This window comes from Pteropus medius, unplaced genomic scaffold, assembly GCF_902729225.1.
Source record: "Pteropus medius unplaced genomic scaffold, Ma_sr-lr_union100, whole genome shotgun sequence".
In the NCBI taxonomy this organism is placed as follows: domain Eukaryota; kingdom Metazoa; phylum Chordata; class Mammalia; order Chiroptera; family Pteropodidae; genus Pteropus; species Pteropus medius.
Window position 1 is genome coordinate 18,431 of NW_024349105.1, and position 72,089 is coordinate 90,519.

General features: G+C 41.7%; 2 protein-coding genes, 3 pseudogenes and 1 gene segment (V, D, J or C); 4 read left to right on the top strand and 2 right to left on the bottom strand.

Moving 5' to 3' along the window:
• Positions 1–3,939: 3,939 nt before the first annotated feature.
• LOC120616864 (Ig lambda-2 chain V region-like) lies at positions 3,940–4,568 on the top strand. The segment is given in 2 exon segments: positions 3,940–4,075; positions 4,159–4,568. Coding segments are annotated over 2 exon segments (441 nt in total).
• A 17,216-nt stretch (positions 4,569–21,784) lies between these two features.
• Positions 21,785–21,903, top strand: LOC120616872 (uncharacterized; annotated as a pseudogene).
• Positions 21,904–24,099: 2,196 nt separating this feature from the next.
• ZNF280B (zinc finger protein 280B) lies at positions 24,100–43,962 on the bottom strand. Of its 4 annotated transcripts, none has more exons than XM_039880420.1 (3): positions 36,974–37,230; positions 36,279–36,340; positions 24,100–28,728 (listed from the first exon to the last, which is right to left on the bottom strand). In XM_039880420.1, the coding sequence occupies exon 3, from the start codon at positions 28,660–28,662 to the stop codon at positions 27,067–27,069; it is 1,596 nt and encodes a 531-aa protein (XP_039736354.1). In that variant the 5' UTR covers positions 28,663–28,728; positions 36,279–36,340; positions 36,974–37,230; the 3' UTR covers positions 24,100–27,066. The 4 variants fall into 4 exon arrangements, with proteins under 4 accessions (XP_039736354.1, XP_039736353.1, XP_039736355.1 ...); XM_039880419.1 differs by having other exon boundaries at positions 37,095–37,228; XM_039880421.1 differs by having other exon boundaries at positions 24,100–28,743; positions 37,095–37,228.
• Positions 43,963–57,972: 14,010 nt separating this feature from the next.
• PRAME (PRAME nuclear receptor transcriptional regulator) lies at positions 57,973–62,507 on the bottom strand. Its single transcript, XM_039880423.1, has 5 exons — positions 62,484–62,507; positions 60,782–61,101; positions 60,292–60,367; positions 59,759–60,240; positions 57,973–58,633 (listed from the first exon to the last, which is right to left on the bottom strand). Exons 2-5 carry the CDS (start codon positions 61,072–61,074, stop codon positions 58,057–58,059), a joined length of 1,428 nt encoding a protein of 475 aa, XP_039736357.1. The 5' UTR covers positions 61,075–61,101; positions 62,484–62,507; the 3' UTR covers positions 57,973–58,056.
• LOC120616870 (uncharacterized) lies at positions 61,723–61,841 on the top strand (annotated as a pseudogene).
• A 9,418-nt stretch (positions 62,508–71,925) lies between the features above and the next one.
• Positions 71,926–72,045, top strand: LOC120616871 (uncharacterized; annotated as a pseudogene).
• The last annotated feature ends 44 nt before the right edge of the window (positions 72,046–72,089 follow it).

Below are 72,089 nucleotides of genomic sequence, written 5' to 3' on the forward strand. Positions count from 1 at the left end.
TGGTCACCAATAGTCACTATCCATACTGATTCCAGCAGAAGTCTGGCCATGTCCCTCAGGACACCGATTTATGAGACAAGTAATAAACTCTCCTGGACCCCTGCTCAGTTCTCAGGTTTCGTCCTCAGGGACAAAGCTGCCGTGACCCTCTCGGGGGCCCAGCCCGAGGACAAGGATGAGTACCACTGCTGGCTACAGTATACGAGTGCTTGACACAGTGAGGGACCGAGATGGGAAACCAGGACATAAACCTTTGTTTGACTAAATGTGTGTACAAATATGATCCCACATAACCAGACACGCCTGGTTCTCAGCAGAGCCTAAATGTTGACCATCAACAGAGAGAAGGAGGGGTGGTCCAAAATGATTACATTCCTATTTGAGTCCTGAAGTGGAAGGAATTTATGAGCAACTTCAGGGGAACTGACGCACAAAAAGCAGAATTCAATTATTTTATTTTACGGAAGGGACGACATCTGCCGGCTCAGAACTAGAGATAAATGTCAAACGCATTTCCTCCAGAAAAAAAAAAGCATCTCCCACGTTCTTTGCCAGATATGACCAAAGGGAAGAAATGCGATTTTCAATGGGAAGCCTTGAGTACATTATTCTTGCCATGCAATACTCAAAAGGATGAAATGGTGAGTCAAGTTGGCCGGACAGATTGGTTGGAAGCAGAATAAATTCAAGTGGAAACATTTAATAACCCAAAACAAACTAGTGCTTGAATGCACGTGTTAGACTAAGTATTCTCATACCTTAAAGTGCACAGGAATCATCTGCGCATCTTGCAAACTGTGGATTCTGATTCAGTGGGTTTGGAGTGGGGCTTAAGAGTCCTCATTTCTAGAGCTCCCTGCCTGTAAAATCTACACGCATGTTTTAAATCCTAAATCCATAAAGCATGGTGTGAACGAGTAAGGGAAGCCATCTGCAGACAAGAACCAAAGAGAAATCTCTGACAGAAAGAACTAAAGTCTTTCGATTAAAGAACCCAACAGTTCCTGGACTCCACTCACAGACGCCTCCTATTCAGGCAGAAACCCTCTTGCCCTCCTTCTGCCTCTCTCCATTATATAACTTCCAGAACTTTCCCTCCTTAACCAGTGTTTCTCAGGTTCTGGCTCTGACCTAGATTGGTACCAGACTATCCAGAACACCGAGGAAGAAGGAGTCATCCAATTGTGGAGCAAACCGTGGTAGTGAGAGCAGCTACGTGTCCCCACAGCGACACAGGCAGGGGCAGTGAGACAAAGCTCACGACTGGCCTGCCCTGTACCCACATCCCTCCCACCAGCTTGACTTACATTTCTGCCTCGCTCCCTGCCGTGCGAATTTTCACCTTCCTGGATATTTGGTGATTCGGCACCTGTCTGTGAGAATGGTGTATCTTTGCATGCCCTACCTGTCTTGGTCCACAGCAAATGTCTTCATGTGTTGCAAAATAGACTTCTTGAAATCTGAGAGTTTATACATGGTCAGGTGTGGTTGCTGACACCCATGTGTTCCCTGATGGGTTTTAATTTCCAGGTTGTTGAGCCATCACAGGTGCACTCATAGTACAAACAGCATCGTCAGCTCCTCTGTCCCCATCAGTCTCATAGCTCAGTCATGTAGTTCTCGCTAGACTAGGGCTCACAGTAGGTTATTCCATTGCTGAAATGTTCTCTCTGATATCAAAAAAAGTAATAGGATCTCTAAAACTTTCAAGGCAGAGACAAGTCTTATTAGAAAGAAGATGGATAAAATTAAGGCAAAGAGCAGCAACCTGAGAGGACTAACACACAAACTGCCCTGGGCATGGCTACCACAGTGCAGTGTTCCAGGGGACGAGGCAGACAGTAGCCACCAAAGAGACTGTCAGTGTCCACAGTCAAAAGATGAAGAATGGATGAACAGGGAGCGAGCGTATCCAGCCTAGTACAATGTAATGTTTTATTGCCCAGTTTATTGACGTAACCCATTTTTCATGCCCAGAAACCTCTAACAGAAAATTTAGGCTAGGACCCTGTGAGGTAGTCACCACTTCACCAAAGCAGATGGTAACAATTCTGCCAGTGCTGCCCCCACGTGACATATTGACTATACCTTGGAGTCAAGGAAATATCCAGATATTTTGAGTATTGTTGAACACATGATCCAAGTGACATTAATCCTCAGGAACAAAAAGCAATACTATGCCCCCAATTTCAGTAGGGATATTGGATGTCTAGAGGAGGCACAGCTTACAGCAGCGCCATAGGGACTCCGTAGAATCACCCAATGGCCATATTCCCACAATTGTCAGTAGAATCTCCACACTTGTTTATTGGGCTGGTGAAGAGGTAAGAAGTAAGAGCATCGGGAGTTGAGAAGGCCAAGGGAAAGCCTTGTAACTTTGCCTGGATCCATTTTCTTCAAGATAGAAAATTTAAAAAGAATATAGTTGTGGGAAAATAGCAGAGATTAGTGCTACACTTAATAACGCAGAATATCGCTCCCCAACATGTCCTCATTTAATTCATCAATTAAACAACAACAAAAACAGATGGATTCTGCCAGATGAATGTGGACTATTGCAAAAACAGACAAGTAGTATCCAACCGCGGCTGCTGTGCTGGCTGTGGTATATTTTCCAGAGCACATTAATACTGTTTCACTTAAGTGGTATAGAGCCACGAATCTGACCAGTGCAGACGTTCCATGCCTATCAGCTGACAGCACAGAGTGTCAGACCCTATTCACACACACACGGAATGGACGACTGTATATTTAAAGCATTGCTCGAGATTATTTTTACTCTTCCTCTTGGCCAACATATCCCCAAGAAAACTAGACCATCTGCATGTTCTACAGAATCTCACAGCGATACATTATATTGCTGACATTGGTTTGTTTGAATAAGATGAGCAAGAGGTAGGAAGTACGTCAAAGTCCTTGGTAAAACATAAGGCTCTGGGGGATAGGCGACACACCCTACGAAGTATCGGGGTCCACCATACCAGTGAGTCCACTAGTCCACTAGGGATTCCCCAGTCTGTGATATTTTTGGATTCCTTTAAAAATAAAAAATAATTATATTTCACAATTTTTATTCCTAAAAAGGAATCACGGCACCCTGGTTCTGGAAGCACATGTTCCACAATTGGGAAAACTGCTGTGACCCATTATCAGGTGACCAGGAAATATACTACGTTTGATGAATCCGAGACAAACAAGGGTTCTGCATACTCTGTATGAGGCAAGTCCTCCTGCCATTGGAGCCATACGGCCCTGTGTTAGTAGAGCTACCTGTCATGAGAAAAAGAGTAATAAAAACACCATGTGAAATGTCTGTTAAGCAGTAATAATATAATTATAATGCGTCCTCTAAGGTTCTCGGCAATAGGGAACTATAGAAATATCAAACATTCGAAACTTCCGAAATGTTCCTGGGTCCTGGGGAAAACAAAGCTTCTGACTAGAGGATGGTGGACAGATCATGGGGCTAGATACACACAACATTAGGTGGATTTAAGGGGAACCTGAGTTAGAGAACCCCAGATCTCGGCTCTTCTGCTCATCTCAGACGGTTGCTCTGTGTGAATTGGAGTTAAGAAGAAAGGCGGCAGTGGTGCATTTAAGCTTCCACGTACCCAAATTCCTTCACCAGGTTTCCTGGGAAGAATTCCAGGGGCTGAAAGTCACCTCCCAAAGGAACCTCAAACTTCAGACCCGAGAACAACGGAGGGAAAAGAAGGGAAAGCCTTGCAGAGCATCTGTCCATCAGTGACATTCTCACTACCGACACTAGAGGGGGCTGTGGGCCAGCGCCTGGGAAAACAAGCTCAGCTGTGAGCCAGTCCTCTGGGCCCTGGGTTCCATTTACACAGGGTCACTGATGTGAAACAGCTCAGTAGCTGTGACCTGGCCACATTGCTGAGTACTCCCGGGAGAGGAGCTCATTTGCATGGCAGCCCCGCCCCCACAGGCGGTAGGAGTGATAATGAGAGCTGCGCAGGCTGACTCTGTTGCGGGTCTTGAGAAGCAGAGCACTGGGGCGTCTACACCATGGCCTGGGCTCCTCTCCTGCTCGCACTTCTGGCTCACTGCACAGGTTGGGGGATTTCCTGGGATAGGGAGGCGGGGGAGGTCACACTGCATCTTCATGACCCTGTACCCTCTCCTGACTTTTTTCAGGGGCCACTTCCCAGGCTGTGGTGACTCAGGAAGCTTCACTGTCCACATCCCCAGGGGGGACGGTCACACTCACCTGCGGCTCCAGTGCTGGGGCCATCACCACTAGTAATCATGCCAGCTGGGTCCAACAGAAGCCCTACCAGGTACCCCAGGGTCTAATAAGTAGTACCAGCAACCGGGTCGCAGGGGTCCCTGCCCGATTCTCTGGCTCCCTGCTGGGAGGCAAGGCCGCCCTCACCATCACGGGGGCCCAGCCCGAGGATGAGGCCGACTACTACTGTGCTCTGTGGCACAGCGACCATTTCCACAGTGACAGATGCAGGTGGGGAAGTGAGACAAAAACCGTGGGCTCAGTGTACCCTCTGCCCCTGATATCCCCTGTCTTCTGTTCATAGAGGCCGTGGCTAGCTCGTGCGGGCTCAGGGGGCTTGTTCTCCATGGCCCCTAGAGGAAGGGTCCAAATCCATTGTTGCCAGTTTCAAAATGTTTTGTTTTTAATCCACGGTATTATGGTAACACTGTGTTCATAAAGCCAGTACAAACATATCATCAGTTGCCTGGTTATTGACAAGACTAGCAATGTAAAAAGGTACACACGCACACACACACGCACGCACACACACACACACGCACACACACATACCTAGGCCCACTCACCATACTCAAGTCCAGATTCAGGCCAGCCAGTATTCAATTACCAAGAGAAAAGCTTAATATTATACAGCTATGATTCCAAGTATAATGATAAACATACTAACATCTGAGACCTTAACAGAATCGCCTTTAATGTCATGTTTCTACCAATAATCTTGCATGGCATCCTATGCTTTTTCTAGCATGTACAACCAAACTCTTCCGGTTTCTACCTGTTGCCCGGTTCCACATTTTTAGGTATTTGTTACCACTGTACCCCACTTTTCAGTACCCAAATCCGCCTTAGTTGGCTCAGACTGCCATAACACAATACTACAGACCACGTGGCTTAAACAACAGAAACGTATTTCTCACAGTTCTGGGAGCTGGAAGTCTGAGATCAGAGCACCAGAATGGTTGGTCCCTGGTGAGAGCTCCCTCCGTGGCTTGCAGATGGCTGTCTCCTCGCTGTGTCCTCACATGGTGGATAGAGAGCATGCTGTCTGCTGTCTCTTCTTACAAGGACACTAATCAGGGCCTCGCCCTTATGACTTCATTTAACCTTAATCCAAAGACAGCCACATGAGGATTAGGTCTTGAAAATTTAAATTTGGGGAGCACAAGAATTCAGTCCACAACAGAGAGGTTAGGGGTTTGAGGTCAGAGGAAGAATTAAGAACTATCTATGCGTGGAGTGGACACTGGCTAGAGAGCAAGGTTCATTGCAGGTTTGCCCTTGAGGCTTTCATGGGAGAAGTTCTCTTGAATTTAGAACCTGCCATGGGTCAACATTGGTACATTCACTTTTCTACAAGCACAGTGAGTTGAATGAATACTGGAGAAAAGTTGGTGAGAGTTAACTTTATGCAACATGGGGCTTTCCCAGTGGACGCAGTGAAGCCACAAAGGAGCACAAAGGCAAAGGCAGCTTGGAGAGGAGGGATCGTAACGATGAGAAAGAACGGACTTGAGAAGATGAGAAGAGTGTGGGGATGGGAAAAGTTTTGTCTGATATCACAACGAAGCCTGTGTTTTCCTTCATTTCCAACCTCTTTATGGCATCCCCTGTCTGAAGCACTTCAGCCTAACCTTGGAGGCTGTGCCCTCATGCACACTCCACGATCCACCCCGGAGCTGCTCCCCAGCACTGTAAAGGTCTGCACTTGTCACATCTTCCATGTCCTCAGCCCTTTCTGTAACATTTGCTTGGAGCAAACAAAAGGGTGCTAGTGTGTCTCAAAGCTGCACCCTCTTCCCCACTTAAGACCAAGAGCAGAAGATACTAATTAATTAAAAATATGTTGCATGAATGATTAATCTAATAAATGGACACATAAATAAGAGTCAGCTTTAATCAATGACATATGCTTTCAGGTCTCCTTTACACACTGTGCACATGCGGATGCCTCCCAAAGTACCATCCCAAGCTCAGGTCTCTTATAAAAATCCACACACCCCCATTAGTGACTCTCGTGGGACGAGGATTCAACTATCAATGCCATGGTGACATTTTGCAAGCAGACAAGGCCAGAAATGGTCATTCTGAAATTGCAATTCAGTGGTTCAAATTGATTCTCAGATATTCAAATAATTTATAAATAGAGAAACTCCGCATTTTTCACCCCCAGAGGTCCTTCTGGTCCCGCAATCCCAGAGAGTCTGTCTTTGAATATCATTGCATTTTCCTCTTCCTGTTTTTCCCTTCCCATTGCTGCTTTCAAGACTACATCATGTCTTAAGGTCTGCCCTGCTCTCTCCACTCCTTCCTACCATCAGCCTGCAATGTCATCTCCATGGTGTTTCTAGTCTGTGAAAGACCACATTCTTTCACGGTTTCAGGATTATTTCCACTCCACCTTCTGTTACTCCAGGGGAACCACACTTCTGCTCATCCTTTCAGACCCAGCTGAAAGGGTGCCTCCTCTGAGAGGCATCCCTATATGTCCCAGAAAATGAGGCAGTCTTCTTCTTTTCTGTTTTATATGTTTTACAGAGATTCTCATAGTCACGGGGTTATCTATTTTTGACAATTTCCCCTCTCAATTTCAAGCTTCTAGAATTATAGACAGAAAAATAATATTCATTACGTTAGACCTAAGCACATTCTTCACATAGGCATCCTGGGGCCTGGTGAATGCTGGTGGCTAAGCTCTGGGTTCTGCTGGGACCATTTGTACATGTGTTGGAAACAAGTTTTCGATTTTGTTTTTGTGGATATCTGTTTTCATTTCTTGGATAAACACCCAGGAATGGGGTTGCTGAGTCATATGGCATCTTTACATTAAATTTTTTGAGAAACCGTCAGAAGTTTTCCAGTATGGATTCACTGGTTAAAATTCCACTAACAGTGTATTCAGTTCCAATTTCTACTCATCTTCACACAAAAAAACTTATTATTTCTCATTTTGATCACAGCCTTTTTAGCCTGGGCAAAGCAATATCTCACTTCAGATTTGACTTGCTATTCCCTAGTGATTAATGGCACTGAGCATCTTCTCTGTACTGTACTGTGTTTCTCAGTGATGAGCAGCTGAGGCTCTGTGCTGTCTCAGGAATCACTGACTTTGACAGACTTTAAACTGAGATATTGTTGAAATCACTCATCAGCCTGTGTTCACCTCATCACAGCAGAACCTTCTTCAGAAACAGGATTCTTCTCAGAAACAGTGGAGTGGGTAACAGGACGCCACCATTGCCATGCAAGGACCACAGCACAGGAAAGTCCTGTGGCACCTGCCTGGGACACACACGGCAGCCTCAGGACACAAACATTTTCCTAGGACTGTTTCCTAGGACTGGAGACCTCGTCTCTCTTTCGGTCCCCAGGTCAGTGAAATGGTAGGCCCAGCCTGTGTCATCTGATGCCTCAGCAGAGGCTGTTCCACTGGGGACAAGGAAATGCCTGGTGCTTAACCTTAGCCCCTTCTCCCCCCACCCCACATAGTGTCACCACAGGGACTCCTGACAGCCACCTGCCAAGGAATGTCTGAAGACATTGTAAGACGAAATAAAAATTACAGGAAAGGAGGAAAAGAGAAAACTTGAATGAATATAGAAATAGATGTGTTGATACAGAGGATCAATTAATATCAAAAAAATCTAAAATCAATGATTATTTGGTTTATCAATATTATAAATTTAATCTTTGAAGTACCAGTCATAAATATTGGGAAATGATACATTTTTCCTACATTTATATTAAGTTAAGTCCAAGAGTTGTTTATAGTATTTTCAAATTAATTAAAAAGCGTGAGAAATATAATATGGCAAAATATATTTTTTATAAAGAACAATTGAAAGATACTAATGCTGTTGCAGAAACTATAAAGTACAAATAACTAAAAATCAATGTACAGTGTATCCGAATCACATTTACTGGGAATTAGGCCCTGGGTATGTGAAGGACCTTGTGAGCTGCACAAACCAGCCGGACTTTCAGAAATTTGATCCATGGAGATGTATGTGCCCTGTGACCACAAGAGGGCGCTGTGGGACTACCCTGTGGTTCCTACACAGCTGCTCAGTGAGGACCACTCACCCAAAGGAGCCTGGGCCTTGGGGGTGGGCCTTGTGCTCCCTGATGGGACTAAGCAGCTGTGTCCTCGCTGGCCTAGCAAAGTCCCCCGAGCAAGGTTCTTTGTGTGGTGTCAGCAGGTGCTTCCTTCCAGGGCTCTCCCAGGGGATAAAGCCAACCTTCGTCCTCCTCAGTCTGACTATGAGCTGAGCTTCAGCACCTGGGCTCAGGGAGGGGCTGGGCGGTATCTGGATGGACACACATTTGCATGCACAGCCCCTCCTCTGGCGGAGGGTGGAGAAGAAAAGGAGGCCTGGGGCAGCCCAGCCCCACTGTGGGCTCAGGGGCTCCATGCACCATGGCCTGGACCCCCGTCCTCCTCGTGCTCCTCTCTCAGTGCACAGGTGGGTACAGGCCTCGGGGACAGTGGGCATCCCCCACCATCACTGCCCCTTTGCTCAAAATCCTGAGAAATATTCTCTGGTCTCTTGTGCGAGTGATCATGTTTGTCTGTGTTTGCAGGTTCCCTCTCCCAGCCTGTGCCGACTCAGCCGCCCTCCCTCTTTGCATCTCCTGGAGCAACAGCCAGACTCACCTGCACCCTGAGCAGTGATCTCAGTGTTAGTGGTAAAGACATATACTGGTTCCAGCAGAAGCCAGGAAGCCCTCCCCGGTATCTCCTGTACTACAACTCAGACTCCGATAAGCACCAGGGCTCCGGGGTCCCCAGCCGCTTCTCTGGAGCCAAAGACACCTCGGCCAACGCAGGGCTTCTGCTCATCTCGGGGCTCCAGGCTGAGGATGAGGCCGACTATTACTGTAATATATGGGACGGCAACTCTAAGTCTTACACAGTGATCCCGTCCCAAAAGGAAGTGAGACAAAAACCATGGGCTTAATGTACCCTCTGCTCCTGAGTATTTCCTTTCTGTGTGTGCAGAGCTGAACACAAGGCCTAGGAAATGTGTCTGGCATGTGAGAGGGATGTGAATCTTTGGGGGGCCAGAAGGCAAATCACTGTGAACCGCCTCTAAGACAGCCCCCAAGGCCCTACCTCCTAGTGTCTGTGCCCTTGTGTGATCCCCTCCCTTGAGTGCGGGCTGTCCTGAGTGAAGGGGTCATGAGTTTGAGGAGTTTAGGATGATCAAGGAAAAGGGCAAAAAGTACTATCATGAGATGGCAGTAACGCAGAGAGGGCGAGTGCCTCACAGCTGTAAACCTTCGACAGCACTGGCGCAGGGCCAACATCCGGAAGAGGAGGGCAGAGAACTCGAGGGTAGGATGGGAATCGGTGAAGGACATATGTGTCTCCCAGATGCCTTTTAGCGGCACAGCCATGATTCTCTAGGTCAGACTGCTCTAAGGGGCAGCAGCAGTGTGGGGTCTATCAGAGCCTAAGGATTTTCTCATCTATGGCTAGATGTTGAGTGGTTTCATGAGGTATGAAAAACAGGCAGGCTCCAAATAGCTAAACATATGTTTATTTGGTCTATATTTAAAGCAATTGGATGTGTAAAAATTTGATTTTGGTGTAGATGGGCTTAAGCTAATGACTGTAGCCTGCTGTGAGAAAGTAAACAATACAGGGGCCAAGAAACAGAGACATCTTTATCCCATTGATATAACTGGGTTCTAACAAGTAGGACACAGAAGAGATGGGATATCACCTCTGATACTAGGTTATAAAAAGATAGTGGCCTGTGTTGCTTGCTCTCTCTTGCTTTCTCTTAGAGAAGCCTGCCAATCAATAGTTATGTGATAAAGCAGATCCCACTGCTCCAGCCAAGCCATTGATGTATGTGGTCCCTTACTGACAACTCAGCTACAACTAAACACTAGGCACTTTAAAAAGCTCTCAGTGCTTTTTGGTTCTACTCCGAGTGCTCAGCCTAGAGCATCCTCACGCCATAGACATCATTTATTATTTTAGGTATAAGCTAATATGAATATCTTTTTAATCCTTCCTTTCTTCCCTCCCTTCCTTCTTCCCTTCCTTTCTCCCCCTTTCCACCTTCCTTCCTTTTTATTTTGCCCTTGCTTCTGTAGGTTATAAATCTATAAGTTAATTCTTTATTCTTAATGCCCATATGCCTTATACGTCTTCATTTATTGATCTAGTTCAATGAGTATAACTATTAGGTAGGCCATGTGCTAGGTGCTGAGAATACAGGTAAATGACCTCATGGAGATTATATGCCATGAGTTGGAAAACAGACCAGAAAGATGAACTGTGTCGTATGTTAGAAGGTGGTAAATGCTGTGAATAAAAATAAAGCAGAGAATGGAAATAAGGAATGACATGAGGATACAATTTTAAATAATCTAGCCAATAATCTAGGCCACACTGAGATGATGCTTGTACAAAAATTTGAGATGGGGGAGCAAGCAGTGCCTCTTTCAGTGCTACACATTCAACCGTTTGTTACCATTATTCTTACTTATATCTTTGGGAACATTACACGTATTTTAAATCTCGATGTTCTATTTCATTAATTCTGATTCATGTTGTTAAAATGTCGAGTTGATGCCTCTCTTTTTGTAGTGTGTGTGCATTTCTGTAGGTGTCTGATTACTTCTGTGACCATTCCACAGGGTTATCAGCTATTCAGATTAGAAAGGTACAAAGGGAAGGCACTGAAGTCCAAGACTTAGCCTATGTTATGCCTAGTGAACTTAAGTAGTGAGGACGGATTTGCCCAGGAACAGGGCCCAGGTTTTATAGTGCAGTAGGATCCACCCTCTTCTGTTGCTTTGCCCCATCCAGGTGACTATGGGCCTCACCTGCCATCTCCCCTTATCTCCTTTAGAGATTGATTTTTACAATTTTTTTTTTCTTGTAAATGTAGTGCCTACATTTGATATCCCATGTCTTCTGTGTAGGGGGATGAGAAGTGAAGAAGGAAACACTCAAACACTGCCTGCTGTGCTGTTGATCCCTGCCGCCCTATTGTTAGGCTACAAATTCAGTTAGGCCTGAGCTGGGGTTTTTTGTTTTGTTCTGATTCTTAATGCCTCCGTGGTGAAAGTACCCAACCAGGGCAGCAAGGGGGAGAGCAAAGAGCCAAACTCAAAAGCTCTCTTGCCAACTCTTGCCCTCACAAAGAAGCCTGGTCCTCAATCCCATGCCCCACGATGTTCTTTCCACATGTTAAACAAGGTCTCCACCGCCCTGATTCCCCCCTTGGTCCCCTTTCCTTTATTCTTAACATCTCGTTCCTCCCATCTGAGATTTTTCCATGGAGGAGTTAAGGGTTGTGATCCAGCGGTCCATGCCGGTTGCTGTTCTACCCCCAGGCTCTCCCATTCACTCTGGATCTCCACAGAAGGACTTCCCTTCCCATTCCCTCCTGAGATGCTCTCTCTGGTTAATGTCAGGGAGGATCTTCTGATAGACAGCTTCACAGGTCCATTTCACTTATCATTTGATTTGCCCCCTCACCTGTAGTTTAAAGTACTGGTATCTTCCTCCTTGAAAACATCTTGTCCTGTAAGTCCCATGAGAGGACGCGCTTCTACCTTCCTCTCTGAACAATCAGCTTCACTCTCCCTTTCCTTTCCTTCTATCCAGGCCCCTCCGATCCATATTTCACCTATTTTCCCGAAATATAAGTGTACTCCTGACACTTCTCCCTTCAAAAGTCACACATGCCATCTGTAACATCAGGTTCAAATTCCTAACTGAGACATTCTCAGCCCTTCTTAGCCTCTGTGACCCAAATTCTCAGCCCCGCCTTGTAGTTCAACTGAATCGAGTTACTTTCAATTATTGGGGTAACATTTTTCTTTCTTGTCTCTAATCCTTTCTGTAGGATAATCTCTCATCTTGAATGTACCACCCCCTAGATCTGCCTGCACCCAGGACCCACACTATGTCTGTCTCCATACTGGTCTTTCTCAAATATCAACTTTCATTCAGATAGTGCCTCCTCTGGAAAGCTTTCCTTGACTTCTCCAATCAGGTTTACCCCACTTACTCATATGTTACAATAACATATTTTCTGACCCATGTTTTTCTTCCGGTCTCTTTTCTCACATAGACTCTAAATTCCAAGAAAGTAGACTTTGTTTTCAATTCATCATGTTTGATAAGTAGTAATAATTTTATAAAGTTGAATGAATAGATAAATGAATATTTAGATCTTTTAGTTTCCAAAGGCTCTACCATCTCAGCATCCCCATGAATGGAATCATCCCGATGTACCCTAGGAATATCCAAACAATCATAGCCTCTCATTTCAGAAATGGTCCAGAGGTGGTTGAGCAGCTAGACTGTAAATCCCTTCATGACAGGAGCTGTTGCCATTCTGCTCTCTGATATACTCTTCCTGATACCGAGACGAATACCTCCAACACAAGAGCTGATGAGTTTTCATTGAATGAATTACCACAGGCATAAATGTATGCTTGAATGGCAGGTTCCACCCTCAGAGTGCACCCATCAACTGTTCCATTTTAGTGGGCAACTCTGCCCAAAAGGATGAAGAAACAGTCTGGGACTTGGTGTATGATTCCTAAGCCTAGGGAAGAATGTTTCTTTTGTGCCATCCTCAAAATATCTTATAACATCCAAGTCTTAAAAAGGCTTCATTGGAATTGACAGTAGTCATGGCCTGTTAGTAATGCCAAGTGTTTTTCATTCCTTTAATTTTTCTGTATTTCTGTCACTGTCAGCAGTAGAAACGTGTTTCTTTCATGATAAACTTTTGACAAAATTATAGAGATGGAGACCACACTAGTGGTTGCCAAGAGACAAGGAAGGAGAGCGCAAATATAATGAGGTAGCATGAGATGATTCCTTTGTCATGCTGAAACATTGCTGTATCTTGATTGTGGTGTTGGTTACACAAAAAGAGACATGGGATAAAATTGCATAGAACTATACAGACACACAAATAAATGCATGTAAAACATGGTGAAAAGTGGATAAGGTCTATAGTCTAGTTAATTATAGTGTGCCAATGTCAATTTCCTGACTTTGATATCGTACTATGTATGTAAGATGTCATCTTTGTGAAGCTGGATGAAGGGTGCACAGCACTCTACGTACTATTTTTGCAACTTCCTGTGAGTCTATGATTATTTTAACAAAATTTTTTAAAAATAATTGTTTTTCAGGAAAATATAATCCAAAATTTAGAAACACAACAAAAAGGTAATTGTAGGACCCTGGAATATCACACTAGAGATTTTCTTTTAAATAGTCCCATCTGACCTTATCAGAATTTGTAGCCTTGCCTAAGAATTGATTAGGGCCCAAATATTTTACAACTGGTGAGTTTAGGTTAACATATAGAAGCAGATGCAGATTATAAGTAAAGTAGAAAGATAATCCCAAGAGTTATAGTTTTAGGATTTTTAACTGGCCTTTTTATATTTAATTTAGCAAATCTACTTTAGCTATCATAGGTGAACATTCCCTCCTGCCCTGGTTATATAAATCCTGCTTCCTTATGTCCTTATTGAATCAGCTTCGCTATTCTGTTTGCTCCTTCATTAATAGGATGCATAAATTTGGCACGTGCTCATTATTTGTTTGAATTATTTTCACAGTACTTGGAGATATGACTGAAATGTGCTCAACTCATGAAGAACCATTGGATTCATGAAGGAACAACATGACAAGCATACTTTCAAGATCTTTTATGTTTCCCTAAATTTCATGATTCATGAAACTTTTATTGAGATGTGGAAAATAATATTCTTTTTTTCAGAGCTTGTACATGTTAAAGACTGACGACACACCTAACACATACCTAAAGTTCACACAGAAATATATGTATCCTCTCACAGAAAGTGGCAGTTTGTGCTATCTTATGATTTAATGACATCTATGACTTATAAGTTCAATGATTTATTGCTATATAAAAAGTAAAATATATGTTACTTGAAACTTCCTTATTGAGAAGCCATTAAAATGTACCAAGAAAAATCTGTGAAACTACATAAGGGATCAAATTTACCTAATATTCCTCATCAAGGTAAATCCTGAAGTAGAGATTTCATTTTGGTTCAAAAAAAGTCATAAAATTTGAAAAAAAGAAGTAAAAATTGTCTCGATATTTTTAAGATATTAAATATCTCCAAATTGCTATAGACATTCAAATCAATCCCAATCAAAATTCGTGGACTGGAAGAAATTTTTAAATGATTTTCAAGTTATATGGAAATATAAAGGACCTAGAAGAGTCCTAGTAATCTTGAAACTTTGTATAAAGCTACAGTAATTAAGACCATGTGGTATTGATATAAAGATAGACAAATAGATCAGTAGAATATAATAAAGAGTTAAAAAATAAACCAACACTTTATATTGTATTGTATACTTGGAATTTGCCAAAAGAGTAGATCTCAAGTGTTCTCATCACACACACATAAAACAATAACTGTGAGATGATGAATGTATTAATAAATTTAATTGTAATCACTTCATAATTATATATACTCTGGTATATGCCTATAGCATAATTATATATACATATATCAAATTGTCATACCATATACTTTAAACATATACAATTGTATCAATTTTACTTCAATAACGCTGGATAAATAGATGGTTAGACAGATAAATACATATATACGTACATTTATAGTCACGTGATTTTCAACAGAGATAACAATGAAGTTCAATGGGGGAAAAAGTCTTTTTAATAAATGGTACTGGAACAACTGGATATTTGTATTGGGGGGAAAAAGGAACTTTGACCCCCTACTTCACACCGTACACAAATTAATTCAAGATGGATGGCAGACCCAAATGTGAATGTCAAAACAATAAAGCTCTTAGAAAAAAGAAAAAAAAAGAGAATATTTTCATAACCATGGCATAGAGAAGGCACAAAGATACAAGAAAAAATTGATAAATTGGACTTTATAAAAAGCAAAAGCTGCTGCTCATTAAAAGATACCAGTAAGAAGGTAAAGGCAAGCTAAAGGTTATAGGGGGGGAATTAAAGAAATTAAAACAATATTTGTTAGTCGAATAAAAGAATAGATGACCACTTATTCTCCCTATTCATCATCACCATTCATATTCTCTTAAGGAAACCACCAGGAAGCATGTGCATTCTCTCAGAGATAAGCACAGTCTGACAAACTCAGGGCTTCAAATTTAAGGGGCTCTTGACTCACTGGCCCATGTAAAAGGTTACTTCGTCGGGCAAACCTGTCTGCTGGCAAGGGAGCAGTTTTCTGAACTGAGGACACAGTTGCGAGTCGCAGTAAAGGGAGCAGATTTGCACAATACATCACACATATATCCTTCACCTGGGACATTCAGGAGGAAGTAAAGGGGCCAGGAGAGAGCTCAGCATCAGCTGTGTTGCCAGCAAATTCTTGGAATGTCTGCACCATGGCCTGTACTCTTCTATTCCTCTCTCTCCCACTATTCACTCACTATCCAGGTTCGTCGCAATTTCAGAGACTGGTCTGTGGAGCGATCCCTCCGCTCTTGTTCCTCATTCCTAAACTGTATCTGCTTTTGGTTTAAGGGGTCAGTTCTTAGGCTGTAGTGACTCAGAATCACTCACTATGTTCCCAAAAGGGACAGCCACTTTCACCTTTGCCTCCAGCACTGAGATGGTCACTATCCATCCCGGTTCCAGCAGAAATCTGGCCAAATGCCCAGGACACTGATTTACAATACGCACAACAAATACTTATAGACCCCTGCCCAGTCCTCAGGCTCTTGTCTTGGGGACAAATTTGTCCTCACTCTCTCTAGGAGCCAGCCTAAGGAGGAGGCTGAGAACAACTGTTGGCTGTACTAGTAAGTAGATTTATTTATATGAGTAGCGTAAGTTAACAATTTTGAATCTGGGAGAGTGTAAATGCAAAGACAGGTAAGAGAGGTTCCTTCCGTCAAGGGGAACACTCTTAAAGATATTAGAAATAAAGTATAAACTCATATGCTAATTACTATTACAGAGAATTAAGGATTTCTAAAAACTCAACTGCTAAAGCAACTCTCCTATTTCTGGGGAAATCAAGGAAGAGTCCACCTCGGTAAGACATGTATGTAAAGTCTTGGAAGAGGAGAGGTAAGAAGAGGTAAGAGGAGGGAGTAAGAGCATCTTCAGCAGAGGGTCCGCATGATGGTTATAGACTGCATGTTTGTGCCTCCCCAAAATTCTTATATTGAACTCTAACCCCTAATGTAATGGTATTTAGAGACAGGGCCTTTGAGACATAATTAGGTTTAGATGAAAGTGGAGACCCTATGATGAGATTAACGTCTTTATAAGAAGAGAAAGAGAATAGAGTTCTGTCTCTCCGCCAACTAAGGATACAGCTAGAGACACCCATCTACAAGCCAGGAAGAGCGCCCCCACCAAAAACCAAATCTGCAAACACCTTGACTTCGGACTCCCAGCCTCCAGAACTGTGAGCAATAAATATCTGTTGTTTAAGCAACTTAGTCTTTGGTATTTTCATTATAGCAGCCCAAAATGACTTAAATATTATTGGCATGTGCAAAAAGACAGGCAGTAGAGAAAGGGCCCTCAATGCCCTTGGAGTTAAGAGATCAATGGTGTGGAGCCATAGAGGAAAGATATGGGCATAATGACTTGTTCATAATCAGGAATGAATTGCTTCTTTTTCTCGATTGCGAGTCTACGCTCTCCCAAACTTTCCTTTGAAGTTAAATAACATTGAAAAGGAAAGGTGAGTATAACAAAAGTAATAAATGGCCAATGTAAAAATTGTTTAAATAAAACCCCATAATCTGTTTAGAGGTAATCATATGCTCTTCCAGGTATTCGTGTGTTTCCTTGTTTCTATGAGATGTTAGTTGGGCTGGGGTGATGTAAGGGTTAGAGGAGGATGTAAGGAAGTGTCAAACTGCAACTTATAACCCAGTTTCCCATTTAGTAATACAGTCAATATCTCTGCATGCTTTCAAGTATTATTCACCTATTTAGATTATTACTTATTCATAGTACTGTAGGTATTTTATGTGTTTTCTCTATTATAAACTACACTGTTGAACTTTCAAACTACTTCTATTCATATGACAATAGTCATTTCCTTTGTAAAGTCAATCTCTCTCTCTCTCTCTCTCTCTCTCTCTCTCTCTCTGAACAGGATTGAGTGCACAAGAGCAAAAGCTACGAGGCAAAGAATTTACACAAAGCCTCACCATAAGCTTTGGTGTCTCTCTCCAAAGAACAACTCTAGGAGACACTGCTGTCAGTCAGGACAAAGACAGTTTGTGCTTCTCAACTTTTAAGTGTTCCAGATGTCCCTTTCCTGTCTGGGTTCCCCAGAGCTCTGGTCTGGACTGGCACAGTCAGTTTTTGATTATGTGCCCGTATTTTCTATTTAAAATACTTTAAAGTAAATTATTAAAATAATTATCATTTTAAACCAGTAGTTTATTCAACTTGAGATTTCAAGTAAATAATCTCAAGTCGGCTGGTCATGAATGTAATTTCTTTAGTCATTCAAAATACTCAGATTAACAAGTAAGAGCAACACTGAAATTGCAGACAATTCAGTGGATTTCAACAATAACTACAAAAAGAAATATAGCAATGAGCAAAGAGAAGGCAAGCAATGAATGAGGATTGATCTGGGAAATACAGTGGAAATGTGAAAAAAAAAAGGAGAAATTTGTTAAATGAATGAGAGGGGTACCATACTTAATTGGCCCAAACAAGCCACAAGGGGAAGCTGTGGATCTCAGAAACCTTTAGAAAGTTCAAGTGGTTCAATTTAATGGACTGGACACAGAGGTTACAGCAGTTGCTTGCTCCCACAGGGTAAACTCAGAATTCACAGCCAATCTCAAGGCCTCCCCGAGACAATGAAATTGCTCGCTGAGCCAAGGACCCAGAATTGGGGGTGAGGGGGAGAAGAGGTAAAAGGTTGGTGACTAAAGGCTTAGATTTGCATAATTTATCACGCAAACACCCAATCTTTATTGAAAGAGGTGAGGCAGTATCGAAGGGTCATTAGAGGGTCCAACATAGCTGTGGAGCCAGTGGGTCCTTGGAACACCTACACTATAGCCTGGATTCTCCTCTTCTTCCTCCTCACTCTCTGGAAATTTCAGGGACCAGTCTTTAAAGTGACCCCTGTTTTCTTTCCTCATATCTAATCTGTGTCCATGTTTTTTGTTTCAGGGGTCTGTTCTCAGGCTGTGGTTATGTTGCAGAAAAATTGCAAAACTCAGATCAGTGAGAAATCAAGCAGTACCAGGAGGGTTGAAGAATTCAGTTTTATTACGCCGGCAGTCCCAGAAGAGCTAGTGCTCTGAAAATCTGGGCCTCGCACTTAGGGGTAATTTCGCTTTTATACCCACGTTGTTACAGTTGACATGGGCTGATTTACAGACCCCGGGAGTTGCTATGGGTTACAGGTAGTTCAAACAGGTATTTAGGCAATACATCTGTTATCTATACAAAGCATCCTAAGGGGAAAGTGGGTCTCATGTTTACAGAAACAGGACAGAGCTGATTACAGCAAGCAAGCATGTTTTACAGAAGCAGAACAGAGCGCTGATTACAAGGTTAGCTATTTGAGTGGAAAATTCCTCACTGACAAGGGTCCTCACTGACAAGGAGGGACAGTCACTCTCCCCTACAGCTCCAGCACTGGAGTAGTCACCAATGATGATCCACAATGGAGATAGAGGAAACCTGACCAAGTTCCAAGGACATTGATTTATCATACACAAACGCTCATGGACCCCTGCTCACTTCTTAGGCTCCCTCCTGGGGGCAAAGCTGCCCTCACCCTCTCAGAGGCCCAGCCCAAGAACCAGGTTGAGTATGACTGTTTGCTGGCATATCCTGGTACTTAGCACAGTGAGAGATCCAGATGAGGAACAGAGGCATGAATCTGCCTGGGTCTACACATGATCACCTAAATTGGGTATCAAATGGATAGACATTTTAGCTCTCAAGGAAACCTAAATGTTGGCTGTTCATAGAGAAAAATAAAAGTCCAGGGGAAGAGGCTAAAATGATTTTAGTGAGTATTTTGGGAGAAGGTAGGTCTAGGAAATACAGAACCCAAATATGGCAATTCATAAGGGACAGAAGCTACACTAGATGAAAAATTTATGATCAAGTATTTTTTCCAAAAAAAGCATCTCTTGAAGGTGTACTTCTGACTTCCAGTAGCAAAGAAAATAAGCTCCTCGTTTTATATAAGTTTTCAAAACAATGCAAGTTCACTACATAAAATCTGGAAGTGTTTTTTTAAAGGGGTTTTTCTCCTACTCTATAAAAATCAAAATAGTTCAAAAGCTGGATGACTATACTATTTTAGTCTTTTTTCCTTCACTTATTTTCTCCATAGTTCAGATCACAATGTATACACACATCTGTATCCAGCTAGTTTTACTTCATATTATTGCAATCTTTCTTTAAATTACATATATATGTGTGTGTGTATATATACACACACACATATATATATATATAAGCTATTAAATGGAAGTACCAAAGTATTCAATTTTTGAACATTTAAATTATTTCCATTTATAAGTACAAACTAAAACCTTTGTCTTGTATGCTAAATTTTTTAATACACATTCATTCTGTGAATTTTTATTGAATTTGTAAAAGGTATCTATGAAAGAATGTGACCTTATTGCCTTTTTATTCATATTTTGAAATAACTTCCAGAAAGGTTAACACAGTTGACACTACTTTCATCACACTCTCACTGGTGTAGATGTTATAATTTCTATAATATTCATCGATAAGATACCCTGTTTTAATTTCTATGTTTGCTATTGAAACTAAGTATTTTATATTTATTTCTTAACTGGCTATCATTTTCCTTTCTTTATAATAATTTTATAATAGTGCATTAGAGATCTTTCTTAGTAATCTCTAGAAACACTTCAGAAAATATTTTAATTATTCCTTTCATAATTTCAGGCAATGATTTTGCCAGTTTATATGCTATAAAACATTGTGAACAAGTTACTTTGTCCAATAAAAGGTGCTGAAAACTAATGTTGTAGCCGCCGGCCCCCGATAGACACACGGACCACCAGAAACCAATGAGTTATAGGAAGCACGCTCTTTATTCAGCCAGCTGGGTCTGCCAGGGGTATGCAGACCCCAAATTAAGCAGCCCCGAAATGTAGAGTACAGGATTTTTAAGCCCTAAATCCTATTCCTCATTCTGTCTTAAACACAAAGGTCTATTTTTCTCCTATTCACTACCTGTCAACCCACAGGTCGGGTGTGCAAGCGGGGGTACAGAAGCAGAAAGCTTATTGTTAGAATGTTATGTTCCCATGGGTGATAGCCTATGTTCCCATGGGCGATAGCCAAGCAGTAATTTTCCAGCCAGCACACTATGTATAATATAAATCAGTTATCTAAAATAAAATAGAAGAAAAAATAATAAATTATCTGGGAGGCTAAAAAAGAATCTGAGCTGTTATTATTTTTTGATGTTTAAATACTGTGAGTATATTACATATTCAAAGTTTTAAAATTTATGTACTTACTTCTAAAAGAATCTCATCTCACACTGATCAGTGTCAACCACAAAAGCAAATAAGAGAGTGGGAAGATAACACCTTAATTATGAGCTATTAACTAGGTTTTATCTGAATTCCTTGTGGAATGTCATGAAAATCTGTTACATTCTTCCTGGGGTATCCTCCAAGATGGCCCTCAAGGGTGACACCCTCTGGTATTCCTGCCTGTATATGGTCCACTGCCATATATACCAAGGTTGGTCTGTGTAACCAAGAGCACACAACAGAAGTGATGGTATTTCACCTCCGAGGCTAGGTAGCTGCTGCTTCTTTGCTCTCTTGGATCAGTCACTCTGCCAGAAGCCAGCTGAGAAGCATGTGACAAGGAACTGAGAGGCCTCTTGCCAACAGCCAGTCAAGTTTAAAAGCTGACTATCTTATCCATTCAAGTTGCTCTAATAAAATACCAGATTGGGTAGTTTATAAACAACAGAAATTTATTGCTCACAGTTCTGGAGGCTGGAAGTCCAAGATCAGGGTGCCAGCATGGTCAGGTGAGGGTCCTCTTCCATGTCAGACTTCTCATTATATCCTCACATTGCAAAAGGGGCAAGGGAGCTCTGTGGGATCTCTTTTGTAAGAGCACTAATCCCAATCATGAGGTTCCACCCTCATGACCTATTACTTCCCAAAGGCCCCACATACTAATACCATATTTGGGGGTTAGGATTTCAATCTGAATTTGGTGGGTGGCGGGGACATGAACATTAGACCATAGCACTAATCCTCCAGCCCGTCAAACTTTCAGATGATTGTAGCTCCAGCCAAAAACTTAATTGCAACCTCATGAAAGCAGCAGAGCCAGAAACACTGAGCCAAGCCAATTCCAAACTCCTAACTCTTGGGTAGCATAAGATAAATGAATATTTGTTGTTTTAAACTGATGAGTTTAAGGTAATGTTTACTACAGCAATAGATAACACAGATTTTGATACCTGGAAGGGGAGTGCCACTATAACATATACTGTTACCTTGTCTACGGCCACACTACCCTGAACAAGCTCAGTCCCGTCTGATCTCGGAAGCTAAGCAGGGTCAGACCTGGTTAGTACTTGGATGGGAGAACACCTAGGAAGACCAGGTGCTGTAGGAGTAAAAAATAAAAAAATAAGGGATTGTAAACTGACAAGGTCCTTGCAATCTGTGAGGTCAACCAAGGGTTGCCTCGCCCAAAAAAAAAAAAGAAATACTGTTACCTAAAATATGGGAGTAGTTTGGGAACTGGACAGTGCTCAAAAGGACTTTGAGGAAAGTTTAAGTACAAGCCTTGTTAAAAAAACAAACAAACAAAAACCCTGAAATTTGAGATGGCTCTTGTGCGGCTTAAAAGAAATATGATGTTAGAGAAAGGAGTTATGTAGTAGCAGAAAGTTTAGTAACCTTCAAAGGTAGAGCTTAATTACCCTCCCCTTGATATGTGGGCTAGACTTAAATGTCTCTATAAAGGCATTGCAGACTACTTGCTCACTCTCTTGGATCACTTGCTCTAGAAGCCAGCTAGTCATGTTTTGAGAACACTCAGGTAGCCCAGTAGAGAGGCCCACGTGACAAAACTGACTTTCTCCCAACAGCCAGCAAAGAACTAGTGTCCTCTCATCAGCCATATGAGTGAGCCACCTTGGAAGCAAATCCTCCAGTCCCAGTCAAGCCTTCAGGTGACTGCAACCTTATGAAACCCTAATGCAGAACCACCCAGCTAAATTGCTCCTGAATTCCTAGCTCTCAGTAACAGTGTGAGATAATGTTTTTTAAGCTGTTAGTTCTGTGGTAATGTTATACAGCAATAGATAGCACATTCCCAACTTTGAACTCTGTTTTTAGTCCAGTGGTTCTTCCTGTTTGGTCCAGTTTTAGCAATAATCCTGCTGGGTCAGTTTGGGGAAAATCCTCACCCTTGATATCTGATCAAATTCCTTATTCCCCACCCTCGATATCTTATCACTCTGGCCTGTCTTCAGCAATAATCCTGTTAAGTTGGTTTAGCCAGAATCTACCTTACCTCTGATGTTTCTTCGTAGTTATTTCTCATCTACTGACACCACCCTGTTCCAACTTTGCTCTTGCTGGACTCAGAGTTAAGCTCAATCCCTCTTCCACATTACAAACCCCATTGTAGTAGTCCTCCCTTGTAAAGTTTTTCTTACCATCTTCAACAAGTGTCAAGAATAGTTTCACATTTCTGTTTTGTTACTGGAAATTACTCACAAATTAATATTTTCATACCTTTACATTTTATATAATATTCATTTGGAGAGGATAAATTTCTAGATTAAAACATTTCATATTTTAACTATAGAAACAAAAAACATCTTTTTTTCAATAACTCATGTAGTAATTTGAAAAGGATGTATATACAAATAGACATGTCAGTGTATACACACACACCCTCGAAACTCCAAGGAAAACTATAAATTTTCAGTAAAACTGTAAATTAAGATTAAAACATTCAACCTGCAAATTTTAAAATCTTTATAGTTAACTTAACAAAAAATGTGTAGAGAATTAAAACTTTAATAAAAATGAAAATATGCATCAAAATATTTGGAATTCAAACAAAACTATAAACAAAGCAGGCAATCTTAAATCCCTTAATACAAAGGGAAAAATTAGCTTTTAAAATAAAAGACGATTAAAAAAAAAAAACAATCCTAAATATAGTAGGTATACAATGGATTAAGGCAAAAAAAAAAAAAAAAGAATAACAAAAACAAATTTAGTTGGGATAATAAATCAAGGATTGCTTCTTAGAAAAGGTAAATCGGAAACATCAATAAAACTGTGCCAAATCTAATTAAGAAAAAAGGAAATAAACACATTTCAATATTAGAAATGGGAAAGAGAATGAGATTCTGAGTAGAAAGGATAATATTCAACCCCACATGGAAATATTTTTGCTATAGGAAAGGAAGATTTCTAATAGAAAAGTTGTGAATACAGCTGAGAAAAATCTTGAGTTAGTAAAGAAAAAATAAATTATTGTTTCAATAGATGTTGTAAACTATCCAATAGAACTAAATAATGATTCTTTTAAGATTCTAAAGACAAAAATAGAAATTCATTAAGCAATGTACTCACTACCTTTAATAGTAAAGTATTTCTCATTAAAACCCCAAGAACAAGATAGCCCATTTTCATATCATCATTTAGAAGTTCTGGCTAATGCAATAAGATTAGAAATAAACACAAACAGCAGTAAGGCAAAGAATTTTAGTGATACTAAAATAATTTTAAAAAAACTGATCATTTGCCATGTTATTGGTGAAAAGACAAATAACAAAAACAGTTTTTCAAAAAAACATTTTATTACTATAATTGCTACTTTACTTACAATTTTTGGCAACATTAATAAAATAATAAATTTTATCTGAAGGAACAAGCAAGCAAAATAGACAGGGAAGTTCACAAAGGGTAATAACAAAATAGTAATCTTGACATATACTCTATATATCTGTAAACAAAACAAAGTAACATTGCCTTTTAAAAATCTAGAGGTATCAACGGCAAAACAGAGAAAGCTCCTGAAGGAACTCAACTCACTATATTAATTTTCTTTTGATTGCAGGCACAGAAATGGACTCAAGCTAGCTCAATTCTAAGAGAGAAGCAAAGCCCTTGATAATGATCTCTTCCCAGGTTTTTGTGAAAACCCAGGAAATTTAACTAGATTAGAGAGGGAAGAAAAGAGACGGGAGACATAAAGTGCCTTTGGAGGAGGGGAAGTGGGGGTGAGCGATTTCATTGTCAGTGCCATTTTAAGAACATTGGTGAAGTTCAATGAACCAAAGGAAGTGTCAAACAATTAATCGAGGTAGAAGCCATGCAGGTCTAAGTGAAGCGTGTTCTAAGACAGAGAACAGCAGCTGCAGTCTTTGGATTGGGAAGAAATATGATTTGCTTGAGGAAAAGCAAGGCCAGTGTATCAAAAATAGTGCATCAGTAGAGAAAATGGTAGAGTAGCATGGCAGAGAATGAAAAACAGAAAGGAGGTAGGCAGGGGTCATATCACTGAAATCTTGGCAATAAATAACAATTTGCACTCTTAAGGAGCATACTTTAGTGAAATAGCAAACAACAGTAATAGTGTTGATAAAACTAAGAAACCACAACATTTTATATTTTTACCATAAAACAGAATAAGATAAGTATGCAAAATTCTGGAGATCTATTTATACACAGAAGTTTCTACCTGAGACCAGAACAAGTAGAACACACACACATACTTTTCTACACCTAAATAAGAGTTCAGGCTGAAATTTCAGCAAAGTGCCTAGGCCCAAGCAAACTAACTGAAAAGGCCTAGTAAAATGTTCAAAGTGCAAATCAATCAAACATTGAGCAAATAAATACAACAGAATGTACACTGAGGAAATTATCTAAAACATAAACAATATACTCACAAATATTGTATCTGTAGTCTTTCCTCCTCAATTCTAAGAGGGATGCTAAGCTCTTGATTATCACTTCCCAGCTTTTTGTGAAAGCTTAAGGAATTTAACTAGATTGAGGAAGGAACAAAGGACTGGGGAGAGATAAGATGCATTTAAGGAGGAGGAGAAAACAAGGGGGAGAAAGGAGAGTTTTCTCCTGGCTTCAGTGAATAGCCAGGATCCCAGAGTCCTTGAGTGGTGCACAGAGGCCGCTAGGTCGGGGGTGGAAGAACAGATGGCACCAGAACATACCAAGGGAGATTATACTCTGGGAACTCAGAGAAGCAGCCAAGGCCACTGATGTTCAGAAACCAATACTCAGAGGGTACTCCACAGTTCTGTGAAAGAGCCCTTAGAGATGGCAAGAAAAAAAGGTTCCCCCACAATATATTAGATAGGTGGAGAGATTACATCAAGGACAATAACTCTAAGACCTAATACTTACTGAAATAAAAGAGACATTTCTTGCACATTGGAGTGTGTCAAGTAAGATCCAAACAGTATTAATTTCAAAAAATAGGAAATTATACACACAAGAGAATAATAACTGTTAACTATTGTACATTCATGTCCAAGGCAAGATACAAAATTGCAAACTTCACATATTCAATTAGGGCAAGATACAGGTACACAGAAAAATATAAGGAAAAGCCCTATAATGGGCTTAATTTTAGTCAGTCACCCTGGCCTATTTTTATCCACTGTACCTACTGTTCTTGGACAACCTCCATTCCAGTTTAACACTTAGAGAACTAAGTTTAACTCAGTCCATGAAATGAACAGATGCAACTTGTTTGGCCCTTTTCTGTTAAAATTATGTGTCCAGTACAGTTCAAACTATGGATGTCGGGGATTCTTTCTCTTGGGAAACTTTACTTCCTTTACTGCTTGGTTTCCAGGCACATGGCTCATTCAACCTGACTTAAGGCCAGCCAGAAAGGAGAGGGGAGGGAACAAATCGAATTCCCCTGCTGATCATTCAACAGAAGGTCTACTGGCACCAGGCCCCATTCTATTAGCACTTCTGCTTCTCCAGCTGAAGCCAATGACACACTGTGGTTGTTTGATGCCTGTAGGGTCCGCTCCCCAAACATAAGCATTCTATTGTAATAGTTTTGCTTCCTTAGATGCTCTTGAACTAGGAAAAAGACACTCTGACACAGTGTTCCTTCTGCCTTGGCTCCAAGACTGGAGTGAATGTGTGCCTCTCTCTCAACTAGAATAGAGCGCCACTGCTCTCCATTGACTAACCTTCCACATTCTGGTCCCACTCATGCCACAACTTCTCCTCAACTTCTCCACATCCAGGCTTGCAGAGCCAGGTTATTTCAGGCCAACACTATACAGGCACTTCTGGGAGTTCAGCAGCAAACTGGACCGTGCCATAACAAAGCCACTCCAGAATGACTAGAGTTAATATTGAAATCTTCAAGGCATGGAAAAAGTAGAAAATAAACTTAGTACTTAATACTTAAAATACTCTACAGATTCTATATACAGAAAGAAGAGTTTTCAAACTTACTAGTAACATGAAGTACCAAAATAATAAATAGGTTACCAACTTTTTTTCTTTCACATACATATACTCACACAAGCACCTTTTGTGTTAAGCCGGATAGTTACATGAAAACTAGGTAATATATTTTTAAATAACAATCTCAACATTCAGATCGAACAATACTGTATTTCATGAATTTTAAAAAAAACTCAAAAATGATCCACTGGTTTCACTATTTTTCAAGCTATTCAATAACATATGGTTTGTACTTTTTGTTTTTCCAGGGTTTTGGCTGAATGAAATATTTCCTTTAGATTTACTGAAACTAGAATTAATGAGTTTTTTTTGAAATTCTACTTTTAGGCTGGGGGGGTGATGGTTCAGAATCAGACGTGCTCACAGTAATGGATGCGACTTCCACTGACCCTGGTTGAAGAGGTCCCGGTGATACCTGAATAACAACTTTTGTTTCAGGAGGCAATCCTTCTAGTTGCTTAGGCTTCTTAAACATTTGATGACAATGGGTCTTGTGCTCCATTTTCTCCTTGAAAGTTAAAAACTGTAGCCGGCATTTGGAACACTGGTGAACACTTTTTTCCCAGTGTCCTCTATAATGACACATGTAAGGTGTTGCAGTTTTAAAATTTTTGAGACAAAATGGACAAAGCAAGTTCTTAGTGTTTTCATGGCACGTTCTGAAATGTGTTTCCACATCAGCAAAGGCCGACGATCTGTAATTGCAAACCTGGCACACGTAGGGCATTTCCCCAGGCTTGTGATTGTCCTTCATGTGCTGTAAAAGAACCTGATCTGTTTCAAATGACAATTCACAAATTTTACAAACAGCAGAGGGCTCCTGGGCGGTGTGTACACTTTCGATGTGACACTGCAGTTGGAAGGGAGTGGGAAAATGCCGGTGGCAGTGCTGGCAGATGGTGTGGATTTCCCAGTTGTCTCCCCTCTGTTTCTCAAGTTCCAAATGGTGCTTCACGTGGTTCATAAATTTGACATTCTTTAGAACTTTCAAGCAGCTGAAGCATTTAAAGGCTGTGTGAGTCTTCTGTTCTAGCAGCCCATTTCCTTTATGCTGTCCGTAGTAGAAGTCATGAAGTAACACGATCAGATTTCCTTTCTTAGGATCAACAGTCTTATTTTGACTTGCGAGACTTGAAAAGTCTATTTTTGTCACACTGTCCTTTGGAAAAGCTGTTGGAAAAGGTGCTCCATTCTGAAAAGGGTTTAATGAGGTATGAACACCATTTGAGGGTGTGCTTTGCTGAGTAGTCATTGTATGAAAGATACCTGAAGGGGACAAAGTTGAAGAACAGCCCACAATGATTCCATCACTGAGTTTAGGCCTTTTGGGATTTACACTGTTTATCTCAGAAGTGGAAAGTTGCTCTGATGTGCAAGGAGTTTTATTCATACCTCCTACAGAAAGTGCTGCTCCTACTGGATGCTGCAATGAACTTGTGAACGTTCTCAAAGGAGAACATAACTCTGAAGAGCTATTAGGCACGACTTGTGGTGAATTATTTTTATAATCAGGTTTAGACAAAGGCTCAATAATAATAGGACTATCTGTCGATCTTGATTCAGATTCAGAAACGGGCAGGACAGCCACTGCTTCTGATGTTGGGGTCCCATGACTTACAGGCTGCAATTTGTGAGTTCTATCTTTTCTGAAGTGACCATACTTTTTTCTCCTTAAATATGAACCTGGGGTGACTCTGTTCAAAATGTTTGAAACGACTGGTTTTGAATGTGAAGTAACCCCAACAAAGATCAGCTCAGCATCTTCATTTGCATGTTCTACCCCAACAAAGATCAGCTCAGCATCTTCTTCCTCTACTTGTTTGGTTTCTTCTATGCTCTTCTGTGGTTCTGGCTCCTGTTCTTCCTCACATAACATACATGGTGGCTCCATTTCTAATTTTTTATTCCTGAAGGGTATGGCCACAAGTCTCAGCGCTTCCTTTATATAAACTGCCACCTACGTACAAACACACTACACATCAGTAAGTACAGAAAAAAATGTGTTAACTCATCTAATTCTCTCCAAAACTCTAAGATAGTTATAAATATCCTTATTTTACACATAAGGACACTGAGACCAAAGAGGATAAATGACAACTTAAAACTTTGATTACAAGTCTGTGTGACTCTAGAATCATAGCTTTGTCCTGTGATTATGATCTTTTCTATTAAAAAAAAAATACAACAATTAATCACTAGGCAAAAAAAAAAAAAAAAAAAAAAAAAAAAAAAAAAATCATATATATGTAAATGACAAAGTATTTTTTTTTTTTTTTTTTACAAAGGTACTTGCAGAGTGTTTAGAAATATGGGCTTTGGAGTTAGAGATGATTAACATGGAATTCTAAGTCGACCACACATCAGCTGTATCTTCTTTGGCAAGTTTATCACTTTTAAATGTGTTTCTATATCTTAAAGGCAAAAATTCTTATTTCTTAGACTTAAGGTAAAAGCTCTTTTTCAAAAGCACCAACTATTCAATGGCAGTTTGCTTTGTAGTAGAATTGGAGGAATATTTATATTAAATGCACATATCTCAATTGATTCACACATACTAATTTCATAAATATTATTATAGAAAAGTATCAAATGGCTAAGAATAACCTACACCTAGTCAATACACAGTATAATTCAATGTTAAGTGTTTAGCATATGCCTAGCAAATTTTAAATGAACTCTTAATAATCTCATCCCAACTCAAGGCCCTAATTATAATCCATTCATTGATGTCTCTTAAATTTCTTCCTCTGGTCCTGACTTCCCCCACTGACTGAACTTAAATCCAACGGTACTTCTTCCCTTACCCCACTTCAGTCTCTTTTCCACATGGCATAGTGATTCTATTAAAACAAATCAGATTTTATCACTGCTCAGCTCAAAACTCTTTAATGGCTTTCTGGTTCACTCAGTAAAGGGCCAAGGCCTACAAGACCACACATATCTCCAGCCCTGCATACCACCCTGCAGTTACCTCATTCCTCTCCACATCCACTTTGCTCTCGCCACACTAACCTCCTTGCTATTCCTTGAACACACTAAACACTTTACCTTGCTTAGGGACCTTGTATTTGCTGTCTCTCTAATATAAATGCTCATCATCCAGGTACCTGCATGGCTGTCTCCTCACCACCCTCAGGACTCTGGGAGTCTAGGATGGGAATACTATTAAACCAAGGTTGCTCTTTGTCAAAAGACATGACTATTTCTAAAGAATGGAGAAAAGTCAAAGATTTATAGACACTCGCCACCATTTCCACTCTTGGTACCTTTTCTGATCTCTTCTCCCACTATTCTAATGTTCATTCACTCTAATCTAGCCACAGTGGCTCCCTTGCTGTTTCTTAAACAGTCCCTTCAGAGTTTCTGCCTGAAATTCCTGTCTCTCAGATACCATCATGGCTAACATTTCTATCTCCTTCAAGTCCATGTCCAAACTTACCTCTCCCTGAGACTTACTCTGACAACCCTATCTAAAACTGCCACATCTCTATCTACCCTACATTCAGTCACATGACCCAGCCTTATAATAATTTTCTTAATTTCATAACATCGCCTGCTATTTCACCAGAGAAATATACCTGGTCAATAAGCACAAGAAATACTGCTCAACATGATTAGCCATTAGGGAAATATAAATCAAAATCACAATCGGATATAACTTCATACCCACTATTGGCTATAATCAAAAAGAGAAACAAGTGTGGCAGAGGATGTGGGGAAACTGGAATCCTCATTTATTGCTGGTGCAATTGCTGTAAACAGTTGACAGTACCTCAACAATTAAATATATTTACCATATGACCCAGCAATTTCACTCCTAGGTATATAGCAAAAAGAACTGAAAACATAACTCTACACAAAAACTTGCAAAACAATGTTTGCAGCAGCATTATTCATAATAGCCACAAACTGCAAACAATTCAAACATCCATTAATTGAGGAATGGATAAACAAACTGTGGTATAGCCAGCCATACAACAGAATATTATTCAGCCATAAAAATGAATAAAGCACCACTATACATATATGACATGGATGAACCTTGTAAACGCGCTAAGTGAATAAAGCCAGACACAAAAGACCATATGGTTTATGATTCTACTTACATAAAATGTCTAGAATAGGCAAATCCATATGGACAGAAATAAACTAGTAGTTACCATGGGCTGGTGGAAAAAAGGAATAGTGAGCCAAAGTTGGGTGAATAATAACCCCCAAAATATCAGGTCTTAATCCCTGAAACATGTATATGTTACTTGATTTGGGAAAAGGGTCTTTGCAGATATGATTAAATTAAAGATCTTGAGATGGGGAGATTATACTGAATTACACAAATGGACCCTAAATGGCATCGTATGTGTCCTTGTAAGAGAGGAAGATTTCACACATACACTTGGAGAGAGCAATATAAAGACAAGCCAAGGAATTCCACCCATGACCACAAGCTGGAAGAGGCAAGGAAGAGATTCTCTCCTAGAGTGTCGGCGGGTAATGCAGCTCAGCCATCACTTTGATTTGGGTCCAGTAATACTGATTTCGAATTTCTGGCCTCCAGAACTGAGAAGAAATACATTTTCCTTGTTTTAAGTCACCATCTTTGTTAATCTGTCATAGTAGCCACAGGAAACTAATACAGGGAGTGACTGCTAATGGATACATGGTTTTAAAGTTGATGAAATGTTTTAGAGTTAGATATCAGTAAAGATTGTATAATTTTGTAAATACAATAAAAATCATGCAATTTTAGACTCTAAAGAGTGAATTTTATGGTATGTGAATAATACTTCAATTAAAGAAAAAATGCTTAGCAATAGACTATGTGACCCGCCCCCCACCACCACATCCCAACAACTGATGCTAAATTTTCAAAGCCCTTAAGGGGACTTCATTCATGTAACAAGAGTTAGGTAATCAGAATTATGGTAACAATGCAAACTAATCTAGTCAATAAAGAGAGTTAAGCTAGGGATCAATTTATCAATTTGTAGTGGGAGACATACCTACCAAGGAAGGAAGAATTATCTTCTTGCAGAGTGGATATTTCTCTGATGCTAAAGACTTAGAACACCAAATTAATTATACGGTCATGCACCGCAGAACAATATTTTGATCAACACAGACCACATATAAAACAATGGTCCCATAAGATTATAATGGAGCTAAAAACTTCCTGTTGCCTAGTAACATCATAGACTGTTGTAATGTCATAGTGCAATGTATTACACAAATACCTTTGTGTTACAATTACCTATGCTGTACAAGTTTGTAGCCTAGGAGCTGTAGGGAAACAGAATCTGTCACTCTAAAATATCCATTTGGCATAAGGATTATCATAGGCTGGTTAATTTTAAGAAACAGAAGACATGGGAGAACCTCTGAAAACCAAGAAGTTACCCTTTGTAAAAGACACTTATATTTGTAAGGGAAATCTCCTCTTGTAAGGATGTCTCCCTGGCTGTACCAGGAAGAGGGGAAAGACCTCACCTCTAGAAACTCTCATTAATAGAGAAGACAAGGACTTAAACTGCTTGACAACCTTACCCTTGTTTACTGTGTTTTTCCTGGTCACCTCACAAAACTAACTCCCCTACTCCTAAGGTCTTCTTTTGTCTTCAACTGAAGATGGTATTTACAATGGTGTCTTCACCCATACTGGCAAGTTACTCAGTTTCCCTGGTCTATTCCATGTATATAAGAGGTATACTTGTTACTAACTTTTGGGGTTTTTTTTTCCTGTTAATCTGTTATTACAGAGATGTCTCAGCCAATAGCCCAGAAGGATAAAGGGAAAATTATTTTCCTCCCCTACAGAGCAACAGGCTATACCATATAGCCTAGGTATATAGTAGGCTATGCCATCTAGGTTTGTGTGAGTTCACTCTATGATATTCACAAGACTAAAATTGCCTAAAGATGCATTTCTTAGAAAGTGACTCCATTAAATGGCACATGACTGCAAGTAGACTTACTAACTATCTGGGTTTGACCAGGACAATTCCAGTTTAACCTGCTGTCCTTGTGTATTTATTAATAGTGCCACTTTTCACTATTAAAAATATCCCATTTTGGGTGATAAATTAGTCAACCAAATTATAAGGAATCTGGAGGTTGGGGAAGTGGTGAGAGTATATTCCATGCAGGCCAGATGGGCTTTGTGATGAATCTCTACATAACTAATATCTCCCTGCCACTGGGAAGCTCCCAGGGGAAAAATCCTGGTAAGACTTCTTCAGATCATTCATATTTTGTTTTTGAATGTACAGAACTAATGCTTAAACTCTCAGAATTGTATTATTCGATGTTATTCAAATGACTGGCTGATTAATTTGTACATTTAAGAGAAAGAATGAGGAACAGACCTAGGTATACAAGTAGTTTACACGGAACTTACAAAGGATAAGGTTAAAATAGCTTGCGCCCACATTTATAAAGTTTTAAGAAGCCAAAAGATGAAAGTCACTATTATTATTTTTGGGGGCATAACAAATTGACCCTAAGGTAATATCCCCTTGTAACTTCTGGGTCCAAAAAAAAAAAAAATCGGGGAGGAAAAAAAATTTTTTTTTTAATTAAGGAGAAACTTATCTATGAAAAGATGATCATTCTATGTGTGGTCATACATACAAGTTTGGCAATGTTTCAATGGCTGCTATTTTGAGTGAACTATAACTATAAAACATATCGAATGAGTAGAATTAAAACACATCCCTGTTCACAAAAGGCCGAGAAACAGAGAACTTACACATGAATGAAATGATAGTTTGCACAGTACTAACAGAGAAATGGAGAGGGGATAGCATCAAGGTGGTGTCTGAGAGGAATCTGGATACAAGCTCACGCACTCAAAAGTTTGATGAGCCTACCACATGCCAGGTACTGGTCTAGGTACTGAGGATACAGCAGTGATCCAAACAAAGACCCTTTTCTTCAGGGAGCTGACATTCTAATAGGAGTTACTGGAAAGTAATTTTTAATATAGATATAAAATGTTATTACATGTATTATTATGTTTTTTACATGTAATGTATAATAAAACACATGAAACATTATTATATGTTAAATATATTTATGTATATGTAAAATTTTAAACGGTTATAAATGCTAGAGAGAAAATAAAGCAGGAAATGGGCCAGGTAGCGTGAAGGCAAGTTTTTACATGACATGGTTATGGATATCTGGGAAAGAGTACTCCAGCAGAGGAAACAACAAATACAAAGTCTCTGAGACCGGAGCATGCTTAACAAATTTAAGGAATGGTCAAGAGGCTAACATAGGCAAGCCAATGGAAAGAGAAAGAAGTTGGAGATGAAATCAAAGAATGAAGTCCTTACAGTGGAGCAGAGCCAAGATCAGGTAGGTTGATGTAGGCCATTCTAAGTTCTTTGGTTTTCACTCTAAGCATGATGAGAAGTCACTGGGAAGTTTTTAAGTGTGCAGTAATATGATCTGACTTTCAACAGATCACTCTGGGTGCTGTGCAAAGAAACAGACTTTAGAGGGTAATACTGGAAGCAGGAAGACAAGTTAAGAGGCTACTGAAATAATATAGACAAAAAATAATGTTAGTACCAGACAGGACGGGAAAAAAAGGTACTAAGAAGGGGTCAGATTCTAGATCAATTATCTTGAAGGTCCACAAGATTTGTTCATAGATTGGATTTGGGATGTGAAAGAGGGAAGGCTGACATACAAGAGGTGATGCTGAGTGATAAATATATGATACCAGAGCTCAGGGAAGGTGTGGGCCAGGTATACATATTTTGGAGTCTTTGGCATGTAGTGTTATTTAAAACACAAGACTGGATGAGATCACCTAGGAAAAGAGATCTAAAATCTAAGCCCTGGGGTATTCCACTGGTTAGGATCAGAAGGATGAGAAGGAACCAGAAAAGAATAAGAATAATGAAGTTACAACCGTGGCAGGATGGGGGGAAGTGAGAGAGGGAGGTGTCAAGAAAAAAGCATTCCTGTAATCCAAATGAGGAAATAAACCACTCTGACAAATACTGCCAATAGATAGAATAAAATCTTAAAAACTGACCACTGAATTAAGCATTATGAAATTTATTGGTGACCTTGACAAGAACAGATTTAAAGGTTCAAAGGAGAATAGCAGGAGTCAGCAAATACGAACAATTCTGGAGAAATTTCCCTGTAATGACAAGCGAATATGAAATAAAATAGGCAGAAGGGGGATGTCCTATCAAAAGATAAATTTTTAATGACAGGTGGCATTACAATCAGTCTGTTTTCAGGAATGATCCAGAAAAATAGACAACTTAATTCAGGACTAAGAGGAGAGATGCTGGACTAATATTATTGGATAAACAAGAATTGCATTGATCTAGTACACAAGTAGAGGTTTTGGCCTTAGCTTGGAGCCAAATAATGCACCCATAGTAATAACACAATGCCTGAGATCATATGGAGAAAGGTCGGAACAGCGGAAAAATAGCTGTGGTAGCCAGCCTCCAAGATGGCTCCAAATGAATCCTACCTCTTGGTATTCAGTCTTGTGTAGCCCTCTCCCATACTATCACAGGATTGACCTGCAGGACTAAGCAAATACAGAACAGCTAACTTTCAAAAGTCTGCACTTCATCTTGGGTGCAAAATCTCTCTTGAATCACTCGTTCAGGGGAAAGCCAATTGCCATGACACAAGCAGCTTTGTGGAAAGACCCAGAGTGAGGAACCAAGGCCCTGTGCTAACACTGAGCTTAGACAAAGATCATACAACAAAAGTCAAGCCTGCGGATGTAACCAAAAGTTTGACTTACAACCTGAGAGGCCCTGAGCCATAACCACTAAGCTAAACCACTCTCGGATTCCAGCCCTTCAGAAACTATGAAATAATAAACATTTATTTTAAGGTATTCTGTTATGATAATGTGTTGTACATAGCAATAGATAAGTAACTATACAATGGGTCTCACTGAGCTGTATGCACAAGTTGCTAGGCATACAACTTACCTATAAACTTGCCTACAGGCATGAAATGAATTCAGATGACATCCCCTATCCAGCCACATTCAATTACAGAAATAAATCTCTTACGGATTAAAATGATTACCTGAGGTAATCATTTAACGGATTAAAATGATTACCTGAGGTAATCACTTTAACCAAAACTCATTTACCCTAAATGAACCACTTTAATACTTTAAGTGAAATCTTATGATATGTGTATCAGCCCATTTTAGCCTCAGAACATGGTTAAAGAAATCAGCTTAACATAGCTTAAAAATCTATGGTGCGCCTACCTTTATTTTAGGTGGAAAAAAATGTCACCACCACCCTCACTTTTTTTAAGGAAGCAGTTCAGAGGGTTCCAAAATTATCTAAATCAATGACTGGCCTGAATTTACCATACACATTCAGCTATATATAATATACATTTGGGAAACAGTGTCTAAATAGTAGTGTTTAGCACAGGAGAGAACGAGCAAAAAATTGAAGGAAAAAAAGATACAAGCTTGGTCCTCATGACAGACTTCTCTCATCTTACCTCAGGTGTGCACTGAAACGTCTAAGAACTTTAGATAACTCCAGGCAGGACAAGATCACATCCTTGAAGCAACCAGAGAAAAAGATTAAGGTTACTTACATGTTACAGAATATTTTTTAGCCCACTGCTTACTTGATATTGCCATTTGGATGTTTTTCAAGCATCCCCTTCTCATCCAGTCAAGAGAACTGAATTTCTTTTCTCAAACCTGTTCCTCCAATCTATCCTATCTCAGTAAGGAAATCACTCCATCTGGGAACTGCCCAAATCAGAAGCCTCAAAATCACTCTTGGTCATGGCTCTCAGGGGAACTTTTATTAGGGCCGAGGCTGCTTTAGAGTCCAGGCAGAGATACAGTAAACGAGAAAAATAAAGCGCTGGGGTAGGGAAGAGGGACCAACAAATCAATGTTTAAATGCTTTAAAGGTCTTAAAGGGTCTAGACCAACATGTTCAGAATCGGAGTGAGGCTGGGGTTACAAAATCGGTTTCAGATTTTTAACTGTGTTAAGGCTCACAAGAGACCCCCGCGGGGGAAGTGAGAGGGGAGGGCATCAGGAGCCGGGCCTGGCCCCTTCTTCAGGATTGGGGGATGGGGTCGCCCCGTCAGGGTCGGGGGAGGAAGTCTACCTAAAAGTGGCGCCTGCTGAGGGAATGTGTGTGAGAAGGATCTTTGGACCCACGGAGGCCGCTCACCCGTGGCGACACAAGGACAGGCCGATGAGCTGTGCAAGGCCAGGCGCGGTGTCGCGACCCGAAGAGTCCCTTTTCATCTCCCCTCAAGGAACACTTGGGCCGCGCCATCCCCCGCGCTTACCGGTCCCTGTCCGCGGCGATCGCAGAGCTGCCGGCGGCGCACCAGGCCTGAGGCGGTCCACCGGCGAAGCCCGAAGCGACGACGTCTCCTCAGCCCAGGCGCCGCCGACGCCGCCGACGCCTCCACACGCGCGCCCGCTGCAACCAGTGACTGGCTGCCAGGTGAGGCGTGAGGCTGGCTGGGCTCCCGGCGCTGCGATCTGATTGGCCGCGAGGACGGTCGGGCGCATGCGCGCTCTCTGGCGCCCCTGGTGGCGACCGCTGGGGGCCCCTAGTGGCGACGGGTTGAGAGGGGTGTGGGCAGAGCAATGACTGAGTCCCTGGAAGGGTCTTGGGTGGTCAGAGTTTCACAGAAGGCCAGGGTTCAGGACCAGTGGGCAGGCTCCCAGTCCATCAGGGAATAGGCTTGCTCACCTGGAGTTCAGCTCTAATAATCCTCAAGTGTGGTCCCTTTTCCATAAAAGTACTAGCTTCCTGCTCCATGTTTAAGGAACTTAGCCATGCAGTTGAGTATCGCCGCCCATTCTCTCAAAGTTGCATCCGGGGGCAATCCAATCTAGTCTGCCGCCTAGTTTTGTACAGCTTGCAGCAAGCTAAGAATAAGCCTTACATTTTTTTTTTTTTAATGGCCGGAAAAAACCGCAAAGAGAATATTATCTTGTGTGAAAATTATATGAAATTCAAATTTAAGTCTCCACGAATAAAGTTTTATTGGGACACAGGACATGCCCATTCCTTTAGATATTGCCTATCATTGCTATCCTATTATAAAAGCAAAGTTGACTAATTGCCAGAGGTCATATTCGCAAAGCCTAAAATACTATCTGGCCCTTTACAGAATTATTTTTAATTGTCCAATTCTGCCAACTCTGTCTTAGTAATCTTTTTGGGGGGCGGGGGGGAACAGCTTTAGATTTTCTTAATCTATAATTTCATTTTCTTCTCTATTTCACTTCTTCTATTCTTCATTATTTCTATTATTTTTTGCATCTCTACAGGTTCTTTTGCTCCTCTTTACAACTTCTTTAGATAAATACCTAGCTCATTTGTTTTATTTCTCTTTATGTAATGCTATAAATTTCCCTTAATTTACTCAAGTGCCAATTTAACTGTCTCGCAATTTTTGCTTTATATGTTCCTTATCATTCAGTTCCAAGTATGCCCTAATTTCCCTAGTGATTCTCTTTTTAACACAAAGGTTACATAATATAGTATTCGTTTTCCAAATCCATGAAAATTTTTGAAACTGTTCCTTTATCAATTTCTCACTTTGTTGTATTATGGTCAGACACAAAGTCTAAGTTATTGATCCTTTGCATTTGAAGATTTCTGTTTAGTGAACTATACCATAAAAATGAAGGGGATGTAGATACGGAGAAAATATTTGCTGTGTCTGAAATGTACATATGTGATATGACGTCCTTTAGGCCTCAAAATTACTCCAATATCCTTCAGTAAGTTATTAAGTAAGCTCTGGGCTTTATTAAAATTTCACTAATTTTTCTACTAATGTCCTTTTTCTGTTCCAGATTCCTATACAGGATATCACAATGCATTTTGTGATAACATCTCCCTCGCCTACTCTGTAAAATTTCTTAAACTTTGTTTTTCATGACCTTGACGACTTTAAGAAGTCCTTAAAGGTTAGGTATTTTGCAGAACGTTTCTCAATATGAACGTGATGTTTTCTTCATGGTTACAGTAGGGTTATAGGCTTTTAGAATTCTATCACAGAGGTGATGTATCCTTCTCATCACTTCTCATCAGAGATACATGCTACTGATAGTGTTTAGTATTAGTTCTCTATCTTAAAGTTATTTTCCCTTTCCATATTCTAGTCTTTGGAAGCAAGTCACTAAACCTAGCCTACACTCAAAATGGGGCATGGAGTCTCATGGAGGGGAGAGTATCTATAAGATTATTGAGAGTACACAAATTATTTGGCATTTATTTATAAGAGAGATCTGTTTCTTCTACCTTTAAATTTAATTTTAGGTAAATTAAATTAAAAATTCAGTACCTCGATTATACTAGCTACACTTCAACAGCTCAGTAGTCACATATGGCAAATTGAACAGAGCAGATATAGAACATTTCCATCATCACAGATATGTTTATGGACAGCACTGAGTTAGGTCATTATTTTTATAACTTTTCCTTGCAAATATATGCATTTTTTATGTTGAACAAACTCAGAAAAGAGTCTAGAGGCTCTGTTAAAAATAAATGATGATTTATTCAAGGGTCTTAGAGTTTGCAAACTGGAAACACAGCTAGTCAAAAACCAGAAGTGTTCCAAAGAAGAAAGAAATGTTGAGAGTTATTATAGTAAAAAGTACATTTTTAAGAATAATCAGTCCTGCTCTTAGCTCTGGGATTGGACCAGGATGGTATCAGATGCCAGGTGGTCTGGAAGCTGAGTTCTAGGAGATCTTGTCATGTCTGGTGGTCTGGATGATGGATGTCAGGTGGTCTGGTTATGTGAGTCCTTTGGGTGGTAATCAGAGCATTATCTGGATGTCTAGTATATGCCCAAATATTGACACATAATGAACTGATGTATATCCAAACATTGATGCAGAACTAGACAGTTCAAAAGCTTATGTTCCCAAGCAAGTTAGAACAATAATAAAATCTTTCCTCATGCCACAACCTTTATCATGTTTATAATTTTAGCAGCTTAGTTAAAGTAATTCCATTTTGTTTACTTCAAAATCTTTACTCTTTCCTCAAAACTATGAATTTCTCCTAAGAACTGCTTTAGTTCCATCCCATGCATTTCATTGTTTTCAAAATTATTTAGTTCCAAATATTTGACTTTTTCCACAGCAATTTCTTATAAGAGCTATGACTTTCTTAGAACCAGAACCAGGACTAGGGTGAGCTTAAAGCATAACATTAAAGACCTTTGTGAAAGTGGAGAGAAGAGACTTTTGCACTTAAGGGTTCTGGCTTCCCTCACCCTACTCTCAGTCTTAATTAGAATTATATTGCTTAATTTCCAAACTTTTGGTTTTTTCCTCAATTATCTTTTGGTTATTGATTAGTAGCTCAATACCTCTAGTCAGTGGGTAGCTACAAAAAAACCTTATAGCTAACATCACAATTAACAAACTATTGTACATGAATTTGAGAACAAGATAATAAAATTTACTATAACCACTTTAATTAAACAAATCACCTAGAATAGGCAAGACAATTCTGAACACCAAAGCTAGAGAACTTAAACTCCCAGATAGCTATGTTAGTCAGGGTTCTCCAGAGAAACAAAACAAATAGGATATATAGAGAGCTATATGAGATTTATTATGAGAATTGGCTCACACAATTATGGAGGCTGAGAAGTCCAATGATATGCTGTTTGCAAGCTGGAGGACCAGGAAAGCCAGTGGAAGAATTCAGTTTGAATCTGAAGGCCTGAGAACCAGGGGCAGAGAGGGGATGCTGGTATAAGTCTCCGAGTCTGAAGGCCTGAAGGAGCTCTGATGTTCAAGGACAGAAGAGATAGATGTTCTCTCAAGAAAACAGAGGGAAAATTCATCCTTTCTCCTGATATTGAATGATGCCCACCCACATCGCTCATGGCTTATCTCGTTTACTGTTTATTGGCTCAAATGCTCATCTCTTCCAGAAACACCCTGCAGACACACCCCAGAATAATGTTTTACTAGCTATTCAGGCATCCCTTTGCTCAAACAAGTTGACATATAAAATTTACCATCACATAAATTTAAGTAGACCTACAGTAATTAAAAGCTATAATAAATGTGGCACTAGTATAGAATAGAGAACTAGACCAATGGAATGGAAGAGTCCAAAAAGACATATATAGTCATCTACCTGATTCACACAAAGTTTCCACTACAATACAGTGGAAAAAGAGTGATCTTTTTAGTAAAAGTACTGATTTGAATATGCATTTGAAAAAATTAACCTTGATATCTTGATTTATCACACTATAAACAGAAAAGTAAATTTGAGATGGATCATGGACCTAAACATGAAAGAATAAATAGTAAAACTTCTAGAAGAAAATATAGGAGGAATATATGTTCTTGGTAGACAATAATTTCTTAAATAAGACAAACTATGAAGCACCAACCTTAATACCCATATGTGCACCCATGAAACCACCATCCAGGTCAAGATACAGGACATTTTCAGTGACCCAGCAGTTCTCTCTTGTACCCTCCCCAGTTGACAAACTGCCTAGATAAAAAAATAAAATAAAATAAAATAAAATAAAATAAAATAAAATAAAATAAAATAAAATAAAATAAAATAAAATAAAATAAAATAAAATGGCAAAACTTGAATAGGCACTTAATAAAAGGATAATATTCAAAAGGCTAACAACCATATGAAAAAAAATATCAAGCATTTGCATTACTTATCAGGGAAATGCAGATGAAAACAACATACTAAAACTTCAAGAAAATGACACTAATGAAAAGGACTGACAGTACCAAGTGTTGTATCTGTAGCAATGAAGTTTTCAGTGTTGCTGGTGGAGATGTAAATTGTTTCAATCACTTTAAAAGTGTTTGGCAGTATCTACACTAAAAAGCTAAATCTATATAGTTCCAGGACTTCTCATCTCTATACTATGCTAGAGAAATTACTACACATATATCTGCCAAAAGACATACACAGCCTCACACAAGCTTTATTCAAAATACAAAAGAATCAACCTCAAAGTCCATCAACAGTAAAATGGGTATATTAAAATGTGCCATATTCATTCAAGGAATTCTACCTAGCAATGAAAAAGAATGTGCTATACACAGCAAGAACACATCTCACTATGTAAAGAAAAACAAAGACAAAAATCTATTGTGCAACTCCATTTATTTAAAGTTCAAAAACAAAGACCACTTTATGGTAGCAGAGGTCAGAGAAGTGGCTACTTTGGGGAGGAGGTTGATTGGGAAGGGGCATGAGACTTCTGAGCTAGTTCTTGACAGTGGGGAGCTAAAGAATGGTTACTGTAAAACCTGACATTTGTTGACATTGCTTGCTGGCATCTACAGCTACGATGTACAGATGTCCTCACCTCCATTCTGTCTTTCAGAATTCCTGGAAGTGGGTAGAACATAATTTATAGTCCGAACTCTAGCTTCAGTGATATCTATAATACTTATTGTTCCTAGTCACCCTCCTTTTAGTTTTTACAGTTGACAACTGAGGGTCAGTGATGTTCACAATAATGGATGCTGCACCTCTGGATCCTGGTTGACCTGTAGTTTGAATAATAATTTCTGTTTCAGGAGACAATCCTTCCAATTGCTTTGGCTTTTTAAATGTTTGATGATTCTTGGTTTGGTGCTCCATTTTCTCCTTAAAAGTCAAAAACTGTAGCCGGCATTTGGTACACTGGAAGAATCTCTTGTTCCAGTGACTCCAACAATGATTCATGTAGGATGTTACAACTGTGCAAATTTTGAGACAAAATGGACAAAGCAAGTTCTTAGTGTTTTCATGGCACGTTCTGAAATGTGTTTCCACATCAGCAAAGGCCGACGATCTGTAATTGCAAACCTGGCACACGTAGGGCATTTCCCCAGGCTTATGATTGTCCTTCATGTGCCGTAAGAGAATCTGATCTGTTTCAAATGACAATTCACAAATTTTACAAACAGCAGAGGGCTCTTGGGAGGTGTGTACACTTTCAATGTGACACTGCAGTTGGAAGGGAGTGGGAAAATGCCGGTGGCAGTGCTGGCAGGTGGTGTGGATTTCCCAGCTGCCGCCCTTCTGTTTCTCAAGTTCCAAATGGTGCTTCACGTGGTTCATAAATTTGACATTCTTTAGAACTTTCAAGCAGCTGAGGCATTTAAAGGCTGTGTGAGTCTTCTGTTCTAGCAGCCCATCTCCTTTATGCTGTCCGTAGTAGAAGTCATGAAGTAACATGATCAGATTTCCTTTCTTGGGATCAGTCTTGTTTTGACTTGCTAGTCTCAAAGAGTCTGTTTTTCCCTGCCTTTCCAAACTATTTGCTCTATCTGGATCCATAAAATTGAAATGTTCCTTGTCATTTACATAAGCCCGAGGAAATGATGCTCCATTCTCAACAGGGTTTAATAAAGAGGGAACATCTAGTGAGGATGTACTCACATTCATTGGAGGAGAGACACCTAAAGGAGCCACAGCTAAAGGAAGTCCTCCTAGGACCCCATCACTGAGTTTAGATCTTTTGGGATTTCTACTGTTTATATCCAAAGTAGAAAGTCTCTTTGAATCATGAGGACTTTCATCCTTGCCCTCTGTAGAAAGTACAGCTCCAAGGAGACACTGTGCCCCTGGAGAGAGCAAATCTGAGGAATTGCCAGGAACGACTTGTGTTGAGTTCGTTTTATAATCACATTTAGATGAAGGCTCAAAAATAGGACTATCTAATGTTCTCTTCCCAGAATGAGAAAGTGGAGGGATGGCCCCTGCTTTCGACATAGGGGTCAAGTGATTTGTAGGCTGTAATGTGCAAGCAGTATCTTGAACCAAGCAGCCTTTATTTCTTGTCGAATATGAGTCTGGGACCACTCTATTCAAAATGTTTGAAATGACTGGTTTTGATTTGGAAATCACTCTGACAAAGAGGACTTCATCATCTTCATTTACATGTTCCACTCCAACAAATAGCAAATCAGAATTTTCATCATCCTTGTCTCTGTGGTTGGATTCTTCCACTTTCCCCAGTGGTTCTGGCCTTTGTTCTTTCTCACACAATAAGAGATCTGCCATTTCACAACTGCTTTGGCTCAAAGTGGTCCCTTCAACTTCCATTACTTCCTTTTTGTAAATTGCTACCTAAGTGCAACCACATATCATTAGTCAGTATTTATTTCAAAAGATAAAATCATTGCCTTATTTAATCCTCCCCTGAAACACTGAGATAACTATTAATACCCTTATTTTACATGTAAGAAAAGAGGCTCAAAGCATTTAAGTGACATGATGATTCCAGATTTACCTCTTCGATGCCCCACCCCGCTCCGGTCTCCTGCAATTGCAAACTGCTCAACCTGTCCTCTTGCAGGGCCATGAACAGGGTGAGGCAAGGGAGGCATTAGAGCACAAAATTTAAGGGCAATACTTAAGGAGGTGCAGATTCAACATCTCAACTGTCTCCTTCATTTTGCATCCTGGGTGTCTCGCTAGCCTCCTCCTACACACAGACATACCCTCAGGGATATCTAAGATTTCTAGGCGATCTTAAAAAAAAAAAAGCAGCTAAGCTCTAGATAATCCCCTAAAAAAACAGCTCCTCCTGCAGCATTCTCTTTCTCTGTACACCCTTCCAGTTGCTCAGTTCACAAACTCTAGAGACGTGCTCTGCCAGCCTTCCCCTCACACCCTAAAACCAATTAGCAAACCCTGTCCACTCCACCTTCTAAAGGTATCCAGAACCTGACCATTCTCTCCTACATCCACTGCCACCTCCTTGATTGAAAACACCATGTTCTCTCCCTGGATCATTGCAATGCAAAAGTTTCCATCCTTGTACCACTTCTGTCATATCTCCATCATGGCCGCTCCAATGCTCTCGTTAAAATATGAAGGCGAGCTGGCACGCACCCTTCTGCGTATAGATCGTCAATGGCTTCCCATCTCACTCAAAAATATCAATGAACATAAAATGCCCAGAAGAGGTCTACGCCATCCACCCGTGCCCACTGATCCTCGTCTGTTCTGACCCTGTCCTCCACTGCAGCCATCTTGAGCTCTGTGAGTCTGGAAGGCAGCAGACTCTACTTTCTCAGAACTTTTGTTGTTCCTCCTGTAATAGATGGTCTTTCCTCAGATACCCTCATGCCAACTCTTGGCCTGTTTCAGGTCCACAGTTTCTCAGCAAGGCTTCCCTGACCATGCTATCAAAATCACAACCTCCCCCAAATCCCATACCCTAGTCTCCTCCAACACTAGTTTTCAGCTCAGTGTTTCACCCTGGTCTAACACACAATATAGAAAAATATCTTGCTACATGAGGGCAGGGACTTGTGTTTCATTTTCTGCTCTATCTTCAGCTTCTAGGACAATGGTAAACAAATGAATACTCTTGGTATCCTTACCCTGACATAGGACAGAGTAAGAAAATACATGAACTGACTGAAAATAAGTAAAATAGTAGCTGTTATTAATCTGATTGTTTATGAGTATAACAGACTGAAACCCATTAATTCCAGGCTTTCCAAGCATTTAACAAAATCCAAATTGAAATGATTTAACACTATCATGCAAAGGAGAAATTCATCCAGTATGTATGGGCATGTGTGTGTAGTAAAACAAGTTTTATAAAATAATACTCTCCCTGCAATGCATATGCTCATACCTTCTATGCCATTAACCCATGTCACTGATTCTAAGGGATAAGCTGTTTACATTTCCCATTTCTGAAATTAGATTGCATCTCATCAGTAGCATTTCATAGTTTGCTTGGTAGTATTTTTAAATTTTATACAGATATCAGAAATAATGTATCTTATATAAAAATTAATACAGATAAATCTCATTTAAAACAGTCAGGAAGCCCTGAAGGGGGAGCTCTCATGCAAACACTGTTTGTCTTAGCCCCTTACTTTACAATACAAAGCCAGAAGTTGGCCACTTTTCTTCTCCAGCAGGAAGGAAGATTTTCTCTTTGCCCAGCAGCAAGCCCAATTATTTTCCCAAAAAGGAAAATGCCACAACTCAGCCAATGAGAAATCGTCACAACCCCAGACTCCTGCTCTCCACCAATGGACTTTTGCTCATACCCAATATCCTAACTTCCTCCTTTTTCTCTATAAAGTAACTCTTCTTTGTTTGCAGACTCGCATTTGGTTTTTGCCATAGCTTGCTTGTCTCAAATTGCAATTCAGAAACCCATTTTGCTGGTAAAAATAATTTGTTTTATTTTAAAAGTTAACAGTTTGGGGCATGTTAGATTCAATGAACAAATTATATTTCTTTTCATAAGCTGATTGCAGCTCACTAAATTTCACAGTTCACTAATGGGATGCTAGCTGCATTTTGACAAATGCTTTAATACGAGGTTGGGAAATTGGCCGACTCCCTGGTTTTGCATAACCAGCAAGCAAAACATGATTTATATATTTTTTTGGTATTTTTTTACATACTTAATTTCTTTTTTAATTTGGGGGTAAAAAAAAACAAAAGAATATTTCATATCACATGGAAAATTATATGACATTCTAATTTGTGTCTACAAACAAAATTTGATTGAAACACAGCTGTGATCACTTGTTTAAGGCTATTTTGTCCATGGCTTCTTTCACACTAGTATGGCAAATTCAAGCCATCACAACAGAAACCACGTGGTCTATAATGCTTAAAATATTGACTAACCCTTTTCAGGAAAAGTTTTCGGATCAGTTTTAAGAGAACAAAATGGAGGATACTATATGTCTTAGCTTACCAGTTCCTGAAGTTATGTATCCAGATGACTCGGTGGGGCTCAATATTTTCCGCTCTGAGCCATGAGGGAGGACAAAGCTGAAGTGTCTTTGTCTACATATCCAGAAGAAACTTCTCTAAGTCCAGCGGCACCACTTCCTGTGTCTGTGGAACTTTTTACCTTGCTCTCCCAAAAGCCTGAGTGAGGCCTGGTCAGACAATCTCACTCCTTTTAAAGCCTATTATAATCCAATCTATAACATCCAAATGGAGATCCAATCAAGTTCCCGAACCAGTTGATCCTGATTGGATTTGTGGCTGTGGTCCGGAGAGATTACCGAAACCTTCCATCCAAATCGCCAAAGGAAAGAATGTGGGCGGGGCTTCAGGGCCGCACCCAGTGTCCTGTGGCGGGAGTTCCCCTACTCTCTCCATTGTCCAGAGGCCCACCTCCTTATCTCCAGTTTACCTGGATCTTGAGCTATTGGGAAGCAATCCATACGGCTCTTCCAACAGAGGAACTTGAGAGGGAAGATTTCTTCCAAATGCCAAAAAGTTCTTAGAGATCACTCCAGCGACAGAGAATAAAAACCTGTTCTCTAGGCAGGGGCCAGCCACTCCTTTTTTAATTAAGTTCCAGGGGTCAAAGTTCATACCCTTGGCTTGCTCTCACCTCTCATCTCTCCCCTCCCCCCATTCTCCTCCTTCGCTCTGCCTTCCCTCAGTACCTTCTAGATTGAATCTCTGGCTTTGCCTCCCATGGTCCTCTGACAGGCAAGAAATACAGGCATGCCTCATTTTATTGTGCTTCACAGATACTGTGTTTTTTACAAATCTATCGGTACCATTTTTCCAACAGGCTCAAATGATGGTTAGCATTTTTAGCAGTAAAATATGTTTTAATTAACATGTTTACATTATTTTTATAGACATAATGCTATTACACACTTAACAGACTATGGTATAGTGTAAATATAACTTTTATATGCACTGGGAAACCAAAAAAATTCATGTGACTCACTTTATTGCGATACTCACTTTATTGTGGTGGTCCGGAAACGAACCCACAATATCTCTGAGGTATGTCTGTATTTGCATGAGTCTACAGGAGCTGAGCAAGGCTGTTGAGGATAGGACGTTGTGGATATCACTCACTCATAGGGTCTCTAGGCATTAGAGCCAACTAAATGGCAGATAACACACACATGCCTGTATTTGTATTTCATCTTCTGCCAATGCAACCAAGTCAGAATTAAAACAGAAATCTAGTTTGCTAATTGAAATGTTCTAAAGTCCCAAACCTAATATAACTTAAAAACTCAAAACCCTATGCTATTTACATTTTTGTGGGTACATTTTAAAGAGTTATATTAATAGTTTTATTTACTTAAACTATGCATTTTTATTGTATGCCAGAAATAACATCATTTGCAATGTTTAAACTTATGATGAAAAACATTGTGGATGTCAACTTTAAAATGTTTGGTCATGAATGTAGCTTTGCAGTAATAGGTGAAAAGAAGGAAAAATTTGTCTACTTACCAGTTTAGATCCATGCTTCTAAAGAATGTTCAAACCTAAGAGTCACCTAGAACAGTCATACATTTAGATTCCAGGCTGTACCTCACATGTGGGAAACTCAGATTTCTAGGGGAGAGCCTGGAAATCTGAAAGTTCAATGTTTGCCCCCATGGGATTCTTAAACAAAAGTACCTTGGGAAACATTGATCTCTCCAGTATGATTGAAATATTTTTGCACCCATTCCTCCAAGGGAAGCCCAAGGGTGGGCTGAAGGTCAGGAATCCTTTTTTTTTTTTTTTTCATTTATCCAATACACTGAGCTTCCACTTCGGGGAAAGCATAGTGTTGGCTGACACAATAGAATGATTGGAGCCTGGAGCTTGAGCTAGGACCTTCCTCCTTCCCCTCAGAATTTCCAGGACCCCCACCTCTATTTTAGGGGCTTAGGAATGTCCTGCAATGTTCAGGAAGGTTGGGGTATGTAAGAAAGCCCAGAGATATAGATCCAAACTTCTCAATTGAGGCTGCACTTTTGAATCACCTGGGCTGTGCTTTTTAAGCATCATTGACTCTAAAGACTCACCTACAGCTCTTGTGAAAAAGTAAAGATTCTGGTTCAGTCGTTCTGGGCAGGGCCTGAGAGTCTGAATATCTAACAAGCTCCTAAGTGACACCAATGCCACTTGGCCTCAGACCCAGAGTCTGTGTTATTAAAACTCTCGAATATTTCTAATGAGCAGCTGGTTGGAAAACCACTGTTCCAGTTGGCGACGGCCTCTGCTCAGCATTCACCAGGTAAAGCACCCCATGTGAATGAAGCCCCCAAAATCACTCCCTGTTATGGCCTCAATTGTGTCCTTCAAAACTTATATGCTGAGGTCCTATATTCCAGTACCTCCGAATATAACCATTTTTGAAGATAAGACCCTTAAAAAGGTGATTGAGTTAAAACAAGGTCATTAGGGTGGGCCCTAATTCAATTTGACTGGTGTCCTTCTAAGAGGAAATTTGGACACATAAAGAGACACCAGGGATGCTTAAGCATAGAGGAGAGACCATGTGAGGACACAGCAAGAATGTGGCCACATGCAAGTCAAGGAGAGAGGCCTTGGGAGAGACTAAACCTGCCAACGTTTTGGTGTCATACTTCTATCCTTCAGAACTGTGAGAAAATAAATATCTGTTGTTTAAGCCACTCAGTCTGTGGTACGTAGTCATGGCAGCCCTAGCAAGCTAACACTTTAGAACAAAAGCCAAAGGAGAGGGCTCACCTCAGGGACAGGTAGGGGCTGTTGTTAACCTGACAATAAAAGGCCAAAATGAGAGGAAATAAGCATTTATTTGATATCAAAAAAGAATAGCTATTTGTGACACACTGATCCAGGCAAAAGCCCAAATAGAGTTCCAATTAGGAGACTAAGGCAGTGGGTATTTATGAAAAACTAAAGGCATTTCTGTTGGTACAGATAACATAACATAGTGAGGCTAATTCTAAACATTTTAATTTTCAGTCCCGTTTTCATAATATTTGCTTTCTTGTTATCCTGCAAACAGTTCTTTGGACACATGTTGCCAAAGTTTATTTTGTCCAATTTTAATGTTCCAGAGGTTTGTGGCATAAGACGTGCAAGGCAGTTCCTCTGGCATGGCATTTCTGACTCTATTTTAAAGTGGCTCCATTTATATGATTTTTTTACACTGTGCAAGTGACTCCTGGCCACAGACATGCCCGTCCACACTGATTTTCCAGGAAGCAGCCTTCTCCTCCTTTGGACTATTTCCTGAGACCACAGCTGGTAGGGGCCCTCCTTCAACTCCCTTCCTGGCCCCAACTCCTTTTCTTTCTCTCCTAGACTGTGAAGGACAGAACTCTGAGGGCAGAAAGAGTTTCATTTTCATACCATCCCAGATCTAAGGGGAAATATCTATGTTTAATTCACTACTATAGCTAAGAAAAAGAAGAAAAACAATATGTAGTTGTATAACAGAAGAGTCGGAATATTAATCACCTGACATACAAAAAGGCCTTAAAATGTTAAGTTATAAAGACGCAGAAGGCATAAGTTCAACTTTGTTGCAGATGCTGGAAAGGTTTCCATGGAGAAGGATAAGATGTTGTCTGCAGACTGGATAGAGAGAAGAAAAACTTATCAGAAGGAATTTAGGGCTGTAGCCAGTAAAGAAATAGAGAGAGGTCTAGAAAGTGTGTTAGGGAGTGTGTTATTCCTTAGTTTTCTCTACCTCCAGGAGCCGCCACAAAATAAACCTTGGGCATGGTGATTCTCTGGAGCCTGGGAGAGGGATGTCCACTTCTGACTTCATCGAAGCCTGTGGCCAAAGGGGCTGCCTCCGACCAGCCAACATCAGAATACTTCTGGACACATGGTAGGCCCAGGAAATTACCTGTTCCTACCTTCTCACCTATGGTCAGCTCCAGAGCCAAAGGAGCCCAAAAAGTGCTGTGGTCAAGGAGGCAGGTCCTTGACCTTGGTGTTGTCTCTGGGACCCAAGGTCATGATAGTGAGGGTGATCCATGGTCAGCTTGATTATCCACCAACAGGTGGGCACCTCAGACCATTTAAGAATTTTGTACCCAGGAGAAGTTAAGGTGTGCAGGACCGGGGAGCTGGTACCTCCTTATATGCAGACCAAAGCTGCGTGGAAAGTAGATTCTACTTTATGCTATGGCCCAGAGAAGTACACCTGTTCGGGAGAGCACTAATCAAACCAGCCTCTGTCTTTTTCTCCATCTCTGGTGGTGATCAAGGCTATCTCATTGTTCTCACAAACTTTTCCCTCTCCCCCCGCCCCGCCCCGTCTGCCTAGGAGAGATTTATCTCAAGAGACTGGGGCTTTTGTAACCAGTATCAGTGCCTTTGGCTCCCTCTTTCTACTCTCAGCTTTGATTATCACTGGAATAAGAAATCGCAAAGGAATGATCTCCGAGCTTAAATGCAAGGGTGGGGCAGAAAGGGACCAAAATGCAAGGGAATAAGACACATTAAAAAATTCAGTAACTGATACGTGGTTCAATAGTGTAGCGATTAGTACGTCTGCTTTACATGCAGAAGGTCCTGGGTTCGTGCCCCAGTGGAGCCACAGTCCATGGTCTATGGCCATGCCACCCTGAACAAGCTCGAAGTCTGATCTTGGAAGCTAAGCAGGGTCAGACCTGGTTAGTCCTTGGATGGGAGACCACCTAGGAAGACCAGGTGCTGTAGGCATAAATAATAATAATTAAAAAAAAATAAATTCAGTAACTAATGACCTCCATCACCTACTTACCAAAGCAGGGAAATATTAGTTTCCAGAACATACCTAGATGACAAATTTTGGTGACTCACATTAGCCCCAGCTCCTTCAGACACAAGAAGGTGGTGGGGGGCAATAGAGGGAGGCTCCAACTCTAATGGGTACCCCCAAGGGAAAAAAAACTGGAGAACTGGTCCCAGCAAAGTGTTCTAATGGGTAAGGTGAATTAATCAAGCTTGGTAGCGAACCAGCCTTTGGGGAAATTATGTCTTTACCAGGTGGACTAAGGCAAAAACTCCAAGTTACAGATGAATCACGCCAAGGAGAAAAAACTCTAAATTACATCTAACACTAAAATCTTGAAATCAGATGTGACTCTTTCTTTGGCAATTGAGAATGGATTTCGGTCAGCCTTTGAATAAATACTTTATTTTGTATAAGTTTTTATTAATTCAAAAACAAAACAAAATATAACACTTGGGATATAAGTTGACACAAGAGCACAAATCCATTGTATAAACAATGGATTCAGGTATAGCACATTGTGCCTTGAAAACTACTCTTCAATTACAAGTCATACCTATGCAGAGTTCAAAATCAAGTCAAACAACACAGAAGATTTTTCATCAGTTGCAGTCTCCCTCGTGCCCCATACAGTTAGTTACCCGTCTCCATTTCCAAAATAAACTGCTCTTAAGAATTTCTTATGTGCCCTTCAGTGCATATTCTCCACATCTACATTCTTCTTCCTTAACTTTTTATATAAATAGGTGTGCATTGTTTACATACACATACACTTGAACATTGAAACTGTGTTTTATTAACATAATTTTAATGAACGATTTTAACTTGGATAGGGAGAAATTGATTAGGGAGTTTGATGATTATTACCGTGTGCTTGCAAATGTTTAAAAGCAAACAGGAATGCATCTTCTGAAGAGTGTGGAAAAATACTACGAAAAGAGGCATGAGATGCTTCATTAGCACAAAGGCCTGGGCACCTCAAACTCAAAAGTCAAAGCAACTTGTGGATAAATGTCAGAGTAATGTAGGGAGAAGGGAAGAGAACTAAAGTGTTAAATCAATCGAGAGTCAGAAGCTGCAATATGCTCGTCAGCCCAGCAGAGAGACCACCAGGACACCTGCAGAACAAAGGAAGATTTCTGCTGGGACTGCTAACAACCCATTTCCCACACCCATGAAGGGGAAACAGGAAAAACAAGAGTCTTTAAGTGGCTGTCCTACACAAAATAAAATTGTTCATTCCCTATGGCTAAAAACAAGGGGAACCTATGGATTAAAGGCTGGGAACTGCCAGCAGGCCGTTCAAGCTACATATTCTTACCTTTTCACTATACCTACTCTCCCCCTTCCTCACTGTAGCTCCACATCAAAGGAAAATGGGTAAACAAAGTTTTTAAACTGTAACTCACAGGAACTAAAGAAAGGTAAATAAACTTGTATCCCCAACTCGGGACTTTTTTCCTTGTCTGGCTTTTTGTCTTTGCTTTCTCTAGTCTTTGTTTTTCCCCTTCTTTAACCCATTTCTCATGTGGGAAAAAAACCTGCAGCTTGCTGCCAGTGTTAATTTAATTTTACATAAACACACTCTTTGAGGCTGAAGCAAATCTCACTGGTTTTCAATGTGAAAATAAAATATAAAAACTGTTCTTGGAGCTATTTCTAAACAGAATTTGTCTCTAATCCTAATGTGACAGAAATGTATATAATGATCAGTATTTAATCCTCTTTTTTTGTGTAGTAAATTTCAAAGCATGGAACAATGCAAAGCAGAACATTTAGAATTTGACATTTTCAGCCATCGAGAATTATTGTATTTTGTAAATGGAAATACCACTACTAAAAACAGAATGCTATAAATTTGTTTCCAAAGACTATTGCTATACCAGAGTGATACAAAAATAATAATAAAAGCGAGACATTTCACGGCAAACTTTGGGGGTAAGGTTAGGACCGTAATCTGCGAGTTATCTCAGAGTAAATGTTGCAGCCACCTTCAGCAAGTGTTCTCGAGGAAAACTGGAAATGGGGTAATAAACTTTCCTTTTAACTCTAACTTTGGTATGTGTTTGATTTCTTTCTACACTCTCCGCCAAGAATCCTCTTCTCTCTCAGTGTAGGGCTTGGTCTCTCCTCACTCGGGGGAATTTGCCCTGTCCTGCCTCAGGAGGCAGAACATATCTGTATTTTCTGGTTGAGTATTTCTATTGGAAAAGATTCTGTGGGGGATTAAAAATAATTTCCCTTTTCCCCTTCTAAGTTCTTCTGGCTAATCTAATAATCAAATTGACATGAAACAGATCAACAGGAGAAAATAAACAAATTTATTATGTATGTATATACAGGGGTTCTCTAAGAATATAGGACTCAATCAGGCAGTGGATGCTTAGATGTCGGATAAAGCAGAGGGAGACAGGAGTCTGGGACTCTAAAGGGAAAGTAGGCAGTTGATGGGTAGATAAGAAGGAGCAAATATTTGGTAAACAAATTCTTGCTGGGCCACCCAGAAACAATGGGAACACACAGAGGGGAGTCTAGCAAACAGACTTTGCTAGAGTCCTCCCTGTCTGCTACACTCAGTTCATATTCTGATGCTAAAGTGATAGTTCTCTTCCTTTAAGGAAGTTTTTCTATATGAATTCCTTTAGGCAGGTAACGGGGGATGTTCGAATGTTCTTTCTGGGTCTTTCATTTCTTAAAAATAATCAGCTTAAAATAATCAATATCCCCAAAAGGCATATTTTTGGGGTTGCACACTCTGCTCCCTCTCAATTTTAAGGCTTTTCCAGAGGTAGTTCAATGCCATTAGGTGCCATGTATACCCTCAAGAATTACTGAGGCTCTTACACTAGATGCCAAACACAGCAAAATGAGGAGGCAAAACTATTCAGATCAGGATAGTTCGCAGGATAGAAATGATCTAGTGTTGTTTTTTGTTTTCAAAATGAAAGCAGTAAGACCTAGACTGCCTTCCATTTACCTGACCTTCCCTTTTTGGGAGAAATTTGGCCTCAACTCGGATTTCGTGGTTATGGTATTGCTCCATCCCCAAAGGTCAACAAAATAAAGTCTATACTGAGACCTCCTAGGAATGAGACTTCCTAGTACTCTGAGACTACACTATCTGACCAAAAGGTTGGTCATCAATGCATCCTTCCAATTGATTTATGACCTGGAGGGAGAACTGTGGATGGAAAATTGGGTTCTATGGAAAGTAACCTCACAGGGTGATCTGATTATAAATTCTAACTGGGCAGGACATAGGGGGTAGTCACGCTTCAGGCATATAACTTCTTTTGTTAAAGGCTTAACTTTGCCTCAGGCAAGCCCTATCCATTTTTTCTGCGTATCTAACACACCTTTAAAATAAACTGTAACCACTCTCAAGAGAGCACAGAATCTTGTTAACAATCCTGTAATACAATGCCTGCCTGGCTTTCTCCCAGCTCATGTAATCTTCCTTAGTTTCTTCTTTAATTTCAAATGCATAAAAGAAGTTGCATAAACTGTTATTCTTGGGAGCATTTGAGATCTTGCTCCTCCGCACATGTCATCAGTTTGGCTCAAATAAACTCTTATAAAAAAAAAAATTTTTTTTAATGAGTCACTGAAAACCTCACCAGGAGCAGGAAACATTGTTGGGGATAACATCAATAACAACAAATAATGTTTATTTAGCACTATAAGCCAGGCACTGGGATTGGAATGTGCTATATCTTCTATTTAGTTTAATCAAAATCAAGAGAGGGTGTGTATATATTATTATTATATTCATAGTAGAGTTTTGTGGGTTTGTTTTGTTTTGTTTTGAATACAGAGATGTTAAAAATCTTGCTCAAGATCACACAATAAATAGCATCCGAGATCTGAACCTAGGCAGTGGGACTGATGTCCTGAGCTCTTAATCCCTTACGTGCATCTCTCTTTGACCAAAGTCTCGAGTGCTACATCCTGCCAGATATGATGTCAAGTTCTGGGTCACAGAGGTAAATGATAACTACCTTCCTGGATTGCTATGACTATTAAATAAAATACTGTATGGAAAAGGCTTTCGAGGGGGTTATTTTGTGAGGTTTTTAATTCTTTTTTTGTTTTTAGTCCCCTCCACAAGTTTGATATCGAACATTGTATAAGTTTAAGGTTCTCAATATAATTATTTGCTATATGTATATACTGCAAAATTATTACAATAGGTTTAGTTAACATTTGTTACTTCAGCAAAAGGCTTTGTGCTATTGTGAAAGCCTGCCTTCTAGACAGCCCCCAATGATCCCTGCCTTCTGGAGTTCACATCCTTGGATAGTTCTGTCACAATGAGCAGGACATTGTGGGACGATGGTGTGTGATTTCCAAGATTGGGTCATAAAAGACATTCTGTCTTGTTCTTTTGAATCACCTGCACTAGTGGAAGCCAGTTGGCTGCCATGTTGTGAGAACACTCAGGCAGTCCTATGGAAAGATCTACATGGTGAGGAACTGCGGCCTCCTGCCAACAGCCAAGGAAAAGAGCCATCTTGGAAGAGGATTCTCCAGCTCTGGTCAAGTCTGTCAAATTTTTAGATGAATAAGCCAACATTTTGAGTGTACCTGATGAGACTCTGAGCCAGATGCAATCAGCTAAGCCACAATAACTGTGAATTCAAAAATATATATTGTTGTTTTTAAGCCATTCAGTTTGGGGATAATTTGTTTTGTATCAATAGATCACTTGGTTGTGCTTTTTTATGCTTGGTACTCACTTATTATTATCACCACATCATTACTATTCTCAGGTTTGGAAGATTTGTTGAAGAAAACATTCAACAAAAGTCTAACGTTCATAGATACAAAGAACTGATGGTTGCCGAATGGGAGGGGGGTTGTTGGGCTGGGTATAAAAGGTGGAGGAATTAAAAAGTACAAAATGGTAGTCACAGGGTTGTAAAATATAGCATAGGGAATACAGTTGATAATATTGTAATAACTATGCATAGTGCCAGGTGGGTACTAGGCTAATCGGGGATCACTTTGTAAATTATGTAAATGTCTAACAACTATGCTGTACACCTGAAACTAATATTAAATAATGGTGAATGTCAATTGTTATTGAAGAAAAAGTTTTAAAAAGTTTTGTGGCCAACTGTTTTGTCCTCCACCCTCTGAGATCCTGCCTCATCATCTTACATTTAATTCTGCTTGTCCAAATACTGGATCACCTCTCCCTCTCTTCTTCTCTAAGATAATCTCTCTAGCTCTTAAGTGCTTGGACCAATACCCTCCTGTAAGAACTCCAAGTTTGTGGCTGAGGAACCCAACACTGAGTTCATGTGATGCTTTGCCTTTGTTCTTCAAGAACGTTCTCATTTTGTATACTTTTCCTTAAATTCCAGAGGTGCTGGTTCCCATTCTGGAAAATATTCCTGTAAGTTGGTTAAGGGGCCCATGGGGAAGGAACTTTTTCCTCTTCCTCCAAGGTGCTGTCAGTTGGTCTAACAATCAAATAGACATGAGACAATCATCAAATTTAATTACATACGTATGGGAACCTCACGTACACGAGACACAGGGAAAATTATATTTATGTATGTGCATGTGTGTGCGTGTCTGAAATATTCTAAACTAAATATGAGGTAAAGAGTGGGCAGAAGGTCATTTGCTGGATAAGAACAGATGCTCAGTAATTAGAAGTTTGCCCTGCCCTATACCTAGGTCATAAAAAGTTATTTCTGGTGACAACTCATCATGGGCAAGGCCCCTGATTTAAATTCTTTAAGGGAAAGGTGGAAGTTTCTCATGAGCCCGCAGGATCTCAACTGCCTTCAGCTCGAAAGAGCCCCCATACTACAGAAGCACATGTTGAGGTGACTTGGTATGAACCCTCTAAGGAAAAGTCATTCTCACATTGTTACAACCTTACTCCCACGAAAGGATGCCATATATTTAATGGGGGATAAATATTAAACCAATGTTATAAGCCCATATAATCACATTTTACTCAAGAAATTTAAATGTTTTCACTGGCCACTAGTTGAATTCAAGGGGCTAGACCAGGTAGGATGACAGATGAGTTGGTTAAGGCTAAGGCTCTTGCTCACCAGCAGGTGGATGTTCCCTTCAGTGAAATGAAGCCCTACCTCAGTGCGGCCAAAGGCCAGGGATGGAGACACTAGGAGGAATGCTTGATTCTAGAGCCTGGGTGGAGTTAGCAGTGGCAATTATAGGTCACTTAGTATATTCCAGGCCCTGGATGCACCTTGGGTACATTGACCAACTCAATAGTCATAGGCGTTAAGTGGAGATAACAGATGCACCAGACAGAAGAACCAAACAGAAGGAATAATAAATGGTACCATGAACTGCGGCCCAACCTTGTTCAGCCTAGTTTCTGAGCATCATGCACATTCATGCCTTATTTGGTAAGTAACTAGAGATTCCTGAGGTTTAAGTTGGAGAATCAGGTTAACGTAAGAGGACACCAGATGGTTAACATGAAGTTACCTTTATTTCTGACCATTTCTTTACAACCATTCAAACAGGGATAACTCCCACATCTATCTTCAATGCCTGAATCTCCCTCTAGAAACTTAAGATTCATACATCTAACTCTACAGAACACATCTCCTCAAAGAAACCATTAACTCAAGTCAACATTTCCTCCCCTACCCACTGAATCACCTCTCCTTTTCCTGCTAACACAGCATTTGTCTGAAACTGTGGCTGCTGTGTTCCTTTAAGAAGTACTTATGTCTGAGCTTCAGTATCCAAGTGCCTAAAACAAAGCCTATGATTGTGCACCCAGCTAGAAAGATGTATAACAGGGACACAGAATGGGGTCTGGGTCATAGAAGGTTCTGTCACCACAGTCAGGACAGCGGTTGGCACTGAACCAGACCATGCTGGGTCGCCCCAACTCCTGCAGCATCTGCCTCAGCTTGGCGTGCAGCTGGGCAAGTAAGCCCAGGTGGAGGGTGCCACGGACATCCTCGTAGCTCTCCAAGGGGGTAGGGTACAGCACATGGCTCAGGTTTTTCAGCCCGATGGTGTGGCGCAGCAGGTTCTCCAAGACGGCCATGGAGATGGGGTTTCCACAGAAGCTGAAGGTTGTGAGCTGGGAGCAGCGGCTCAGGGCAGGCAGGATGGCGGTGAACTGGGGGTCCATGATCCCGCACTCATCCAAATCGAGGTCCTGGAGTGTGGCGGAGGCTCTTTCTAACAGAATTTGGAGGGGCTCAGAACTTACATTGGTCAGGTTGACCCCGCTGAGACCCAGGTCCTTCAGCTGACTGACATTCAGGTTCTGGGACAAGTGCATCAAGTCGGTTTCCGAAAGCAGGCAGTTAGTGATGGACAGGGTCTCCAAGGGGGTCTTCAGGCACCTGGGGAGAGACAGAGCAGTTAGTTCTGGGGAATGGAGCTGGTGGGCAGGAGGTGAAGATGACCCAAGCCTTAAAGGAAGAGAGACCCATTTCACCAAAACCCAAAGTTTTCTAGATGATGGTCAACCCTCAGGATGCCACCTGGTGAAAAGGAGGCATTCAAGTCAGTGCAAGTCTGAGTGGAGTCCTTCCCTCCATCACTTATCTGCTGTGTAACTGGTTCAAGTGAATGAAACCCCACACACACTCTTTGCTCTTCCGTCAAGCAGAGCACATCACACCCCACCTACAAGTATTTTGAGCATGAAGAAAGGTAAAGATGGGAGGTGCTAATAGGGGAGCCTGGCCTGACATCTCAAGCAGGAGAGAAAACCAGCAAGTTTTAGTACGGGGTGATATGGGGTGATATGACCGGAAATGCTTTCAACTCAGGCTTCCTTTTGACCACAGCTTTGACTCCCATCACTTTTATCTCTGTGGCTGATAAGGCTAAGGGAGCAAGTGCAGAAAGGGCTAACCTGGGAAGTCTGGCAATATCTAGTGGCGGCTGCCAGCCTGCAGGGACTAACTTGGATCACTAAATCATCCACATACTATTCCTTTTTACAATTCCTTACTTCAGAAGCCTGCATTTCCCACATATTTCCTTAGCTGGAGCCTAAAAGCAAAGCTTGAGAGACAGGCAGTTTGAGGCAGGGTTGAAGGAAGAGGCTCCTGTAGACAAAGTGCTGAGGGCAGAGTTTACAATCTGAGACCTCACATCTGATGAGCTTTCCCCTCATCCCTGCCCTCAACATTCACTTATTTTTCATCATCTTCACTTAGACATCATTTCCTAAGGGGGAGACTTCCCAAAGCCACCCTCATCTTGCCCAAAGCCCCCATTACACACATTCCTAGCAAGCAATCCCTCTAATAGCATGTCCTAGTTCACACCTCTAACTTTTATCTGAGGGATTATGTGACAGAGGACAAAGCAGCGAACAAGATACTGAGTGGGTGGACCTTCTAGTGACTCATGCACTCTGGCACTGTTGATGGCTGGCACACAAGAGAGGCCCATTATTGCTGATGAAATGAAAAGCGGATTGCTCTAGTCTCCAGAGAAACCTCACCATCCCTCACCTGAGCATCTGGTCCAGGCGACCTTCAAGAAAAGAAATAGAGTCCAAATAGAGCTCCTGGAGGTGGAGCAGGCTGAGGAACTGAGAGGTGAACTGGCTGACATACTGTTGCTCCTGCTCCAGAGTGATATGAGAAGACATGTGGATGTGGGAGAGGAGGAGCCGGTGCAGATTGCCCATCTGGCCCAGGTAAGGAGCAAACTTCTCCATGGTGGACAGTTTCCAGGTGCAATTCACTTCCAAATCCTGGACAGAGTCGAGCTGCACCATTTTCAGGATCTTAATATTTTGAATTGACACTGTGGAGATCTTCAGCTTCTTACAGCGCAGCTGTATCAAACCTTTCCTCTGCCTGACTTTTTTAATGAGGTAAGTGAGGGTCTCATCAGGGGTGCCTGCCTTGAGGCAAAGGTCTATGAATACCTCCAGAGGGGCCAAGGGTGACCTTGGCCCTGTATTTGAATTGTCTACTTTCTGCCTCTTCTGGATTGGCTGGGCCACCTCTGGCTCCCACAGTGGACACATATTGGTCACCTTGTTTCCAGACCACACTGCCCAGAAGTCCTGATGCACATTCTTTTGTAAATCTAGCACTTGCAGTTTCCATCTCCTGCAGGGAAAACAGGAGACAGACCGAGAAGCGTTAATAACAGGGAGTAAGACTACGAATCTAGAAATCTACGCACCTGGACCAGACACCTGATTGTACTTTTACTCCACACCCCAGATATCAGCTGCTCCTTGTACTACTGGAATCCTTCCTGGTCCCCATTTTGGTACCTTTAAGTGCCACCAGGAGGGGGTGAGCGCAAGTTCCTTTAGTCAACTCTGCACCTCAACAACCCCTACATGTCCAGAAGCCTGTTCCCAGAGTGACCCCAGCAATGGCACCAACAGCTCTCTGAGCATCCTCACTGACACCATCAGAAGGCTCTAGTTCTCGCTTCGGCCCTGTACCCTCCCTGACTCCAGCTGCATCCACTCAGACCTCCAAGGCCCTATCAGACTGTGAGATCATCCTCACCTGGGGCGAACCTCCTGGGAAAGCAGGAGGTCAAGTCCATCAAGCGCAGCCTGGATGGTCTCATGGTACGGCTGCTGCTCCTTCATCAGGGCTCCGAGAGGGAGGCAGGGGAAGGGCCAGGCCTGCACCATGGCCTTCAAGGTCTTGCTGTGCCTCCCGGCAAAGGCCGCCATGAACAGCGGTGGGAAGAGCTCCACGGGCAGCAACTCGAGAGAGGAAATGGCCAAGTCCTCATCTTTCAGCAGGCTATGACATGCCAGTTCCAGGAGTCTGTCTGGAGCTGGGAGGTTCATCCTGACAAATTTGCTCTGAAACAGACCCTGGGGATACATTCAGGGAATGCGGTGTTGTAGTTAGACCGAGCACAAGAAACCCCATCATGCTTCCACCCTTCAGAGGAACTAGCCGAAGGAGTCCTCAGTTTACCCTGATTCCATTTTCAGCTCGGGGGGCACAAAGCTGCAGCTCTGGCAGCAAGACAATCCCTGGCTGCATTCCATATCTATCCACTGCCGCATTTAATTCTAACCCCACTCTGGAGTAGGAGGAGCCTAACACCTGACCACACCCCTTTCTAGGAAGTCTCTGGTTATCCTCAAGGACTGAAAACAACTGGAATAAGAATCACATGACCCAGCACAGCCTCTTTTTAAGCTCCAAAGAAAAACTCAGATGGGAAAGATAACAAATACAAACCTTAAAAGTAGCTTAACCACATTATATAACACGTGGAAGCTGGAGATTTTATTTCTTGTTTCTTCTACGAATATATTAGAATAACCCCTTTGTTCAAGAGAACAAAGAGGTCACATGCGGAATAGTCTCCATTCAAAAACATTCTATGAATCTTCTAAGCTTTTAATTAGTAAAGTCACAAAATCATAAATAAATGATATGAACTATAATTACTAGTCATAAACTAAATATTTTAAATGTCATCAATCTACAGCCATGTCACCCTGAACAAGCCCGACCTCATCTGATCTCAGAAGCTAAGCAGGGTCGGGCCTGGTTAGTACTTGGATGGGAGACCACTTAGGAAGACCAGGTGCTGTAGGCATAAAAAAATAAAAGATAAGGGATTGTAAGCTGACAAGGTCTCTGCAATCTGAGAGATCAACCAATGGTCGCCTCACCCAAAAATAAATAAATAAATAAAATGTCATCAAAAAATTCCAACGAATTAGATCTCTTTTAATTTGAAAATATCTGTTTAGTTAAAAAATATGGGTATTCCCCCACTTCTCAAGACAACTGGAATCAAAATGTTTGAGACTAAGGCAAAAGTGCACTTACAGGCAAAAGTAAAGCCTGCTCACTTGTAAGTAAAGGAAAAAACAACAAAAAGAAACCTATTTAATCTTAGTCTGCAGGCCTCTGGAGATCCTAGCTGAGGGCTTTAAGATGGTAGTGAGGGTGTTCAGTTGGTAGTTTCCCCATCCTGATGCTCCTGACTCCCAGAAGACCTTGGCAGTGACTCATGCCTCAGCCTCTGGTCCCTCCTCTGGCTTCTCAGAAGAAATTATAGCCCTTGCTGGCCACACCTTTTTTCAGATTCTAGCTGAAATTTCAACTTCCAACTGAATGCAAATCCTTATTACTGGGTCTCCACCCAATTAACCCTAATTTGGTTTTTTACTTTCTCCATACAAAGAACTGAATAGTATGTCCATTCAAGGAAGAGAAAGAAAAGGAAACCAACCTGGAGGTATGCTTGCTGGGGGAGTTTGGGCCTCATCAAAATTACCCAAATGTTTGAATTAAGCCAGCTTCATGCAGACAGTGGTGTAATCCCAAGAGAAAAAAGAAATAAAAAATAAAATACCTGAATATCAAATAGTCACTTCATTTCCTAAAATTGCAAATCGTATGTATGCCTATTCACAGAGGGACAGAGGCACAACTGAGGGATGGCTGGTGTTCTAGATTCTGAGGGTCAAGGCTTCCCTGATGGAAGTCGGGTCACAATCACTAGTAGTTGTCCAGAAGGGAAAGGTGGGCATATGTAATGGGACCGAGGGAATTACCCAAAACAAGGTAAACGTTTTATTTGCAGAATTCAGAGTTACATCTGGATAAATGTGAGAACTTACAAGGGGATGGCTGACGGAAACCAGGTGGATCCCTGAAATCCAATGTGAAGAGTTAAGGCCATTTCCTCCCAGAAGGACTAAATCAGCTCAACAAACTGGCTAGAGAAGATTAAATGTAGGAATGTGGGCTGGGGAGAGGCCAGAAGAGAGGTTTATTGACTAAACCTGGGACACGACTTATCTAATTCTGAAAGCCACTGAGGAGTGATGGCTGTGGGCTCTTTGGAATCTTGGAGGCACTGAGAGAAATAAATGTGGACCGAACACATGGATCCTTGTCATCAAGGAGCTGCTACCAGAGGACCTTCTCTTTAGGCTCAGAAATTCTCTTCCACATCCCAGCCTTTCATAGTAAGATCAGGCCCAGGCCTGTTCCAGGAGCCTTGACCCTAAACATGATCATCAAAGGCCCCTTCCCAAGTATATACTGATAACTGATGTTTCCTCAATCCTAGAAAACTGATGCAAATGTGGCTCCAAAAAGACCCTTCAGTCCCCGTCCCTAAGCCTCTGTTACAGAGCACCGTTGGGCACAAAAATAACACTTAGGTTTTTCCTCTCTCCAGATTAAACAGTGCATGATCATGAACTCCTTCTTCCTCACAAGATCAGAAGCTGTATTAGGCATTTAAGCATCTGCCAAGTGTTGGGACATCCCCATGCCATGCTGGATCACACACTGGTTCTTTTGAAGTTTCAAAACACAAAGAACCTCTCCACCCAAAGAACTGTCCCGGTTATTTTTTACCCTCTGTACTGTAATGCCCAAACATTTCTTATTCTGATGGAGAGGGCCCACATGACAGATTACCATAGTGGTGTTGACCAGAAAATTCCAGACTGGTTGATTCTTTCTGGAAGAGGTTGAAACTGCAATATTTGATATTGTCTACTTTTGGTGGGTTTTTAGCATGACTGATGCCATTTTGGGCCTGTGGTTTTTTTCCCTTTAACAGACTTCACATGGACCTCAGGAAAACTGGAAAATTGCAGGAATCCAAGCTTGAGCATTTTTATGGGATCCCAGCATCTACGAGATCTGAGGAGGCAAGAGGGACCACTGTCTTCAAATGACCTTGAAACAAAGTATGACCCAAACACTCCCTCATGAGGCAAGGGACACATGCAGAAAGAGAGGGCTCTCCAGTCAAAACAGGCCAGGAGGGGTAAACGGTTTTGACTGGGGAGCCCTCTTTCTGCATGTGTCCCTTGCCTCATGAGGGAGTGTTCGGCTCATACTTTGTTTCTGTCCTTCTCCACGCAGAACCTGTTTTTCCAGGGTACATGCTGTGGCACTGGAGGCAGGAGCACATCTGCATGAAGAGCTGTCCTTCCTGCTCAGGACGATTCCCAGGGCTGCACATGGATTTGGGGGATGTTCCTACCATATCCTGGTCACTTGCTCTCCTCATGGTCCTCATTTGCTACACAGGCCAGAGTAGAGTAGCCTCTGAGCTCATGAGAGGGGCTGTCCTGCCTGGCACCATTACCTCCTCGAGTCACAGAATTCCTACTGGGATTCCAAAGCATCTGCTCCTGGGGCCTTTTTGGGCACTTTAGAATGCTTCTGTTTACCATTTCCCCCTCCTGGCCTGTTTTGACTGGGGAGCCCTCTCTTTCTGCATCCCTAGAATGCCAACCCCCCTCTCCTGAGCCTGGGGTGTGGCCAAGATGCTGGGGGGAAACCCTTCCACTACTACTAACAGAATCGGGAATTCTTCCCAATTCTGAGCTATTTTGGAGAACCTAACAAGTCACAAAGTATAGAAAACAAAAGCCCAGCTGCTTTTCTGGATCTGAAGAGGCACTATTGGAATGCTGGAAGACAACCCTTCCGGGTTCCAGAGGAAGGCCTCAACTCTGCTGGTCCTGCTGGTCCAAAGCATCTGCTCCTGGGGCCTAGTCCTCATATAGGGGCTCTCCCATCTTCAGCTCCCTTAACTCAGCCTTCAAGCTGACAAGATTCCCTCTGGCTTCTTTCCCTCTGGAGTCGGACCTCTTACCCTGAACTATTATTTTACCCTCCATACCTTTTTGAAAGCAAAGTCTCTGTTGGCCTTTCCTGTCCCTTCCCATATGCAACAAGATGTGGTTTCACCTCAGATCCAACATCTAGAATTAAACAAGGGATTGTCCCTCTTTCTTCCTCCCTAAGGAGGACCTGCCTGATGTCCAGGTCACTCTGGGTTCAGCCAGTTATTGTCAAGGGAGGTGCTTCTAGAGGCACAGTTGGGGGAGCGGAGGGACTGAGAGAATGAGGAGGGAGGTAAATGATAGGAGAGCAGGGGCAAGGTTTTCTGGCTCTCACAGAGTTGTGTGAGAGACTTGTGTCTGAGACCACAGGGTGGGGGAAGAGGCACTGTGGGCCTGGACTTGTGGACTGGGAGTGTCCAGAGCGCCTGGATTTGTTTGACCTGGCCTATGTGAGGGGCCAGTGGCTGTTCCCTTACCTCAAGGGCACAGAATCAGGTCAATGGAGAGCCTGGGGTGAACAGGAGACAGTGGCAAGCACTAATCCTAGACACAAAGTTAGGGCGAGGTCTGGAGGGAAGGGGAGAGCCCAGCCTTAGCATTTGGCCCCAGAGGAATGTTCCTTGGGACTTTTGCACCTCAGCCTCATCAGACTGTGAGAACTGTGCTTCTGAGGGCCAACTGATCCCCATCCCCTTTACTCAAGACTCCTCCTCTCTCAATCCTTGATCTACTCAAAAACATTTGAGAGTCTAGCACACATCAACTGCTATTCTGGGTGACACCCAGTGAAAGTGTCTTTCTTTCAGGGCATCTCTGAGGAATGGATTGGGAGTTCTGGGCAGCACTACTCTATTGAGTAGTAAATGAGCTAAAAAATAAAATAATCGCAGGCTCATCTTGGTTTGCCTGGTAGAGCAGGACCATAAAAATGACCTTGCCAGCTTGACTGTGCCAAGCAATCTTAATCCATAGATTATGGACAATCAAAACTTAACCCAAAACTTATGATTTTTCTGTGGCCATTACAATTTTTTTTATTAAACATTAAGTATTCTCTATCAGTCATAAATATATAAATGAATAAAATAGTAAAACTATTTAGTACACTCTAATTTTTAAATGTTGAGAGTTAAACTGTTGTTTCTTTGTCAAAGATTTTTCAAGAGTAGTTTGAACACGTGTGTCTCATAACTTTCCTACAGAGTGAGCATTTTTTCTATGCCTTGAGTGAACTGTTACACTGCTTTCTAAGTTTGGATAGGTTTCCAACATTTTATCTTTCTTGTTCTCTACCTATTTCTGAGAGAGTTCCTTTAATGTGAAGATTTTTGCCAGCATCCTTTCCTCTGGGACATCTCCAGCCTTTTTGTCACAACCATGTTCATCATTTATACCTCTGTGGAAGCGGAGGATTATGAACTTGAAGCTGGATCCTGAATCACGGTAAGTAAAAATTACTTGTGTTTGGTAGAATTGGGGCGACACAGAATGAGGTTCCTGGCACCTAGTCCAGGGCTCCCTGTCACTTGGGCCAGTTGTATGGGATGTGATTGGAGAAGTCGCCTAAGAATGGGTACAACCCACTCTCTATATGTGGCAGCAGTGGACAAGGTCAGGTGTAAGAGCAGTGAATAGAAGCCTCCATTTAGGTGACATTACCCATCACAGTCCAGGGGCCCGGCAGCTGAGGTCTGTGGGCCCTGCCAGGTATTCAACGAGGATGGAGCAAGGGAAGCAATATTCTCAGGAGAAACCCAGAAGAATCTGTGCTCATTGTCACCTCAGCTCACACCTGGTTTCCCTGGTATGTGAGGCTCTGAGAAACTCCTGGAAGGAAATACCTCTCTACCTTGTACCCCCTTGGCAGAAGTAAGCAAATTTGCTGATGGGGTGTCACCCCCAGAATCTGTGGAGATGTGCATGGAAGCTCCTCCCACGTTTGAGGCAGAAGATAAGAAGGGTGTGGGGAGCCCGACCCAGAGCTGGGGCTCCAGGAGGCAGAGCTCTGGGGCCTCTCCGCCGTGGCCTGGGCTCTGTTCTGCTCATCCACCTCACTCTCCGCACAGGTGAGACACACTAAGGAGGGGACCTTCTGGCAACCAAGAGCTGACCCTCCTCTTCTGTCCCACACTCACCTCTGCATGTTTTCCTCTCAGGGTCCTGGACCTAGTCTGTACTGACTTAGCCTCAGTGTGCCTCTGGGATAGTAGGTCACCATTTCTTGCCCCAGAGGTGGCAGCAAACTGGGCTTTACAACCAGGTATCCTAGCATCAACAGTACCGTGTACTGCCCAACACTCCCAATGCATGAGGTCATGCTTGGGCCTTGGGTCTCAGCTCCAAGTCAGGCCACATGGCCTCCGTGACCTCCTGGGCTGCAGCCAGAGGACATGCTGTGCACTATCGTTGCTCTTTTTCAAGGAGTATCCCTTACCCTCAGTGGTTCATGCCCACGGGGAAGTGAGACCAAAACCTACTCAATACCAAACACAAGTCAAGTCTCTGGAGTCTGATGCCAGTCCTGTTCCTTCATCCCAGTTTCTGAGCATAACCGTGGCTTTGAGAATGAGGTCTCCAACATGCTACGGTTACATCTTATAAAAAGGCAGCAGGACAAATGCTCTCTTTGGGAAATGACTTGAGAAAATATGGACTGCTTTTGCTCTTCCTCCCTCATGAGGGGCCCAAGATGCAGATTCCACCTAGCTCCTTGAAGAGGAAGATAGGAGGTGACAGTGCTTTTAGGAACACCGAAGAAGGTTCAGGGGAACAGCTTACCTGAAGATGTTTTCCGCCCACTCTGGTCCCGCTCAGACTGGCCTCAGATCCTCCAATACTTGTTTTCCCTGGTCTCCTATCTTCTCAGTCACCTGTGTCCACTCAAGTTTGAGAACAAGAACCAAAATACTCCAAAAACAAGAGGGCTGTGTGTGAACATGAGTATTTAGAAAGCAATGGGCTCCTGTGAAAATCTCTAAAAACACTGCTGAGGAAACTGAAAACTGGAGACACAGTCCTGCCCTTTCAGTGGAACTCACCTCTTATCTCCAAACCTGACCACCAATTACTCATCGTCTGAACAAGAGGACAATCTGAGTAACACCTTGTGCCGTCAAAAGCGACTCTTACCTCAAGACAATTACTACTGTCCAGCAGCCAGCCGCGTTTCTGCCTCTTCTTCTGCCCGCCCGTAGGAGCCAGGTTCCCAGAGCAGCCGCCCCATCTCAAGTACATACCCGGCCAGCAAATGATATCGAACTACACGCAGATGCCAGAGTTCAATTAATTTTTACAACTTAAAACTCCTAACTGCGGCCACTTTTACGGACGCACGGCCTGGGCTCATCTGGGTAAACCACGATTTTTCGTTTGGTCCTCACATGGAAAACGGGGCTGGGGGAGGGTTTGGGGGCTACTGTGAAAAGTCCAAAATCGCCCTGCGAGAAAGTGGAGGAACCAGGGTTTGAACTTACGTTTTCTTCAGACCGCGCTCCTCACCACGTGGCCTCTCTACACAGCCGCTGAAGAGAAAGAAAGTGGCGCTGACTCAGCAAGTTCCGGGGAGCTTGGCCGGAAGCAGCGGTATTTAACCAATCCTGGCTTCTGGTTCATTCTCGGGCGAAATCTCACGAGATTCTGGGATACGAGTGGGGTCGACCAAGCAGTCCAAAAGGGGTTGTTTAAACAAGCTGGGAGGGGATGGAGGAGGGGGGTGCTCAGGTCATCACCACCAAGCAGCAGGGGGTGCGTGAGTTGGGGGATGGGGAGGCCGTAGGGGATTGAGGTTTGGGGAGGGGATAAGGTGGGGGTGGGGTGGTGGGATGGCGGTAAAGTGGAATCGAGGATGGCGGGATGGGGGTGGGTGGAAACAAAGATGGCGGTGGCATGGGATGAGAGGGCCTCTAAAATGGAGGAGAGGCCTTGAATCCCCCACACTCCCGATTTACCCTTCACCCCAAGGACTGTGCTTTAGGCGACCGCTTTCCCTCTGAAAGGTGTGGGGTACCAGGGCCACCTCCCAGTTCCCCGGAGTGAGGATTTTCGCCCCACCCCCAACTCCCTAGTCTAGAAAAGATTTTTCCCTGCTCTTGGCCAGTTCAATACCCCCTACTCTCTGGACTTGATCATTTCTGTAATCCGAAGGACAGAGAACCGAGCCCGAAGTTCGATTTGATTGTCCTCTCTCCAGAGTGTGCTTTCCTCAGTCTTCCCCTCGGATTTGGTTTCCTAGAGCTCTTTCAGAAGCCAGAAATCCTTGCGTTTGCTCTACTCACCTCCCCACTCCTTCAGATGACTTTAGTGTTCGCTCGTCCGAAGTGCAGTCACAACTGGGAATGAGGACTAACAATGTGGCGAGACGATCCCGAGGAGGGAGCAAGTGAACAATGCTGAGGTGGGGAGGCACCGCGCAGGCGCCTGGTGTTCCCCCTAGCGGAGCTGAGCCTCTGCACCCTGGGGCCACCAGGGGGCACTGGGGGCCTGGATTCCGCAGTTTTCGTAAGGTCTGTGGCAGATTTTAGTGTCTGCTTCCTGCCAATTCCTTTAGGTAAGAACAGTCTTCTGGAGAGATGGGTAAGGATCCTTTCCCGGTGAGGAGAGAGCGAGTGGTTAGAGCAAAGCGGAGGCCCCAGCCCTGCCATTCAAGCTGGCCTGAGAGACCTTCTTGGGGTCTTTTGAATTCAGTTTTCTCACTCGGGCCTGGGAACTACTCAGCCTTCTCAACCTGTGGGACTGTGTTTCTCTGAAAGGGATGGTGTATGGTGGGATCTGGCACTGTGTCATTGTCATCCACGTGACCCTGAATCTTTTACCACAGGCCATAGGGAGGGTGTAGTGGCTGAGAGTAACATTCAGGGTAATAAGGCTGGCTTTTCTTTTCTTTCCTTTTTTTTTTTTTTGTGGATCTACCTTGCCACTCCCCCAAACATCCCCATGCCTATAAACTAACAGAATTAACTCAATTTTTTCACCCTGGAACTGGAAGCCCAGCCTCCCCCATCCTCTCTTCTGGATTCTTTCAGTAAACGTTTGTCCTTGAGTGGTTGCTAGTGCATCCCTCAAAGATACAGCCTCTGCCTCATAAGGTTTAGAGTGAAAACAAAAAAAACCACCATAAAACAAGGAGACCATTGTTTTAAAGTGGGAAGTTGTAACTGATTCTCTGAATTAAAAAAATGAGGTATGGAAAGTTACAAAGGCAGGCAGACTCCTGCCTGGGTTGCTCAGGAGATGTCTTCTGAGGCCTGAGCAGGAAGCAGCTATTGGTGGGCTTGAGGGGATCCTGCCCTGGGCATGAGGATAGACTACACAAATCCTGAAGGAGTAAAGTACTTGGCAAGTTTAAGAACAGAAAGAGACTGGGGCAGAACGGTGAGTGATGAGACTGGCAGAGAGAGCAGCAGAGATGTGAAATGAAAAGGGGATCCAGTTGAAGATTTCCCATCTTTATTTTCATGATCTGGTTGCTTGCGATGCTCACTGAAATTGATACAATAGAGAGGTGTATCTGTAATATTTGAGAGTAAAATGCAGGTCACATGATTGATTATATAATACAGTCCTATTCATGTAAAACTAAATGTGAATGTAATGCTCATATTATTGCTTGCAGTAATGCTTCATAATGTTTACCATATCTCTCGGGCCACACTCGGCCTGTATCTAGAAAAAGGAGTGAAAGTTACAGACCCCACCCTCCTGGGATATATGTAATTCATATTTATGAACATATTAGATAAACAGGTCAAGATGTCCAGAAGATGGTCACTAAAATGATAATGCTGGGACATGGTTCCATAGTGTAGCTGTTAGCACGTCTGCTTTACATGCAGAAGGTCCTGGGTTTGTGCCCCAGTAGAGCCATAATCCATGGTCTATGGCCATGCCACTCTGAATAAGCCCGCTGTCTGATCTCAGAAGCAGGGTTGGGCCTGGTTAGTACTTGAATGGGAGACCACCTAGGAAGACCAGGTGCTGTAGGCATAAATAATAATAATAATAAAATGATAATGTTGGTTATCATAAAATGCTTTTCTGTATTTTTTAACTTTTTCTATCAACTTTTTCCTTGACTTGTGATGTAAATAGTTATTTTCATTATAGAAATATGAAAAAAATTCAGTCAACCTGCACTGCATTATAATGATCACAGAGACTTTAAAAACCTTCAGTGAGAGAAGAAATGAAGGGATAATGCATTTGGAGAAGCTGTTCTCTGTGTGTGCAGCTGAGAGAGGCCAGGTCTTGGCTGACCTGTAGTGGGATGAGATAGAGATGAAATGAGAGAGGAAAATATTTTTTTCTATGATTATGATTTTTTTCTGATTATTTTTTCTATGATTATTCTATGATTATTTAAAGTAAGCCTGATGCTGAAAGACCCTGAACTCTCCATCTAGCTGTGCTGGGGATAAAAGTTATAGAGTGCTTACCAATTAATGGAAACTTAGCCTTTTGATTTTCTAGCCAGACTCATGCAAGGACGTTGTGAACTTTGATGTTATCTTAGTTTTTTTTTCAAGTGAAGGCACTGAGGCAAGAAAGGACAAGCCACTGGTCCAAGACAGAGTGGACAAATCAAGAAGGAATTTGGGGCTGTGGATTCCTGGCATGGGGCTCTTTACCCCTAGGACACGCAGTGCACAACAGGCTCCTGATTTAATAACAAACACGTGAACCAGCCTCTGGACGCCACCCCCCCTCCCCACCCCCTGTCCAGTCTACTGCAGGATTAAGCTAATGTGGAAGGTCTTAGAATTCAGAATAGCTGATGTTCGCAACCTAGGCTGTGTGTCCTAATCTGGGTACACCTCTACTTTTGAAAATTGTTTTGAGGTATCTATGAATGACCTCAGAGGGAAAGGCAAGAACCTTCAGGCAGTGAGCAGAATCCTTTCATCCCAGGCTCACGCCTCCTAGAGAGACTGGGTTTGCAGAGGGCAGGAGGACCCTTTCCAGGTGTGTAAGGGTTGGGGGGTGGCTAGGTGTGTGGGGAGAGCTCACTACAAGGCCAGCTGCTCACTGATGGGTGATGCTTCTAATATAGGGAGGAAGCAAGAGAACTAAATTTTAAATCAAGTCTATGGTCATGCCACCCTGAACCACACCCAATCCTGTCTGATCTCGGAAGCTAAGCAGGGTTGGGCCTGGTTAGTACTTGGATGGGAGACCACCTAGGAAGACCAGGTGCTGTAAGTGTAAAAAAAGAAAAAAAGTTAAATCAAGCTACATTCAGAGATTGC

Bases quoted from the DNA above. Each gene is read 5' to 3' on its own strand.
- ZNF280B (XM_039880418.1), bottom strand. From the start codon at position 43,873: ATGGAAGTTGAAGGGACCACTTTGAGCCAAAGCAGTTGTGAAATGGCA. The intron at 27,382-42,532 runs ATTTGCACAGTT...TTTTGTCTCAAA, and splicing joins TTTGTCCATTTTGTCTCAAA to AATTTTAAAACTGCAACACC.
- PRAME (XM_039880423.1), bottom strand. From the start codon at position 61,074: ATGAACCTCCCAGCTCCAGACAGACTCCTGGAACTGGCATGTCATAGC. The intron at 60,241-60,291 runs GTGACCAATATG...CAGCCAATCCAG, and splicing joins CAGTGTGGTCTGGAAACAAG to AAGAGGCAGAAAGTAGACAA. The intron at 58,634-59,758 runs GTGAGGGATGGT...GTCTCTCCCCAG, and splicing joins CGCCTGGACCAGATGCTCAG to GTGCCTGAAGACCCCCTTGG.